The 51,107-nt window shown below is 38.2% G+C and overlaps 3 protein-coding genes across 4 annotated transcripts; 2 read left to right on the top strand and 1 right to left on the bottom strand.

Moving 5' to 3' along the window:
* The first annotated feature begins 9,595 nt into the window (after window positions 1-9,595).
* Window positions 9,596-12,061, top strand: LOC117418369 (pancreatic triacylglycerol lipase-like). The gene is made up of 4 exons (XM_059035305.1): window positions 9,596-9,707; window positions 10,161-10,279; window positions 10,685-10,814; window positions 11,815-12,061. Exons 1-4 carry the CDS (start codon window positions 9,596-9,598, stop codon window positions 11,943-11,945), a joined length of 492 nt encoding a protein of 163 aa, XP_058891288.1. The 3' UTR covers window positions 11,946-12,061.
* Window positions 12,062-18,051: 5,990 nt separating this feature from the next.
* LOC117417614 (pancreatic triacylglycerol lipase-like) lies at window positions 18,052-38,605 on the top strand. Its single transcript, XM_034029758.2, has 12 exons — window positions 18,052-18,309; window positions 20,576-20,730; window positions 22,094-22,219; window positions 22,433-22,567; window positions 22,759-22,867; window positions 24,023-24,142; window positions 24,614-24,733; window positions 34,185-34,303; window positions 35,719-35,848; window positions 36,448-36,559; window positions 37,954-38,121; window positions 38,484-38,605. Exons 1-12 carry the CDS (start codon window positions 18,261-18,263, stop codon window positions 38,545-38,547), a joined length of 1,407 nt encoding a protein of 468 aa, XP_033885649.1. The 5' UTR covers window positions 18,052-18,260; the 3' UTR covers window positions 38,548-38,605.
* Window positions 38,606-40,024: 1,419 nt separating this feature from the next.
* Window positions 40,025-46,866, bottom strand: LOC131740158 (uncharacterized protein C10orf82 homolog). Of its 2 annotated transcripts, none has more exons than XM_059035280.1 (6): window positions 46,652-46,866; window positions 44,723-44,831; window positions 44,144-44,365; window positions 43,113-43,290; window positions 42,141-42,232; window positions 40,025-41,151 (listed from the first exon to the last, which is right to left on the bottom strand). In XM_059035280.1, exons 2-6 carry the CDS (start codon window positions 44,802-44,804, stop codon window positions 41,018-41,020), a joined length of 708 nt encoding a protein of 235 aa, XP_058891263.1. In that variant the 5' UTR covers window positions 44,805-44,831; window positions 46,652-46,866; the 3' UTR covers window positions 40,025-41,017. The 2 variants fall into 2 exon arrangements, with proteins under 2 accessions (XP_058891263.1, XP_058891264.1); XM_059035281.1 differs by having other exon boundaries at window positions 46,689-46,866.
* Between the last annotated feature and the right edge of the window lie 4,241 nt (window positions 46,867-51,107).

The raw sequence follows: 51,107 nt of genomic DNA, 5'->3' as shown, positions 1-51,107 counted from the left end.
AAATTTGAGAACGTCTGTATATCTGTCCTAAAATATTTAAGTATTATTATGTTTTAAGTTTTATGTTTAACAGAGCTCTAAAGTTGATATAAATCATAAAAGACAACAAAACCTGTTACATTAATAGTTCAATAATTTCAAAGCCGTAACGTAACCACTTACCGAACGCTCAAAAGGTACATGATTGGGTAGTGCTATGTGTCAGGAATACAATCCGCTTTGAATTACTAATATATCGGGTGTGGTTTCGGAGTGAGGCACTGTCAGTTTGACTGGTGTCTCAGCAGCGGACTTGCTGCTCTGCAACTCATCTGTGTTACTGTGCTTTTGTGACCCCCCAAATAAATATTAGTAAAAATAATATATCATGTATAATGTTGCACTTATTAAGGGATACATTAATTTACTTTAACATAATCATTTAAGGGTCACATTTTGATATATTGTAAACAAAATATTGCCCTTTTAAAATAACTCAAATAATGCAGTTGCTCAGTGGGGCCTCCCACATTTGACAGGCGGTTTACAGTGAGAGATGCTGTTTTTAGAGGCACTTACTCTACAACCAAGTCAGCGATCTACTATTTAAAAAAAAAAAAAAAAGAAAAGCAGCACACATACTTTTTTATTTTTTTTTATTGTGATGTTATTTTAATATAATCACTTATTTTTTTAACTATTGAAACTCATCGTTAGTTCAGCATGCACAGTAAATCCAAGATGGACTTCCAGTTAAATAACAAGCAGACTTTTCCAAAATTAAAAGGATTTTTTTAAAGTTTTTTTTTTAAGTTTTTGTTTCAGGTTAGGTTAAGTTAGGTTAAAACGGGTTAATAAAATTCATTTAGATTTGTTTCTGTTTAAATCTAAAAATACGTTTGCCCACCCTACTGAAATTGATGTCAGTTTCTGGTATTGTATTCAGTTTCTGTATCACTAGAAGCTAAATCAAAAATGGTTGGGTCATTCCACTTCAAGTGAGACAACAAGATTGCTGACATTTCAGAATCATTGCTGCAAAATCCACAGTGAAGTTCTAGCTGTCTGGCACAGATCATGCAGGCTAGATCAGCCACAGTGGCTTTGTATTAACAAGCCCCAGCACCATCTAGTGCACAGCAGAGTATTATTAAAGGAAACGTCAGTAGTAGAGCACTAAACAATTAAATTTCAATTGCTCAGCATTTGGGTGATTTGAATTAAAACCACTCTGTGATACATCAGGTGAACTGGAAACACAGGTATTGTTTTAACATGCATAGCCTTGATACTGAAGCTCTTTAAGTAAAAGGGACAGAAGAGTCATTCAAGGGGGTGCCAAAAACACCAACAGTATTGGGGATTTGGAAAAACCTGTACTGGTGTCTTTCTTTATATTGACTGTAAATATTTTGTATTTTAGTAAACTGTAGAACATTGATACAATGAAGACATATGTAATTGTGGTGCTCATCAGGGTGGTTTTATAATTTCCACTAGGAGTATTGTGAAGATCATTTTTACAATGTGTTTTGTTATTGAATGATGCAAGTGGCTACCAATGATTTACCAATTAGTGTGCCTGTAAATAGTACCATGTAATTCAATACAATACGAACGTACATTTTATAGCGCCCTTCGTGTAGGCATCACTATGGTGACTCATTAAGGAAAGGAATGGAAAAATATGTCCAAATCACAACTTCAGTTATCTCAGGATCTCTATATTTCCAACCGTTATCTTACGATCACGAGATAAATCATCTCGACATTTTAAACACATTCAAAAGAAGTTGATTAATCATGTTGTGATTTCTACCCTTCGCTATACATCACATAGCGCTCCTCTAATTCTTGTTTAACTATATATTATGCAATGGGTTTCTGGGCCATGTTGTTGTTGGTTCACAGAAATCATTTAAGAGCGCTTTGGATGCTGTTCTGGGATCAAATACTGCAGCTACTGTATTAGGAACTAGAGGAGCATTGCTGGGTCGAATGGTAACGTTTCTTTTGTTATAAGGTGTGGGTTTATAAATACTGTAAATTGTTGAGTGGTAGCTCCCTCTACTGGAGCTCAGAAATGTAGCATCTCATGGTGAAAATATGAGTTAGTATTTCATGTAATAATGTTATCAAGTGGTCAACGTCTGGAGAAAGAAAAGTAGTGCACAGAAAGTCTAGAATATAGTCGAGTCCCTGCAGAATATTTTTAGCGTTTCATGATTGTGCACCATCCCTTCTGAAAGTTTACTGTGCTGTATCATGTTAGAAGCACGGGGAGGTGTAGTAATGCAGCATAAAAGCACAGTGAAACCTTGGTGCAGCACAGGTAAGCAAGGTGCAGCAGCAAACATGCGATAAAGCATTGTGAAACGTGCTAAAGGATTGCAAATACAGGGTAAACATGGCTGAAAGGATGGATGTACAAATCTAGAGAAGGTGCTGGTACTCCAGCGAATTGTAGACCTGAGTACAAATCAGATTCTCTCCAGCAGGCCTGCTATATACTGTAACATTGTTTTAACTGTTTAACAGTAAAGTTGTAAAGTGTAAGTAGCATTAAATGACATTTTCTTTACCATTGTTACATTTTTTATGACATTTGCTATCATATGGAGTGGTCCGTTCTAATGTGGTGCTTATTAATTGATGTATATATTTATTTATTTATTATACGACTGTATTAAAGAGCTTCAGGAGCGACTCTTCTGTTCCAGTTCTCTGCCAATGACAATGTAGGCTAAATCAGCCAAAGGTGCTCAATATCACAATCTAGTGCACATCAGGGTGTCCCTCAAAGAAACTTAAGTGGCAGATCTCTAGAAAATACAAGTAATTTCAGTTTCTCAGTATTTGCGTAATTGAAATTTGAATGACTCTAAAATGTGCAGTAAATGCAGTATAACACAACACTATACTGTATGCATGTTACAGGCATCATTACTTGTACAGTATTTGGGTCTGATCGGGGTAGGACAAGTACTCATTTGACAGAGAGGAATAGTTGAGGTAAAAGTAGTCAACTATGTTAAAAAAACAGAATACATCTTATATGTGATAATGTCTGTTGCACTATTTGTGAATGTAGATAGATATATAGACAGATAGATAGATAGATATTAATGTTCTTCATCATCAATTCTATATTCTTGTGACACGACGGTCGATTGGTGACATCAACAGACCAGGAAGTTGACACAGACAAGTACTGCGGGTTCAAGTGCTGAGTGCATATGAATTAAATTAAAGAAACACAAACACTTTAACAAAACACTGCTCACACAGCAAAATAAAAGTTTAAACAAAACCCAGTCTCGCACACAAACTACCTTCCCAAAACAAGTAGGAAGGACCAGCACGAGTAGCAATTGTTTTCTTTTAATTTCTTTACTCTCTCATCTCTCTCGCTCCTCCTCTCTGAACATCCATCCACCCACCCAAAAGCTGCAGGTTTTTATCCATGTGTCTATCTCCAAACTAGCAATCATTTAATCAATGCAGAGATGACCTCATTCTGTATGAGACTTTTCATACGCATGGTCGACACCCAATTTGTGATAAATCATTAGCTGCTGACCACCATTCTCACGAGATGTGGTCTGGCAGAGATGAGCTGCAGACATCGCCCCTGCCAAACCACATTAAAGTAAAACAATAATAACACCACACATCGTATTTTAAAACTCCAAACCATAAGTTTAGATTATAATACAACAATAATCATTCCTTTTTAAATCATGAGCATTCAACAATAAACCCTCCCCTTTCAACCCATAACAATACATTTATCAGCAGGGCTCTGTCCTGCCATATAGTTACATGTAGGGCTCTCCCTTGCCACAATCCTCTATTTGAATAGTCGACTATTTGAGGTTACCTCTACTATCTGATAAAGGTATTTGTTAAAATGTTACATTTTTCTAGAATTTCTGATTAAGGAAACATTCAATAAACAAAATATAGGTATTCATTATTGCAATATATATATATATATATATATATATTATATATTATATATATATATATATATATATATATATACACACACACGCACACATTATTGTATAAATGTATTGTCCATTTACTCACTAAATATATTTGTATTATCCCTGAACAGATACATACCCCATGCATACAAAAAATATCATAAATAATGAACAACCTGTGCAGAGGAACCCCAAATATTTACTCATAGAAACCATTTGCATATATTTGAAATGGGAGGGATAACAAGATATTTAGTAAGCTAGGGATCTTATTGGGGAAAATTTGCAATAATTGCCCATCTTGTCCTTCTGCATGTATCTTTCCCACCATCTTCTGAAAATCATGAGTAGTTTCTTTCTATATAGAGGTAATATATGTGTTATGTTCATTTGTTAAGCGCTCAGCAGCGCCCTGTTTGTGTCTTGAGTTGTGTGTGTCGTACTTGTGTTGTTAAGCTACGATGCCGTAAGTGAGTGTGGGTGTGTGTGGTATATCAATGAGATGCCATGTTTCTTGTACTGTAAAAACCACACAATACATGTCCTGTTTAGTTCACCTTACAGAAGTTGTAAAAGTTAGTTAATGCACCATAACACCGCCCATTCCCTGGGCTCGCTGGCTTTCGTCTTTTCAAACATACCTGCTTGCCCTTGGCCTGGATGATCTGAGTGATGCCAGCAAACATGCGATGCTGCAGCACTGGCTGGGACCTGAGGGACAGTGCGTCTTCCACACGCTGAGCCCAGTTACCACATACGCTGAGGCTGTCACTGCACTCCAGGCACACTTCACCACTGCTCAGAGCGTCCTTTTCCGTCGGTTCACTTTCCGACAGCGGGGGCGAGTCTATTCTACAGTATGCGGCTGCATTGCAGGAATTGCTGCTGTCGTGCTGGAATGACATCAGCGTGGCTCGGATGGCGCACAAGGGTCAAATGGGTATCGTTAGGCTGAAACAGCGGTGTCGGGACCTGGTGTGGTGGCCTGGTATCAACCACGACATTGAGGCACTGGTCAAAGACTGTACAGCCTGCTTGGTCAGCGGAAAAACCCAGCCAGCCTGCTCCGCCACCACTGCAGCCACTCACCTGGCTGGCTAAACCCTGGGAGCACCTGCAGCTGGACATCTGTGGAAAATCCATGGTGTTCCCCATCACCAGCGCTACTTTGATGTCATATATGACCTTCATTTCAAATTGCTTCTCCTTCCCAGACATCTTGCTTATTATTATGATTTGTTCTATTGTTATGGTGGGGCATGGCTATATATTTAAGGATACCAAGATATTTAGTGAAAAATGGGGTACAATTGTGGTTAAATGGACAATGAAAATGTCCCACCCCATTGTATGTCATTCCTAGAACACTGCACTAGTAAGATTGCTGTGTGGTGGGCAACTATCATATCCAGACTTACAAAGTCAGGGGTAAATCAGGTAACACATGCCTCTGCTGTTAAGCTGTCAATCATCTGCTTTATTGATCCGGCTCTAGTTAGATACAAATTAAAGTTTAAAAATATTTTATGCATAAAACTAATATATATATACACACACCGTTATATACACTTCTTATTTTGAATTTTGTGCCTTTTAACTTTTTTTGGATACACATCAAAATGTTTTAAATGACAATTCTGTGACTTTAAAAATTGAACTCCATACTGTACATTAACAGTGTTTAAAAAATGTTTTCCCCTGATCATTATGTTGTAAGTGCAGGTCTTAAATAATGTCTAAAGTACAGTGTAGCTGTATTATAAAACATATCATATTTGTTTTAAAGTATGTTTTGAACAGATAAGACAATGGTTGAAGAAGCTGTAAAGTATATGTTTACTATGTTTGCTGAACTTTAGTGACATCTGCTGCATGTAATCAGCAGATCTGTTTACAGTTGTCCTTGGAATCAGTACAGCACAGTTTGTGATAACAGTGAGTCATGCCTTAGCAGTGCTTGAGTCCTACCGAAACGCACCGGAACTGAGTTCAGGCACTTTTGTTTGGTTGTTCCGGCACTTTTTGGAACCTTTTTGACAATATAAATGTTTTCCAGCAAACTATGTTCGAATTTGACAACACACATGTGATGGTACAACAGGGATCTAAAGGACACAGTTCGTGTGGGAGAAGTTAGACAACAAGCAGTGGAAGGGTTGAAGAGCATAGACAGCAGCGCTTTACCAGGCAAACTAAAACTCAGTTGCTTTCAGTTTGATCTACTGCCGAGGTTGCTGTGGCCACTGACTGTGTATGAGGTTTCTTTGACAACAGTAGAGAAGCTGGAAGCTTTAATCAGTTCATACATCAGGAAATGGTTGGGAGTTCCATGCTGACTCAGTAGAGTGGGACTTTATGGTAAAGGAATACTGCAGCTACCAGTCTCCGCACTAACCGAGGAGTTTAAGTACGCCAAGGTCAGACTGGAAATGACATTAGTAGAGTCACGCGACAAATGCGTAAGGGAGGCAGCACCTGTGTTGAAAACTGGAAGTGGGCGGCAAAGGAAGCTGTGGAAGATGCAAAGGCTGCCCTTCAAATTAGTGATATCATGGGGCAAGTTCAGCATGGAAGAGGGGGTCTTGGTCTCAGTTCAGCTCCTCCTACATGGCACAAGGCAGCCCCAGTTCAACAGAGGAAGCTGGTTGTCAACGAGGTGCAAAAGCAGGAGGAGAGGATGAGGTGTATAAAGGCCATTTCCCAGGCCAAGCAGGGAGAATGGATGAGATGGGAGAGTGTGGAACAACGCAAGATTGGCTGGCAAGACCTATGGTCAATGGAACACAGCAGGATCAGTTTCCTCATCAGGTCAACATATGATGTTCTCCCATCACCACAGAACCTAAACCTCTGGGTAGGAGAGGATCCCTCATGTCCTTTGTGTTCATCACCTGCAACATTAAGGCACATTTTGACAGGATGTAAGGTGGCTCTTAGCCAAGGATGGTTTACTTGGCGCCATGACCAGGTGCTGCAATGTTTGGCCTTAGCATTGGAAGACAAGCGTAACATGACCAATAAGTTTCCACCTGTTCCATCAAAACTACACAAAAAAGACAACATTCCTCCGCCCAGGAGAGCAACCACCAAGAAAAGGTGTTAAAACCAATCCTTGCCCAGGACAACTGGAAGCTGCTAGAGACTGGAAAATGGCTTATTTTTCTACCTGAGATTGCCACCACTAACCTTCGACCAGATATTGTCTTGTGGTCTGGATCAGCATGCCTTGTTAACCTGGTAGAGTTAACAGTGCCATGGGAGGATGCTGTAGATGAGGCATATGAGAGGAAGAAACTGCGGTATGCTCAACTAGCCACTGAAGCGGAACAGCGAGGATGGAGAGTCCGGGTTTACCCAGTGGAGGTGGGTTGTTGAGGATTTGTGGCACACTCTACAACCCGGTTTCTCAGAGACATCAGATTCAGTGGCCAAGAGTTGCGTCGCACAGTGAAGAACTTATTTGAAGCAGCAGAGAGGAGCAGCAACTGGCTGTGGTTGAGACGGAAAGATACTGGCTGGGGATCTCAAGCACAATAGAAAGAAAGAAACGCTGATGTATGGGTAAGTAAGCTGGGCTGAGTTGAGTGGGGGACGGAGGGGGGTGATGCTGGGACACCAGAATCACCGTCGAGCCCTCTTGAGATGTCGTGGGCTAGTCGACGAAACACTGAGGATGGAAGGTGCCCACTTGAAGACCCCAGAGATGTACCCTACTTAGCTCAATCCAGATGGTTGTCATGCTGATGCGCTGGGGAGACCGCACTGTGGTTGATCCCCGGAGCCAGCATTGCAGCCGTTGTGTGTGCTGATGCGCTAGAGAGGCAATAAGCTGATCCCTGGAGCCAGCATTACACTTCAGCCAACAACACCAGACAGAAGGATATCTACATCATCATATGGAAGGAAGCGCAAATGGATGGAGACACCTATGGATCACATTAGTTTACTGTAAAGCTACGTCTTGGTGCTTATCTTGGCGAGAGCAGAGTTCAAATCAGCATGAAGTTTTAACATCTACTCTCGTGTAATGGAAATCATGAAAATATCAAAACATATCGGTGTCGCCTCGTTTCGGACATTGCGACAGCAAACTCAATGCTAATTGGAAAAGTCTGATTTTTTTCTCCTGATTTGCATCTACATATCTGTAATGTCTGATAAAACACGTAGTGGGATACCGTCCTACTTTTCTGTCATTAACAAGAAGCCTAAAAACAACTTTGACAGGTCAATTAAATTTCCATATTAGTGTACAATATTCTGTTCATTAAGAATAAATTAAAACAGCAGGGATGTAACGGTTACAGTACACTTTTGCGCTCTATGTGCAGGTTTGTTAAATTCATGCAGACCTTTTAGTCAATCCCGTTTACAACATACCTGGGATAGTACACACTGATATAAAGAACCAGTATAATGGAACCGAATAAAATCGTATTAAATCCTGTTTAAATTCTCCTTTTAGTATATTATCTGATAGTACATACTTCCTGTTACACATGCACCGCGATGGCACGCAGTGGTCTGTGCTGCGCACATGCCTACTTGTAGGCCTACTTCTTGCTGTTTGATCTTGATCTTGCTCTCTATTTACTGTCATTTATGCAGTTTTTTCATGGCCAGCCCTAAACAATCATCAATTTCACTTAAGGACAAAGTGTACATTATTGGAGTAATCTTAAAAGGACGAAAGCCATCAGAATTATGTTGTCAAATAGCTTGTTTAAAAAGCAGCAGTCGCTGAGGCAGTCGTCTAAGGCCCTATCCACATTAAAGCAAAAAAATCGACAACCGAGTTCAAAACCGATTTACCTGAACCCTATTCCAACAGTGTTACAGCGTCCAGATTGCTGTAATGAAACCGGGTTAGTTTAACCCAGCTGTTGTTGAAAAAACACTTCACTGGATGCCTGTATCCCAGAAACCACTGTAACATATCACGTTCTTCATTCTCGCCCCCCCCCCCCCCCCCCCCCGCGTAAATGTTGTTTATTTTCATGGAACACGGGAGCAGTCGGAGGAGCTACGAGAAAGTGCCTAAGTAATCAAAAGGGGAATAATTCATATGGGGGGAAAAATACCCACGCCATAGTAAATAAATTAGATGGGCATTTGAACAAAGGGAAAATCTGGGGCGGATAAGACGTTCTTTAATTTAATTAAAAGTCGAAATAAAGACCTTTAACTTGCTAATATGTGATGTGATCTAGATAATTTAAAAGGTGTTTTGAACACATTTTGTTTTGTGTACTACAGTACATTAGCATATCTGACTGTACCAATGGAATTTGGAGGCTGTGTGGTCCAGGAGGCTGTCGTCCATGATCCTTTATCTTGGTAAGTTTTTTTTTTTTTTTTGTCTTTCTCAGCACGGTGCGTCTATCCCTTAAAATCTCCTTATTTTTCCATTAATTTGCCCCTTAGTTTAAAGTAGTGACATCTTAAACATGTGATTCTACAGACTAGTATTTCCCTAAAAGCAGTTTAGAAAAAAATAGAGAAAAGCAGATATTGCCATTTTTTAAAATCTACACTCTGCGAAATAATGTGTAGCCCCCTTAAACACCCCCTGAACCTGTAGTTAAGAGTGGCATAGATGGTTAAACACCTGCATTGTAAGATTGGGAATGTCCCAAGCTGTCGGGCACTTTGACTGCTATCCAAATGGAGGAGAACACATGCCAGGATGTGATAAGAATATTGTTTCACAAATTATAGGTTTGGATGGCATATGGGAAGGTCAGTTTTTGTTTATTTATTTTTTTATCCAAGTTGTATCTTTTTGAGAATCAGAATCTTAAGCAAGTTTTCTCAAGCGATAGTGCCTGTGGATGAAGGCTGTACTGTCTGGTAGATGACTGATGGTTCCCAAGCCTTCATTGAGTGGGCACTAGCGCTGTTAGAATTTTCTTTTCCTTCAAAACGATATCAAGGTTGTTAGCAATCAGAGTAAGTGTTTTGGGTTGAAACCTCTTACCATATTCACAGTACAGACCACTTGCTTTCAGTGTCTTTAGCTGTGTTCTATGATTTCATGCTAACAAACATTTCAATTTGAAATAATAAAAAAAAAGCCTTCAATTCTAGTTTATCTTAGAGCGGGCAGTTTCAAGAGGAATGACCTATACAAGCTGACAGAATTCTTCTCCACAGCATTTTGTCTTTGTAATTTATATTGTTTTGATTTAATAGGAACCCAGGATTTTCTGGTCTGCAGTCACAGGAGATCTTATCAATATTACGCCTATAGCATCTTAATCCCAGGAGGCTTTGTTGGATACAAATGTCATTCGACTGAGGATTTTGTGGCTGTAAGTTTTATCACATTGGAACTGACTTTCAGCACAGCAAATGATAAAGGATTTGAAAGTAAAAGTTTTAAAAATCTGTGTATAGTGGGGAGCATATCCACAATTAAAAGAAAAAGCAAACCCCGAAAGATCTTCACATGGACAGCGACAATGATAAGCACAACACATTTTATTTATTATAAATCATGCATGAGAAATACCAGTACATCTCAACATACAGCTTGGTTATAAAGTTAAGCAAATAATGTGTCTTATGTAGGAAAATGACAGTAATTCATATTAGGTCAGTTATACTGGAATTCATTTGTCAAAGCAGGTTGTATAATTAGACAATTAGAGAAACAGAATTTGTTAAATTGCAAACCAGTGATATAAACTAAAGCATGCTACTTTTGTGACACGCAGGGAAAGTGTTTCCCGTGCCCCACTGGAGGCTGTCCTGTGATGGGTCACCACTCTCCTACATTCAAGGCACCCGCTGGCACTGTAAACATGAAGTTCTATCTGAACACCGGCGATGCCAGACCCTTCATGCGTACGTATGCATATCAATTATCTTAGATACAATTTGATAATAAATACAAGACCCTGATACTGACACAATACAACCAACTGAAAGTTCTTTGTATCAGATGAAAAATGACATTATATTAAAATTAGCTGTGTAATTATTCTTATTTATTATAAAAAAAACAGTATATATAGTTTCGGGTGCTGGGTCAGATACAGGCTGATTTTCAGCCACTCAGTCAGAGCCGCCAGTAAGCACTCTATATATGATATTAAGCCCTGCTATGATACAGGAACATGAAATATCTTGGCTTCTATTAGTTTTTATCATTTGGAAATGTCATCACATTTACATGATCTGCACTATTAAATGTAATTGTAATATTGATATTAACTATAGATTCTAAAAGAAAACTATAGTACACAGTTCTCTAAGAAACAAGCTGATTTCCATATATATATATATATATATATATATATATATATATATATATATATATATATATATATATATATATATACATACAGTATATCATTTATTTGGGATGAAAACATTAACTACACTATGTTCCAAATATACAGGGGTACATAATATACAGGGTGTTTCATAATTGGTGCAACATTTTTGTTTTGTATTATTTTAAATTCTATTTAAATATTGACATTATTGAACTGGTTGTCAAGAGGTGTGTCAGTGTCTCTGTCATAGACATTTTTGCTTTGCATGTCATCTTGTTCCCCAAACCACTAGAGACCTCCAACACCGGACACAGCACACCTGTTTCTCCTCAAACAATGCTTTGGAAGCAGCTCAATCAGATTGTTTGGCAAGTCAGTCTAAATGTACTGTACTGTAGCGGGGCCCAGATACACCTCCCTTTCTACAAACTAAAATCTCACAAGTCAAAATGTTTTCCTAATTGACTTGTTCTGATTGTTACCTCATGGATGTGTTTTAGAAGTTGTGGATGATGCATTCTTGTTTTTACATTGTTGACTTGCAGCTTTCCCTTTTCTCCACGCAGGCTGGCGCTACAGGGTTACAGTAACTATAACTGGGGACCAAGATGTGTCAGGCACTCTGAGAGTGTCATTGTATGGGACAAAGGGAAACACAAGACAGCATGAAATCGCCAATCGAGTGATTCCTCTATAATTAAAGATAAGAGGTTCTACATTAACAGTGAGGCAATACCAACAGTGTCTGAGAAGCCTGTGTAATGTCTTGGGAGATGGTATGATGGGGACTTAAAGGACACAGTTCGTGTGGGAGAAGCGAGACAACAAGCAGTGCAAGCGTTGAAGAGCATAGACAGCAGCGCTTTACCGGGCAAACTAAAACTCTGGTGTTTTCAGTTTGGTCTACTGCCAAGACTTCTGTGGCCACTTGCTGTGTATGAGGTTTCCTTGACAACAGTAGAGAAGCTGGAAGCGATAAACATTTCATACGTCAGGAAATGGAGCCAGCATTGCAGCCATTGTGTGTGCTGATGCGCCAGGGAGGCAAAATAGGCTGATCCCTGGAGCCAGCATTACACTTCAGCCATCAACACCAGACAGAAGGATATCTACATTACCAGACAGAAGGAAATGCAGATGGATCACATTAGTTTACAGTAAAATAAGCTATGTCGTAGTTGGTGCTTATCTTGACGAGAGTCCAATAATCAGCATGAAGTTTTAACATCTACTCTCATGTAATGGAAATACAGCAGACAATTAGAACTGAAGAGCAGCTTCTGAACTTAAGCAATAAAATAAATAAAATCAAAAAGTAAAACGTATTTTTAAGCTATGTACTCTTTAACAAGCCATTAACAAAACATGAACATTTATTAAGTCGTTAGTAAGTTAGTTATTAATAGCTAACACACAAAAAAATGGTTTATTGCAGTTGATCCTGTTCAATACCAGTGAGCTACCTGCTGCATCAGGAGCACTGTGCAATATTTATTCCAAAACCACAGTGAAGAGAGATAGGTCCTGATGTTTCTGTCTTTACTTACAGAACAAAACTCAGACCCAGAAGCACATACAGGGCCTACATCGATGCAGAGGTGGGATTTGGGCAGGTGGTATCTCTTGCCTCAACTGTTATTTTTTTATTATTATTATTATTATTATTATTGGAACATATTTATTCATTCTTTATACAATGCTCACCGTTGTTTCATCTGAACACAGATTAATTTATATTGATTTAATGTGGGCAGATTCTGTTAATTGATTAACTTTTGCAGTATTTTTAGAAAATAACTTTCTTTCTCCCTGGCACATGATTTTAGATTATGTAACAGATGAACACTAGAGGGTGCTGTTGACACATTTTTCACAGTGATTTTCTCTTTGCTTTTCAGACTGCAGTTCTGTGGGAGTGGGTTGGTCCATGAAGAGGTCCTGCAGCCCCCTAGATCCATGCTAAAATGTTTCTGAAGCATTGTTGCCCTAGTCTGTGATCTACTGTGTGTTGGATTAAGAACTGATCCTGATGACTGCAAGATAAATATGTTTTGAATGATAAACCTCCTACTGTCCATAGGAATTGCCCTGGTGGAACAGTTGATCAATATTTCCTGTGGTGAACAGCTGATCAATAAAAACAACATTTACTTTGAATATACTTCAGCATGTAACTGTACTCAAACCGTTACGATAACTTTCAATGTGAATACAAGTTTGAATACAAAAAAGGCATTTTGGAATTTATCTTGTGTTCATTCAAATTACAACAAAATGATTGGGTGAAAAGCATTGTTCCAAAATGATTGCTGAACAGAATTGCTCCAAGGAAAGCAATTCTCAGAGTTTCATTGTTTGATTTAGGTTTAAACAGACTCTTTTCCATACTTTGATCTTGTTATATAAAATAGAATACTCCATAAACATGAGGGTGACAGTAAACAGCCCATGAGCCACCTTCATTCGTGGAAAAACTTGCACTGAATGGATATGCATGATGTAGCCTCTATACTTCATACAGGCTCAAGAGGTCTCAGCAGAGACACATACCTAACTGTACTAGTAAAAGTGCTACTTGAATGCTAATTGATTTCAAAGCACACATGGGAGCCAGTAGTGTTGGGGAGCAGCAGTCTAGAGGGTTCCCTCTCCAACTTCCTCATGCATGAGGTTACAAATGAGAGAGGGGCTCTTTTAGACTGCTGCTCCCTGACACCTGCTGGTCTGCTCTCAAGTATACTGTGGAGCCATTTGCAATATTTATCAGGCTAATTAGTTCAAAGTTAAAAAATACTTTCGCACAAAAAACAAACATTACAATATATTGGAATAAATTTTCATTAAACAAATGTTGTAATTACCTTTACTACAAATGCATTGATTAAAACAAAATAATGTAAACCAATAGAAGAGAAGTTAAATAAATATTTAAATATGACTAGCAGGAAGGCAAAAGGTAAAGTGTAAGAAGCTTCAAATTACATTTTCATATATTCCTGTTCTGAGGTCACAATGTATTCTTCATATTGCATATACTGTCAGATTTGCACGTACTTCTTTTATTGCACACTCTTAAACTCGGGAGACTTAAGGAGGACAGAGATGTTTTAAAGTGGATTGTTTGTGCACTAGGCTTACAATATGTCCAATAAGCTTTTTAATAATCAAGAAAATCACACAGACTCATTTAATTTAAAGTTTTAACGAATCAGAGCAGTGCTCCTTCAGTTTATTAAATGCTTAAAAGTGCCTTTACAGGTTTAACAGCATTAATATTTCAATACAGTAATACAGGTATGGTTATGATTAGCCCTTAGGCTAGCCATGCAAAAAGCTAAAACGCCCACCGCTAAATCCTAAAACATACAATATATCACTCTCCAAAGCTAAATTATAATTCCTATACCTTATAGCAATGCATCAGTATAAATGACATATAAATTCAAAATTGCTCTTACCTTCCACTATATGGAAGTGTAGTTGTAGAATACAACATAAAAACAAGAGCTGTCTTCAAAGGCAGACTTCTGAACATGACCAAACAGCTTTTTCAGCATGTAGTTAGCAAGTCAAGTGATACTTGACTATGATTTTATCTCGGGTTTTTATAGTTTTTGCTTCACTTCTTACATCAGAAGACCCAATTAAATCCAATCATTTGGTTTGTTGAGCCTACTTGTCAGACGACAGAGTAGCTGCCATTCGCAACTGTCTGGCCCTGTTCAACAAGGGTTCCCAGTACTATTGGTGTAGTGTTAAAAACTATTGGGTGGCTGATAGCCACAGCTTCATCAGCCACCCAACTGGGGTTACTCCAAATGCGCCCGATCCAAGTGTGGCTCAGTGCCTTTTGGCTACACCCCAAGTGCGACAGACACCGTCAGTTGACCGTGTCTCGCCTATGCTGGGAAGCCCTACGTTGGTGGAGGCAAGCCTCTCACCTGAGCAAAGGCGTAAGGATGGGAGTGATACACAACCGTCAATTGATGACGACAGACGCATCCAACTCTGGTTGGGGGGCGGTCTGGGCAGGCAGAGGAGTCTGCGGATCCTGGTCGGGTTGCTGGACATCCCTGCACATAAATGTGTGGGGGCTGAGAGCAGTCCACCTCGCACTTCAACATTTCCTTCCTGTGCTCTAGAACAGACATGTCCTTGTCTGTCCCCGGGGTTACACCGCGTAGCCTTTCGGCTGTTAATCTGGGCACAGAGGCATTTACTATACCTCCGGGCTGTCCATCTCCCGGGAGTAGTGAACTCATGCGTCAGAATGGCGACTGTACCCTCAGATGGTGCAACGCATTTGGGAATGTTTCGGGGAAGACCATCGATTTTCTATTTGATGTAAAATGTGGATGCCAGCATGTTACAGTCTCCGATACTGGTGTCAGAACACTGCTCATACGCTATGATTCTGTATGACACATGCATCCATACGGTCCTGGAGGGTCATTCCACTCCAGGTTTAATAGGTAAAATAATATAATGAACTACTCCAGGGTCTGAATGGAGGTTTAGTTGATTCAATTAAACAATTTAGAACAGATCTGGAACAAAGACCAGGAGTGGAAGGGCCAACTCCTGATTAAATAAAGAGGAAGCATTGTACCTGCCCGTGCTGATGGTCCAATCACACTGCCTCCTGGTTTGAATATATTAGCCTCCTGTTGGTATCAGGCGAGCTGCTGTGCCAGCTCTGTGTTTGCTGTCTTGAGAATCCAAACAGGTGTGAGCAATCAGGTTAAAATGAAAAGGACAGAGGTCTCAGAATAATAGCATGTTTTTCATGAGCCTCATTTACTGTATAATGTATGGCCAGTATATACTCAGACCACTTGCTTACTACCTTATCCCTGGGTAGATAATTTATACTCTTGCGTTGGACATTTGTTTTATCTTGTATTGAAGAAACCCTCTATTGGAATATAATAACATGAGAAAAGTTTTGGGACAAGAAGAGGCCATTCATCAAAGCTCATCCCTTCTTAGCACACTATTTGTAGAGAACATGAATAATAACGCCTTAACTTAGATCAAAGGTGAGACTATCTTGATTTTAAAAAGCAGCAAATGGTAATTAGAGACTCGTAAAGAGTGATGCAAATCTTTGAACTATTGAGGAAACAGAATACACAGGGGCAAGTGCTGTAAAAAAACATAATCTGAAACGTTGTATAATCTGAAGGGGGATGGGAGTGAAAAGGGTATAGGTGAAATCTTGTGATAGTTTCTGTATAAATATGGGACATCCCAAGCTGCAGCTAGTCATCCTAATCTTCAGACCCTGGTACTGCTGCTCTGTGAACCAGACAACCCATTTGACTCCAAATGGCAGGGTAAATATACAGCTCCTATCTAACCATTTTTAAAAGCTAGTTTAACTGTTTTAATTTGTAGAGTTCACGGTTGCAAAGCTTATTTATCTGTATTATTTGGAACCAATTAATTCTGTCTTAAATATTGTGTCTAAAGTCTGTTTAATAAAGAGTATGTCACTCATAAGTCATTTGAATCGTGATTATACTTTATTAATAATTGTCATGTTTAGGAGAATAAATATGGCAGGAGTAAGACGTAATGCATAAACAGTCAATTAAACCATAATCCTTACACGCACTAGGGGGGGGGGGGGGGGGGGATCTAATTTAATAGGACAGAATCTGATTGTTTTTAATGTTCCTTGTTTTAGATGCTTTACCTGGCAGGCTATTCCATGCATTATAAACCCGTGTTAAAAAAATGCTTCCTACCTTCTGTTCTGAACTTCAACTCAGCTTCTATTTGTGCTCACTCTCTGCTAAATTTTAAGTGTTGACTTGCTTCTCTCCATTACCCTTTTTTTTTCTTGAAGAAGCTGTAAAGCATATGTTTACTATGTTTGCTGAACTTTAGTGCCTTCTGCTGCATGTAATCAGCAGATCTATTTACAGTTGTCCTTGGGATCAGTACAGTACAGTTTGTGATAACAGTGAGTCATGCCTTAGTGAGATCTGCACAGTGACTTGTAACTTTTTCAACAGCCAGTCTGCCATTCTAGGTACTGTCCATGTTTTATAATATGTACAACATTCTATTTGTTAACAATCTATAGACTACTTTCCATCACTGAACTTTTAAAGTTAATATTGCTGCCAATATAATACTATCATAGGGTGTATTTGCAGATAAGAGCTTGCCACATTGTTGTTTTCCATCTGTATTGAATGCAAGTCTCCTCATGCATCTATTATTTAATGTGAGCTCTTTAAACAATACAGACCATCCTTTAATATGAATCACATCTCATAATGCTAAACAACATACTGCAAACTGAACTTCACACTAATAATAGATGCACAGTAGGAAAAATGGTCAACAGAGAAATGTTTCTGCTGATATACCCTGGTAGTTCCATTTGAGGTGAAACAACTTAGAACAATCTTAAGTTCCCTAGATCCTTGTCTTTTGTGGCATATCGAGAATATACAGCATTCTTCTTGCTTTAATGAAATATTCTGTAGGTGTACAGTCCGAAAGACACTAAAATGTCTCAGAGGGTCCTGACATCATAGAATGATGGTGAAAATAACATCACAGCCTGAAAAATTGCCAGCAATATTGCTCTTCTGCAAGAAATCTCTCAGTATTTTATGATAGGCAAATTGGCATATTAGCAATTTGTAATGGCAATGCATTCTAGCAATCATTGCCTTGAGTAAACTGGCATCTGCACTGGATAATGTCCCTGACCCTGGTCTCGAACAAGGTATGTGCCAAAGCTATGTAGCTATTCAGGAGTTTCATGGTCTTTTATATTAATTTATGGAATGTACACGTTCTACTTACCACCTGGTCGCTTCTCAGCTATAAATAATCCCTTGTGTGACTGATGGAAAGACATTGTATAAAAGGGGCACCTGGGTGTTTAATTCTGCAAACCATACCCAAGGTGAGTAACGATTCTATCATTTCAGTCTGAAAGACTGTCTCCATGTTATAGCCAAGCTTTAATCTTGATTACTTTGTGTTGCAGATGTTTTCACTTTGGATAGCAGCAGTTTTCCTGTTCAGCACAGTCTACAGTAAGTTGTTTATTATAAAATGAACCTACTCTAGTAGCTGTATCACCATGAAGCCCAAGTTGTGTTGTGCCTGTTGACATGTATGTGATGTTACAAAAGTGTTTGTAAGGGAAGGACAAGTTAAACAACATAATGATAAACAACATACTGAAGTTCACATTAAAAAAAATGAATTCAAAGCAGGAAAAATGTACTTAGTTTCGGTGGTCCTACTTTGGATTCGATACACATGGGATAAGAGGATGTGGCAATAGACATATAATTTCTTCAAATATATACTCTGGGTATCACTATCAACAATTACATTAAGAAAATGGTTTCTTTAAATTTCCACCCAATTTTAGCAAAAATCAAAATCAAGCTAGAAAATTGGACTAAATTACATTTTTTTCTATGGAAGATAGACGTTATTAAGATGGCAATTTCTCCTATAATAGCATATCCTCTTTCCCCTTAAAAATGCCACTTCAATACTTTAAGCAAATTAATAGAATGCTCTCCCAATTCATTTGGGGAAATAAAAAAAAAGCAAGAAGCATTAAGTGTGCTATTGATAATGGTGGACTGAAAGTATCAAACGTTTATTGGTACTACCTGGCATTTCAATCAAGATTTATTTATTTATTTATTACAAATCCTTTAATGTCAGATTCTCCTGTAGGACAATTGGAAAAAGGATATGGTTGCTCCTGATGAAATGATATAGTAACACATGGTACACCTAGTTGTCTCCGTAAAGAATGTCTCCCATCGCATTTTCATCAAATCTTTAATAAAATTGCTACAATAACTAATAGCAGAAAACAATAATATGGCTTTTCACTAATTTAGGGAAGCCCAAAGCTACAATTTAAATAGAAATCCTTTATCAATGAACATTGGAAAGCCAGAGATAACTCACTCTAGCTTTAGAACCTTACTAGATCAGTTCCATTTACAGGATGGTGATTCCAGATTGTATACTCAAATTAGAAACTCAGTTATCAATTATGGTCCCAGATTACAATGCCCAGTAATGTCACTAGAAATATGGCTAATGGATTTTAAAAATATACAGAAATATGTTTAGAAGTATTCCTTTATTAGATATAGGGTCACTTACAAGCAAACTAACTATAGATAAATATAATTTTAAAAAATATATACATCAGAAGATTCTTGGTTAACTATTTTTAGAAATATTAAAGTAGCTACCCTGAATGATAGATACAGAACAATCCAGTTTAAGAATTCATGGGTCATATTACACCCCAGCAAAGCTATCTAAATGCCTTTCTGAATCTGGGTCATTTGAACACATGATGTGGAATTGTAAAAAAATAGAACAGTTTTGGACAAATGTGTTCATCCATCTCTCTAATATAGTTGGTTTTTCTAACCCCAAAACTTTGGGTATGGAAAACTATTCTGGGAAACACAAATATTACTGATTGGACAAAACTACAAAAACTACTGCCTTTAACATTGTTGCTTATGGCAATACAAGCTATAATGTGATTATGGACATGTACAGATCCACCACATTCTGCTTTATGGAAAAAACTTTGTGGTTGAGGTAATAGCTTTATAAAGAATATATCTTTCCATGGAGTTTAAAAAAAGACAATTACATACAACTTTGGCAAAAAACCTACTGTCTTAATAATCTAGAAATACAATAGAACCAAGGGATTGTTTAAAAGTAATATCCAGGATTATTCATGAAATATAAATAATTTAATGATCAGAAGCAGTTTCATATTTTCTAATGTTAAATGAATATTAAATATATTATTATATTACTTGTGTAATATGTATTGTTAACATGTTTTGATTACTTACTATTTGTCGATTGTGGATTCTCCAAGCGTCCGTTTACAATACTGTTAATAATATTTTGTATTTTGAAGCAACTCTTTCATTTTTGGCTGTCGCTTGTAAGCAACTCTTTCATTTTTGGCTGTCGCTTGTAAGCAAAATTCCCAACTTATTGACCCTTGTCATTTTGTGGTGTGCTGAGAAAATCTTCTTGCTTTTGAAAAAAATGAATTCTGTACAGTAATTGTACAGTCCCAAAGACTGCCATCTTAGAATGATGGAGGAAAAGGATCTCACACATTGTGAAAATGACAGTGGCATTGCACTGGTGTCAAAACTTCTGACTCTCATTGCCAGACGCAATATCATAATAAGGAAATGTAAATAATAAAAATGTAAAATCTATTAAAATGTTTGAACCTACTTACTCCTTGAACATCTGAATTCAGCTCTTCTTGTGCTCTTCCAGCTGCTCAGGTCTGTTATGACAGGCTGGGGTGCTTCGTAGATACTGTGCCATGGGCTGGGACTCTACAGAGGCCTCTTGGCAAACTGCCTTGGCCTCCAGAAAGAATCAAGACCACTTTTATTCTCTTCACCAAGCAAAACCCCAGCACCTTCCAGGTAAAGCAAAGGAGTACGGGCCCTTAAGCCCTTTACATTGGCGTCAGCTTTAAATATCTTATGGTAACAGAAATTACGAAGTAGTAAAAGTGCAGAATTTTGTGAAAAACATAAAAGAAAATGTATTAAATAAAAGTATGCAACATAGAAGTGTACACTGTAGGTACTAGGTCACTTTACTTCATATATTTAATATTATATCACAATATTTTCCATATGTAATTACATTTTGTACGCATTGTCTTTTACACAAATACATTGTTTAGTGAAGGTGATGAAGCATTTCTCGTGCTGGAGGGTTTCTCCTGGTGCCTTTTTAGATTGGTTAGAAACATCCCTAATGTCTTAACGTATAAACATGTTCAATACCTGTAAACGTTTAGGAAATTAAATGTAAACTTAGTGCACATCCCTATTAACTAAGATCAGCCTTAAAGAGCAGCTTGATAAGGATCTGAAATATCAGTAGTCTTAATGAATGTATTCTTCTGTTTTAGTCATCACATCCTGGGGACTTTTTAAAAAGTTAAAACCACCCCTGTGGCCTCTATAGAGTTCATAAACATTTTAGCAGGTACACCAGAGTGTAACCATTAACCTGCCCCACTGCAACACTCTGCCCCCTGTGGATGTAAGAAATTACCATTCTAGTATCTAACCAAAAAGGTCCTGCATCATTGTGATCTAGCATTATTTTTATTTGTTTTATTTTATTTTTTACATTTTTCTAAATGCGTCATCATTTCTAGTATCTTGATGCAGTGTAAACCACTGGACTGTAAACCCAGGTAAAAAATGAAATTATACTGAAGAAAAATATAAAGATGACTATAAATAACAAATCAGGATTACTTTTTCAATGAAAATGTATTTGATAGTTTGATAAGCGGTAAACAAACTAGGTTTAAACATGGGCTAGCATTACTAAAATTGCTGCAGTGCAAAACAGTAGCAAAGGTTGCATCTCTCCATGAATTAGAATATTAATGTGCCTTCCTTCACTTCAAAGATGGCACACCTTAATCCTTTTCTCAACTTTGCGGCCGATATTTCTAGCTTAGAAAAAAAAGGAAAAAGTAACTCAATAAAACAACCATAAAAATGCTTATTTAGATTGATAACTGTGTGTTAATCAGAATCCCTATCTGTGCATACGTGAATTTCTACCACTGTCACTTTAAAATGAGGTTAGGATTATGCCAGACCACTTTCCCTGGTTTCTCTCCCCTTGATCTACTACAAACTTAACTGATAAACTTAGATTTTTAATAAAATAACTTAATTGCTCAATTAAAGTCTTATTAATCATGTATCTAACAGGCATGTTAAGACAAAAATTTGTTTTCCTTTACAATTTATTCAGGAAATCTCAGCACTAAATCCATCATCCATTTTGGCATCAAACTACAGAGGAAACAAAACTACCCGCTTCATTATCCATGGTTTTATTGACCAAGGAGATGAAAACTGGCTCAAGGACATGTGCACGGTAGGACACACACACTGATCATTGCTTTTGAAAGATGGGATAGTCATATTCATCAAGAGTGAGTAAAGGTCAGGTAAGATCAGGTCTATCTGAATTTGGTGCATATGCACTGTTTTCTATATCAGACCATTTATTTTCTGTTTTCTACTGTTTTTAAAATGATTATTTGGCATTTAAATCCTAACTGTTTAACTGTCTTCCTTTAATCCACAGCTGATGATGCAAACAGAAGATGTGAACTGTATCTGTGTCGACTGGCAAGGAGGGTCGAGAACCGGCTACCTTCAGAGTTCCCATAACATCCGAGTCGTCGCGGCGGAAATTGTCTACTTGATCAAATACTTTCAGGTGAATACAGAGGGTGGCTAGCTGTCGTTAGCAAAATAGTCACAAAATCAACAGCACAACAATGCACTTGCAACCCATGAATTACTTAATCTTGTTCACAAATATATGAAAAGTAATTCAGTAAAACGGATTATTCGCTGCTGTTACTAATGTTTGTTAAAAAAAAAATTACTTGTTTATTTATCAAACAGAGCAACTACAACCAGGCACCTGCTGATTTCCATGTTATTGGCCATAGTTTAGGGGCCCACTGTGCGGGGGAGGTCGGCAGGAAAATCAAAGGTCTGGGAAGAATAACAGGTACAGTATGTCTATAAGAAGCCATGTTTTACAGCGCTCTGGGATATGTACAACCAGTGGTTACTGTTCACAAAGATAAATGGAGCAGTAAAATTGTTTAAAAAGAGATCAATGTATAGTACAACTAGAGCAATCGTTTTGTCAGAGAGCAATCTGAAAGTTATACCAATGTACTTGCGCTAACCAAAAAGGGGTAGGTATAAATAAAGAACACAATTATCAGAAACACACTTAGAAAAGTTTACCACAGTACATTTGCAGATATTTAACAGCTTTCTTACCATGTTTTCCAGTTTTCCCATGTTTTCCCATGGTTTGCAATGTTTTTTTATTATTATTATTATTATTATTATTATTATTATTATTATTAATAATATTTGTACAGTATATGCTTTACTTACTATTCTTCTCTAGGCTTTACAATGCTTACCTATGCTTTACCTTGCTTTCACTGTGCATTATTACACACTGGTATGCTTTAAAACCATGTGCTTGAACCCTGGTATTGTGTAAGATGACCTTCCCAATTTTATTTCATAAATGTTTAGTAGCAGTGTTCAGTATTTACCCACTTGTTGGGTGACACATGGGAAACAATGCTGTTAAATCCTAATCGTGCACAAATATAACACATTGGAAGAAAGATGATTTCTAATGTGTGTTTTATACAGTTATAAGAGTTCAACTTGCTGTTAGGTGTTTTCTCATGTAGATCCTCAGATGAGCAATTGCAGTTATCAGTACTTTAAACTGGCTCCCATTTAACCTGCTTAGCTAAGACATCTCTTGTGTTTTTGTAAATTGTAAATTATTATTAATAATCACCGTTTAGGTAGATAGGGGGCTGGATGGTTGTTAATGTAAAGGGCCAACATTTTGACATCTGAATGTATTAGTGGGGTCCTTGTTAGTGATGATTTAACCCCTGATTCACCATAGCTTGGTTACAGATAGTTGGTTATAGAGAACTTCAATAAGCTACCATTAAGTGGTTTACCTGTCGTAAAGCTGTGTCTTCTTACTGAAGTAACATTTCGCCTTCGAACCCTGGGTCCATCAATGAGGACATCCAATTAAGTTTTTTCAGCCTATACTGGGACTGTAGGGGTTATAATTATATGCTAACTAAATTTTTATTTATTTTTAAACCCACAGGCCTAGACCCTGCAGAGGCTTATTTTCAGAATGCAGCGAATTTAGTACGATTGGATGCTAGTGATGCAGTTTTTGTTGATGTCATCCATACAGATTCTGCACCCATGGTTCCTTATCTTGGTAAGGGGTTTAGTTTTTTTTGTCTTTTTCTCAGCACGGTGTGTATAAACTAGGGACACCTTAAAAATGTGTTTCTACAGACCCCTTAATTTCAGTTTCGAATAAAATAGAGAAAAGCAGTTATCACCATGTTTTTATCTACACTCTGCAAAATGTGTAGTTTCTGCTAATACAGTAGGTTTCAACGGGGACTTGACTTATAAATATAGGTAACCCCCCTGTTTTGAGGAGGATGCATTAGTTACACCTCCTGAGTTAAACTGTTTAAACCACAAGTAAGGTATGGAAGTAAGAGATTCAAACCACTTAATAACCCCCTAAACACCCCCTGAACCTGTAGTTAAGGGGGGCATAGAGGGTTAAACACCCCTTAAAAAAGGGGAAAAAACAATAAGGAGAAAATGAAAGGATTTGGTTTGATAGTGACACCTAGTGAAACATTAGCTGCTAACACGTCTTACTGCATTCTAGGATTGGGAATGTCCCAAGCTGTCGGCCACCTTGACTTCTATCCAAATGGAGGAGAACACATGCCAGGATGTGATAAGAATATTGTTTCACAAATTGTAGATTTGGATGGCATATGGGAAGGTCAGTTTGTGTTTATTTATTTATTTATCCACGCTGTATCTTTAAGAATCAGAATCTTAAGCAAATGTCCTCAAGCTATCGTGCCCGTGGATGAAGGCTGTACCGTCTGGTAGATCAGTGGTTCTCAAACATTTTGGGCCGCGCCCCCCTTCACACACATACACACACACGTACATATATTGGTACAAATAAAATCCAACATTCCTGAAGGTTCTCTGTATGTCACTGCTTTTTTTTTGCTTTTTTTTCTTTTGCACAAACCAGCCACCGATCCATCGTAATAAGAGCAAACTTAGCACTGCAAATTACAGTTTACCAATTGTGACCAAGGCTTACTACATAGTAAGCTGATAAACAACATACATTATCAGATGTTAGCGGACTTCATCCGAAAATATGCAAGCTTAAAAGGCACCAGTCAGATGCACAGTGCCATCTACAAACTTTGGCATGCCTGGAGGTGTCAGCGTAAAGATTTGTTTTAAGTTAATATAAATTAAAGAGAAAAATACCCCTAGAGTCTGCGAGAGCGGGGGCGGAAGATGACTCAACGTTGGACAACACGGTTAACGACTTAGGAATGGAAACGGATATGAGTATGGAGAGTACTTCACAAAAGACTAGTTCAAGATCTGCAGTTAAAGACATGGAACTCCAGGTTTGTGTCTGCGGCTGGAGCAAGGCGACAACGGTCAGGGGTTTGAAGATTCATCAAGGGAGAATGAAATGCTTGAGGGAGAAGGGACAAGGGCCTCGCATTGATCAATACTTCTTACGAAGTCAGTCAAGTCAGTCGAATGAAATCCAGCGACAGGAAGCAAACCACAGTTCGCAGGATATCAGCACCCCTGTCATAGATGTGAGGAGGACTTGCATGGACACAGTTAGTGATGAACCTAATGATCCTTGTGAACCCGGTCAGACAAACCAGCATAAGAGAGAAAAGAACCTCAACGGGCACAAGCCTGGAGTTAAATGGCCAAGAGCTTGTGAGAAAACTGCATGGGACACAGTAAACACAGATCTCTGCGTTGCATTGGAAAGATTAAGTGGAACAGTTGAAAAGAAGCTGGATAAATTTGGGGACATCATCTACGCATATGGAAGTGAGAGGTTTGGAGTTGAAAAAAGGAAGGAAAAAGTACAAACTATTCCTGGAAAGTCTAGACGGCAGCAGGAGATTGAACGCTTAGTTAGAGAAAGGAGACAGCTGAGGAACCAATGGAGAAGAGCAGAACAAAGTCAGAAGGAGGGAATCAATCTCTTACAAAGGGTCATAAAAGATAAGCTTGCAACATTGCGCAGAGCTGAGCGCCTACGGAAACACTACAAAAAGAAGGAGCGTGCAAGAGCTAACTTTTATAAAGACCCATTCAAATTTGTAAAGAAGTTATTCACCAGTGAGAAGAATGGCACACTAAAAGCATCTAAGGTTGAGCTGGAGAGATATTTGGAGGAAACACATACAGATTCAAAAAGGCAGGAGCCTATGTCAATTCCGTCAGACATCCCACCTATCAATCCACCAGAATACCAAATGGAGGACTGTGCACCTAAGTGGAAAGAAATAGAGCAAGCTGTGAAAAAAGCAAGGGCTTCATCATCTCCAGGGCCTAATGGAGTACCGTACAGAGTGTACAAGAGTGCTTCAGGAGTTCTACGAATTCTGTGGAAATTGATGAAAGTGGCATGGGAAAAACAGGTTGTACCAAGAGCATGGCGCCGAGCAGGTGGAGTCTTTATACCTAAAGAAAAAGATTCTACAAGCATCAGTCAGTTTCGTCCCATTTCCCTATTAAACGTAGAAGGCAAGATTTTCTTCAGCATTATTGCTCAGAGATTGTCAGCTTACCTATTAAAGAACTGCTTCATTGACACTTCAATACAAAAAGCGGGCATTCCAGGTTTCCCAGGTTGCTTAGAACACATCAATGTGATCTGGCAACAAATTCAATCAGCTAAAAAGGAGAGGAAGGAGCTCCATGTGACATTCCTGGATTTGGCTAATGCATATGGTTCAGTGCCACATGAACTACTTTGGGCAGCATTTGATTTTTTCAGTGTACCGATGACAATAACAAATTTAGTGAAAGCCTATTTTGGAGATTTGCAATTCAGTTTTTCAACTTCAGAATTCAGCACTACATGGCAATGCCTAGAGGTTGGAATAATGGCAGGATGCACCATTTCTCCACTGGCTTTTACCATGGCAATGGAAGTAATCATTAGGGCATCAAAATGGGTAGTAGGAGGAGAGCGCTTGGCTTCTGGAATGCGACTACCACCAATTCGAGCATACATGGATGACATGACAACCATGACTACAACAGTAGCCTGCACTAATCGATTATTGGGCAAATTAACCAATAACATTGAATGGGCACGAATGCAATTCAAGCCCACTAAATCAAGGAGCATCTCTATAATTAAAGGCAAAGTGGTGGATAAAACATTCTTCATTAATGGTGAGGCAATACCAACAGTGTCTGAGAAGCCAGTGAAGAGTCTTGGGAGATGGTACGACGGGGATCTAAAGGACACAGTTCGTGTGGGAGAAGTTAGACAACAAGCAGTGGAAGGGTTGAAGAGCATAGACAGCTGCGCTCTACCAGGTAAACTAAAACTCTGGTGCTTTCAGTTTGGTCTACTGCCGAGGTTGCTGTGGCCACTGACTGTGTACGAGGTTTCTTTGACAACAGTAGAGAAGCTGGAAGCTTTAATCAGTTCATACATCAGGAAATGGTTGTGAGTTCCATTCTGCCTCAGCAGAGTGGGACTTTATGGTAAAGGAATACTGCAGCTACCAGTCTCTGCTCTAACCGAGGAGTTTAAGTGCGCCAAGGTCAGACTGGAAATGACATTAGTAGAGTCACGCGATAAATGCGTAAGGGAGGCAGCACCTGTGTTGAAAACTGGAAGAAAGTGGGCGGCAAAGAAAGCTGTGGAAGATGCAAAGGCTGCCCTTCGAATTGGTGATATCATGGGGCAAGTTCAGCATGGAAGAGGGGGTCTTGGTTTCAGTTCAACTCCTCCTACATGGCACAAGGCGGCCCCAGCTCAAAGGAGGAAGCTGGTAGTCAACGAGGTGCAAAAGCAGGAGGAGAGGATGAGGTGTATAAAGGCCATTTCCCAGGCCAAACAGGGAGAATGGATGAGATGGGAGAGTGTGGAACATCGCAAGATTGGCTGGCAAGACCTATGGTCAATGGAACAGAGCAGGATCAGTTTCCTCATCAGGTCAACATATGATGTTCTCCCATCACCACAGAACCTAAACCTCTGGGTAGGAGAGGATCCCTCATGTCCTTTGTGTTCAACACCTGCAACATTAAGGCACATTTTGACAGGATGTAAGGTGGCTCTTAGCCAAGGACGGTTTACTTGGCGCCATGACCAGGTGCTGCAATGTTTGGCCTTAGCATTGGAAGACAAGCGTAACATGACCAATAAGTTGCCACCTGTTCCATCAAAACATTACACACAAAAGACAACATTCCTCCGCCCAGGAGAGCAACCACCAAGAAAAGGTGTTAAAACCAATCCTCGCCCAGGACAACTGGAAGCTGCTAGAGACTGGAATATGCTGGCAGATGTTGGTCAACGGCTTATTTTTCCACCTGAGATTGCCACCACTAACCTTCGACCAGATATTGTCTTGTGGTCTGGATCAGCACGCCTTGTTCACCTGGTAGAGTTAACAGTGCCATGGGAGGATGCTGTAGATGAGGCGTATGAGAGGAAGAAACTGCGGTATGCTCAACTAGCCACTGAAGCGGAACAGCGAGGATGGAGAGTTCGGGTTTACCCAGTGGAAGTGGGTTGTCGAGGATTTGTGGCACACTCTACAACCCGGTTTCTCAGAGACGTCGGATTCAGTGGCCAAGAGTTGCGTCGCACAGTGAAGAACTTATCTGAAGCAGCAGAGAGGAGCAGCAACTGGCTGTGGTTGAGACGGAAAGATTCTGGCTGGGGACAGGTAAGTAAGCTGGGCTGAGTTGAGTGGGGGACGGAGGGGGGTGATGCTGGGACGCCAGAATCACCGTCGAGCCCTCTTGAGGTGTCGTGGGCTAGTCGACGAAACACTGAGGATGGAAGGTGCCCACTTGAAAACCCCATAGATGTACCCTACTTAGCTCAATCCAGACGGTTGTCATGCTGATGCGCTGGGGAGGCCGCACTTTGGTTGATCCCCGGAGCCAGCATCGCAGCCGTTGTGTGTGCTGATGCGCCAGGGAGGCAAAATAAGCTGATCCCTGGAGCCAGCATTACACTTCAGCCATTAACACCAGACAGAAGGATATCTACATCATCATATGGAAGGAAACTTAAATGGATGGAGACACATATGGATCACATTAGTTTACTGTAAAGCTACGTCTTAGTTGGTGCTTATCTTGGCGAGAGCCGAGTTCAAATCAGCATGAAGTTTTAACATCTACTCTCGTGTAATGGAAATCATATAACGGGAAATTTTGGCTGGTATTAAATTCCATGGATTTGCTACCTTGGGGGATTTTTTCACTTAGCATGTTCACAAAAAGAATTGTCACAGTTTTGCATTTATACTTTTAATTCCAAAAACATTTAAATAATTGTTTGCTTAATTAAATAGTAACAGTAACTCGTTATAGCATCTACAATGTCACTGCAGAAACTTGGAGAACAAAGGTGGCCTCCTAATCAGTTACAGTATTTATCATTCTTATATACCGGCAAACTTTTACGATAAGCATTTGCTATCTCTCAGTTTTCAAATGTAAGCTATGGTTCACAACATAACACAGAGGAAGTACTATCATGTAGTAATTGCAGGGCAGTATTGCCACGGGTGAAATCTTTAACAATAAAGCCAAAATGAAAATGCTTTTATTTGCTTCAAAATCATTTCAAACTGGTTAATAAGACTAGTAAGCAGTGGCAAAATCAGCTCAGTATTATAGGGTGCAAACCTAACTCATTTTCCTGTTTTGTTTTGTTTATGGACTTTGAGATACCTGTACTAGTCGTATCTACAACGTATTGACAATAACAATCAACCGTTTTGTTACAGACTTTCAACAAGTCTAAACACAAACAATTCTGGCTGTTAATTAAACCCTTGTAAAAAAAAAAAAAAAAAACACAAAAATGCTTAACACAAAAAAGAACAGCTACTATAAGCAGGCAGTTTACAATGCCTCTGGGTTTCTGATCTAGATTTTTTAAATCCATTGATGGAAATGTCCGGTCTACAAGCAAATTGGCTTAATCACTGCTATTCTCATATCCACTTTGATATCTGACACATTTCCCTTGTCCAGGGCTTATTTAACATGTTCTGTATACCACCAGTCTGGCAGAGGGCAGAATCGCTACGACTACTGTATGCAATCCTCTGATTGGTGGAAGTATTATTAGCGATCCAATCAAAACAGACAATAAAGCCCAAATAAATTATCCGCCCATTATAAGGTATAGCCTAGGTCAGGGATTTTCAACCGGGGGTATGCGTATAAGAATAAGGGTCATAGAAATGCAGAAATAAAAAAAATGATCTTTAATTTTAACGGTATTATACATTCTCTAAACCATGATTATTTAATCTTTGTTTAGCAGCTCAAAGTTAACCGCTAATGAAAAAAAAAATTGCATGGACTTCCACTCTGATAAAGGTGAAGCAGGCGTCTGGCGATTGTGTCTGGACAGCGGTCTGTGCTGCTCATGATCTTTGCTGTTTTCAACTTGTCGTATCAGTGAAGCGCAGTGTTTCTGCATTTTTTAGTATAAGTATTAAGTATAAATGCGTATTAAGTATAAATGCTCAGGTAAACATAAATAGTCATCACAATACTCATATTTTGACGGTTTTTGTTTATTACCGCGGCTGCATTTTATTAACAGCAATAGCGGCTGGTTGAATATGTGCTCAGTGTTTGATACATTTCTTACCTGCAATAGAAAAAATGTCAGAAAGTGCAAAGCGACAAAGTTATACAGAGTACCTTTAGATCATTTTTAGTTAGTAATGGATTATAGTTTTATCTTGAGGTTAATGTTTTCGATACTGTAAACATTTTAAACGGCACACATAATTATGCTGTGGTGGGGAGTAAATAGTAACGTGCTTCATTTTTAAAACTTTGCATCCAAGTTTTAAAAATGAAGCCTGTTTGATTTTCTGTCCCAGACTGTTGTGTAAAATTATATATTAAATAAACAGGGTAAAAAAAGAAATGTGTTAACCAGATTATTCTGCCTTTTATTGCTGTGGCACCATTAAGTGAGCGAAAACTGCAGGGTACTTTAGCTGAAACCTCCTGACAGAAGGGGTGCAGTTTCAAAAAAAGGTTGAAAACCCCCTGGCCTAGGTTAAGATGTGCACATAATTAAAAAACAAAAATTATCCTGAAACTTCTAACGCCCCCCAGTTTGAGAACCACTGTAGTAGATGACTGTGATGGGAGTCCCAAGCCTTCATTGAATGGGCACTATTGCTGTTAGAGTTTTCTTTTCCTTAGAAACAATATTTGAAACCTGTACAGTACAGCCCCTTTATAACGTGGCCCTTTAGGCTAACTTTTTTAAAAATTTTGCACACGAAACCGGGTTTAAAATGTACTGACAGGTTAGATCTGGTTATCAAATTGTCGGTTTCCTCGTGATACGTACCTGAGTAACTCTCAAATGAATTTTAAAAACAAGCCATTTGAACAACCGCTCAATTCTTTGTGTACCTTAAGGGGTTATTTTCATTGTGGTATTTTATTTATTTTTTTGGTAGTGAACAGCTGTTTGATTAAAAAAAAACAAAAGAAAACTCACACGCCATCCTGCTGTAGTCCAGGTATCAAAACAAGCATGTCCGACTCCAGGACAAATCGGTACTGTACAGTTTTTTGTTTGTGGCAGGTGTGCCACCTGTGCAGATTTGCTTAGTTATGTATACTCTGAATAATGAAATAATCACACCTGTTACACATTAAAGGCATTTACATTTCAAAGACTTCTGTAAGTGACACTTGCAATTCCCAGCCTAAAGTCAAGGACACAAGGGACATTTAAAAAAACAAAACCACCAATGATCTTACTGAATAACGATCTTACTGAAGAGCAAGTGTTTTGTGTTAAGACCTCTTACCATATTCATAGTACAGACCACTTGCTTTCAGTGTTTTTAGCTGTGTTCTATGACTCTCTCAATAAAGTTCCATTACACGGTGGTGTTCAGTGGAAGTGAACCTCCTGGCTGCTATACTGTTTATAACCTCTAGACATAGGTAGGACATGTTTTTGTCCTGTTTGAATGATTAGTCTACTTTTGCCATTGATTTTATAATGTTTTTTCTTGCCGTCTTCTCCTTGAATTATATGTGTATCTCAAGGGTTCTATCCTGGCTAAATAAATGTAATTGTTTTCACATTTCCATTTTACATCATGCTAACAAACAGTTCGATTTGAAAAGGCATACCCTTTACAGCAGTGGTTCTCAAACTGTGGGTCGCGACCCCATTTGAAAGTGCCTTTCAATGGAGTCACGAATACTTCTGCAATTTAAAAAAAAAAAAAAAAAAATCAAAAATGTCACCTGCAGGCAAAGCACGGTTCTTTTCAAGGGAAACCTATCGATTTATTTCAGTGAAAGTTGACAGAGCTAAGTGGACAAACGAAAGTACTCAAGTTGGCAGCTACAACTAACGAGAAGGCTCTCTGTGCATCTTTTACTGTGTCACACTAGATAGACAAAACTGGTAAACCCCACAATATTGCAGGTGGTTTTGATTATGAGGGGACAAAGTGCTGCAAGCCAGCTTGATTCGCTTCCCCTGTCTAATGACACTGGTGCCTGGCGTATTCACATTATGGCTATTGACCTGTACAAGCAAGTGATCGTCAAGGTAAAGCGAAGTTTGCTATTCAATTGGATGAAATGACTCATGTGTCAGGTGCTGCTCAGATGTTGACCTACATTAGATTTGAAGATTAAACTCTTTGCTCTTTTTGGATGGTTTTGTCTCCGATGCTGGCTTGGAATGGCAGCACTGTGTAGGCATTTGCAGTGACAAGTGCTCGTGCCATGTCAGGAAAAAACAGCGGGTTAGTCACCAGAGTGCAGGCTCTTGCACCACAAGCCATTTGGACTCACTGCATGATACAAAGACAAGCCCGTGTTGCAAAAAAAATGCCATCCGTTCTGAAACAAGTTCTTGATGAAGCTGTACGCATTGTCAACTTTATCAAGGCTCATCTAACAAGTGCCTGCCTGTTTGGAGTTTTGTGTGATGAGATGGGAGCAGAGAATAGGCAGCTACTTTACCACATGGAAGTTTGCTGTCTGTCGCGGGGCAAGGTGCTCAATCGTTTGTTTGAGCTCAGAGAAGAAGTGAGAATATTTCTTTCTGACAACAATTCTCTGCTGGCCGAAAAGCTTGTAGATGCTAAATGGCTTGCTTTGCTAGCTTACCTTGCAGATATTTTCGATCTCTTGAATATATAACATGTCACTCCAAGGACGAGATACATCTGTCCTTACTCTCATTGACAAAATCGAAAGCTGGATCAAGAAGCTGGCCTTGTGATACGTTCGTGTCTGGAAGCATTTTATTTATTAGTTAACTTTTTTGATGAGAGCACCTTTTCAAAGAGTGACTTACAATCCATTATCACCAGCCACCTGGAAAGCCCTCAGCTACAGTTTTGAGACTACTTCCCTGAAAAGTATCAGAAAGCAGAAGGGTGGATTAGAAACCCCTTTATTACTGAAGTGCTAATTTGCCGCTTACACAGAAGAAACATTGATGGACCTTTCTTGTGACAAGACACTGAAGCTCAGATTTTTTCAGCAAACTCTGCTAACTTTTGGATTTCTGTGCGACAAGAATACCCAGAGCTATCATCTGCAGCTCTGAAAGCATGCATGCCTTTCCTGTCTACCTATCTTTGTGAATTGGGTTTTTTCTGCACTCACTTTACTAAAAAAACAAGTACAGGACCCGCCTCGCTGTTGAATAGGACCTTCGTCTTTACCTCAGCCACACGGAGCCCCGTTTCAAGCATTTGTGTTTATCCATGCAAGCTCACCCCTCTTATTAGGTAAGTAATGTAATTTTAAAAAAAAAGTATTATTTTTTATACTGTTGGCTGTAAAAATAAGCAATGGCTATGTTTTAGTTTTGTTGATATTGCCTTGTAATGGATGCTTTACTTATCAATACTAACTATTCTGCAGTAGTAGTACAGGGCAGTGGGGTCGCAAAATATTTTTTATTGGTAGGAAGGGGGTCGCAGTGCCTCGAAGTTTGAGAACTGCTGCCTTAGAGTATGCTTTGTTTTTGTTAAAAAACAGAAAAAAAGAAAAACGAAATTGTAGTTTATCTTTGAGTGGCATCTTTAAGTGGAATGACCTATACAGGTTGACAGAATTCTTCTGCACAGCATGTTTTCTTTGTAATTTATACTGTTTTGATTTAATAGGAACCCGGGATTTTGTGGCCTGCAATCACCTGAGATCTTATAAATATTACGCCGACAGCATCTTAAACCCAGAAGGCTTTGTTGGATACAAATGTAATTCAACAGAGGATTTTGTGGCTGTAAGTTTTATCACCATGGCACTGACTTTCAGCACAGCAAATGTAGGCTATTAAATGAACAGTTGACCATCCAACAGTAACATAAAGTATAGGTAACCTTCTTTAGTGAAAGGATTAAGTGCGTGCCTCTTTTATATTTAAGAAGTCAATATTACTGTACACACAATTCCACTCGATAATAAAATAAAAAAGCAAAGAGAACAGGATATTACTTCATCAACTAACTAACGCCCTTAGAAAGGTTATAATTGTGTTACTTCATCAACTAACTAACACCCTTAGAAAGATTATAATTTTCAGTTTTACGTTATTATGCATAGTTTTGATAAGAATGTCAATTACGCCCAATTATTGTTTATTAATTATAATAAAAGTTTCAAGCGCTGCGCTGAACTGAACGGCTGAATGAATCTGACAAATAAGTTAAACTGAGGGCGATGTGCTTCACACACTTCTAAATAAAACGGAAAGAAAACTGGTTTGAAACGTTTACAAACGTAATAAATACACAAGCAAATTTACACACATAAATATAGGCCGAAAATATTATTCAGGGTAGCAGTAAAACTAAACAAATCAGAGTAGTTATGATAATCATACGGAGTAACCTCCTACAAATTACATACAGACTTGAATCTGTTAATAATACCACGATAAGAGCAGACAGGATTTGTGCCTGTTCTTCATTTAACTTGGTTTCGCCTTTGCCGTGTTCATAAATTAAAAGACAACAATCAATAAACAATTTAAATAAAGTCAGTAATTCATAAACTATTTACATATTGAAACAAACTAATACAAAAACATGACCATGGTGTATAAAATATATACATGAACCATTGGCCAAATGCAGTTTGCCTCTTGAAATCCCAGAACCAGCGCACATTTATATACAAGCGTATGCATTGTGTCTTTTCTAACAAGCATTAGATTTAGAAGGGGGAAAAAAACTGTATAGTTATTTAAATAAAGACCAGTATTTAATAATTTTACAAACCTGCCGTTCATCTTCTGCAGACAGTTCCAGGTGTACACTGCATGCGCCAAACGTCTAGAACGTGCGCGAGACCAAACTGCTGTGCGGCCGCGCACGCGCGCAGCTTAGAGGACACCTTATTAAAAGAAACGGCTCTTCTTCACAGTGACAGGAACACATTGTATTGATTATAAACCATGCACAAGACATATCAGTACATCTTACCATACAATTTAGTTATAAAATTAAGACAATAAGGTGTATTTTTATGTAGGAAGATGCGAGCCCTATGAAATGACAGTAATTCATATTATTAGGTCAGTTATACTGGAATTCATTTGTCAAAGCAGGTTGTATAATTAGACAATTAGAGAAACAGAATTTGTTAAATTGCAAACCAGTGATATAAACTAAAGCATGCTACTTTTGTGACACGCAGGGGAAGTGTTTCCCGTGCCCCACTGGAGGCTGTCCTGTGATGGGTCACCACTCTCCTACATTCAAGGCACCCGCTGGCACTGTAAACATGAAGTTCTATCTGAACACCGGCGATGCCAGACCCTTCATGCGTACGTATGCATATCAATTATCTTAGATACAATTCGATAATAAATACAAGACCCTGATACTGACACAATACAACCAACTGAAAGTTCTTTGTATCAGATGAAAAATGACATCATATTAAATTAACTACAGTATGTTCCAAATATACAGGGCACAAACCATACAGGGTGATTCATAATTGATGCAACAATTTTGTTTGGCATTATTTTAAATTCTATTTAAATATTGACATTATTGAACAACCCTCTGGTTGTCAAGAGGTGTGTCACAGTGTCTCTGTCATAGACATTTTTGCTTTGCATGTCATCTTGTTCCCCAAACCACTAGAGACCTCCAACACCGGACACAGCACACCTGTTTCTCCTCAAACAATGCTTTGGAAGCAGCTCAATCAGATTGTTTGGCCAGTCAGTCTAAATGTACTGTACTGTAGCGGGGCCCAGATACACCTCCCTTTCTACAAACTAAAATCTCACGAGTCAAAATGTTTTCCTAATTGACTTGTTCTGATTGTTACCTCATGGATGTGTTTTAGAAGTTGTGGATGATGCATTCTTGTTTTTACATTGTTAACTTGCAGCTTTCCCTTTTCTCCACGCAGGCTGGCGCTACAGGGTTACAGTAACTATAACGGGGGACCGAGATGTGTCAGGCACTCTGAGAGTGTCCTTGTATGGGACAAACGGAAACACGAGACAGCATGAAATCGCCAAGTGAGTTATTCCTCTACAGATTTACACCAGGGGCTATCAAAAACAAGTGTATTGTATTTGAAATGGGATTGCATTTGTTTAAAGGATTAGAGATTGTACTTCAGTAACAAATTCAATCCCCACATCCTGGTGACATTTACCCGTGTGGTCTCAAAAAGGCTCTTGAATGTCCTCTCACTACAGATGTATAAGGTTAATGAAGGGTAAACAAATATTGTGAGCACACTTGAGAACACGGTGCTTAAGTACAGCTGTAAGGTAAGCAGTTGTGGGAAGATGTTCTCCAACTCCGCCAACTCAGGATATAGAGGAATACATTTGACCTTGGGGTACATTTGACCTTGAGTAGAAGAGATGTATGTTCTGTGTCTGGAATAATATTGTAACACACGCCATGAAATTGATAGTGTTTAGATACTGTTAGGAAAGTGTAAGCAGAGTTCACAAAGATCAGCTTCACACACACGCAGCTAAGCAAGATATATAAAGCTTAACTGAAAATCCTCTCCTGATGACAGACTATCACCATACCCGACCGCTTCTCCCAGAACATTAGTAATGGACTAGGTGCTAATTTGTTGTGTCTAATGATAATGTTTACGCTATATGTGTGTAACCTTTGAGTACTGGAATCGATAAATAGAAACTTACTGACACAGCAATAGGTATTGTGCACACTCATTTACAGACATCCCATTCGTTTTGTTACAATGGTACACCGGTGTGTAACTGTTAACCTGCCCCCCTGAACTCTGGTTTAGTTATCCCTCTCTTCCCCAGGCCCATGTTAGCAGTACATACCATTATATAACTTTGGAAGAATGGATTCATTGGGTGGGGCAGTTGCGCTTAGAAAGTTTGGGAACCACATGCAGTAGATCACCAGCATGGGTCACACTTCATTTTAGGGGCATTACAATGAAACTGCTTACAAATAGTTTGCTAACATATTAATGCACGTTTAATTTTTTTGTTAATGTTTAATTCAGGGCATTCCAACAGATGATGAGATCCACAATATGTGTCCTTTGTTTTTGTTTTTATAAATTAGCCAGTAAGTTTGAACAGCTCTGGTTTGGTTAGTAAATAATAACAAATACATCTGATGTGATAAAAACAATGGTTATGGTGGCTGATCTAGCCTGTGTTACATCATGTGTCTTCAGCAGGCAACGAGAACTGAAGAGCAGCTTCTCATCTTTAATTAGCTATTATCAAAACATGAACACGACGTTAGTAAGTTAGTTATTTAGTTATTAACAGCTAATACACACAAAAATGGTTTATTGATCAATACCAGTAGGCTACCTGCTGCATCAGCAGCACAGTGCAATATTTATTCCAAAACCACAGTGAAGAGAGATAGGTCCTGATGTTTCTGTCTTTACTTACAGAACAAAACTCAGACCCGGAAGCACATACAGTGCCTACGTCGATGCAGAGGTGGATGTTGGGGAAGTGAAAAAAGTGAAGTTTCTCTGGGATAATAGTCAAATCAACCCTCTCCTGCCTAAGCTTGGAGCACAAGTATTGGTCTTGCAGCGCGGAAAGGACAGACAGGTGTATGTAGACCTGTTATAGTTTACATGAGCCACACTCACCTTCTTGTTTTAAACTTGTACAAACTAGGATTTGGGCAGGTGGTATATCTTGCCTCAATTGTTATTTTTTTAGTTTTATTATTATTATTATTATTATTGGAACGTATGTATTCATTCATTATACAATGCTCACCATTGTTTAATCTGAACACAGATTAATTTATATTGATTTAATGTGGGTAGATTCTGTTAATTGATTAACTTTTGCAGTATTTTTAGAATATAACTTTTTTTCTCCCTGGCACATGATTTTAGATTATAACAGATGAACACTAGAGGGTGCTGTTGACACATTTTTCACAGGGATTTTCTCTGATTTTCAGACTGCAGTTCTGTGGGAGTGGGTCAGTCCGTGAAGAGGTCCTGCAGCCCCTAGATCCATGCTAAAATGTTTAGAGTTAATGTTGACAGCCTTGGTGTTTTAAATAAAGACAACTGAAGCATTGTTGCCCTAGTCTGTGATCTGATGGTGTACCAATCTTAGCAGTCAATACCGACATGTTGTTTTAGTGTCAAATTATCACCCATCCAAAACCTCTAGTTCTCAATGTTCTTTTAAAGACAATCAACAGATTGTACAGGGTATCACTGGCTAACATGATGTTATTTTAAGATTTTAATGACAATTTGGCTTGGTTGATTACCATGGTTTACGTAGCTAAAATAATTTCAAGATATCTGTAAATTAATTTTAGATATCTTCAAAAAGATCCCAATTAGTCAGGTGATTCATTTCAAGATAAATAATGTATTGAGATCATGAAATATTTAAAGATAGCCTGATATTTTTAATGATATCTTGAAATGTAACTTGAGATATCTCTAAATGATTGTTTGGCTTGCCCTAATACACTGCTGTGCACTAGAAGTTGCAGGTGCTTACTACTATAAAGACACTTTGGTTGATCTAGCCTACATTTCATACATCTATGGCAGGCAATCCGAGCTAAAGAGGAGCTATTGAACTCCTAGTCATGTATGCATGGTAGATAAGGGCAAAGTGCCTTAACTCAGACTTATACAAAAAACAAAAAGTAATCATCAAAAGGTAAGGGAACAAAAATAATAATAATAATTTTTATATATATATATATATATATATATATATATATATATATATATATATATATATATATATATATATATATATAAATAATTTTAGTCACATGCAGTATAGCCTTAGGTCAGGTAACACAAGATCTTAATGAATTAAACCAGTATGCTTGCCCCCAAGATAAATATTTTTTGAATGATAAACACCCTCCTCGTTTTGCACCCAGTACAGACTTCTTAGATGTCACTGTACCATTACATTCACTGGCGTTGGATTGAATAATTTTTAAATATTGAGTGTCACAGCTTGAAAACACAATCAAAAATATAATTTAGTGCAAATTCCTTTTAGACTTAGTGAATTACGGCAAAAATCATTCAATGTGGCACTTACGTATCTAATTTAAAAAGCCCACACTGGTATTCAGGAGTTGGTCCAAGACATTTTCAGTTGCTCATAATGGCTTGATTGCAGCATATTGTTTGGGAATCATTTCTGTGATTTCCGCACCCTATAATCACTGTTGTAAAACAGGCTGATAAAAAGAATGTCATTTCCATCATAATGCTATAGAGAATTTATATTCATATTCACTTGCCATATAAAACTAGCCAGACATGTATGCATCACAAAGCCAATCATAAAAATCATCTTGTTTCTCTGCTTTTGAACTTCTGAAGCCATACAACATTATCGCATTAGATTTAAATGCAGAAAAATGTTGTTATTATGTGTGGAAGGGTGGGGGTATTCACTGACACAGGAGACAGAAGGTTTTATTTGTAACCACCACACAGGTGCCCAGATTTATTTATTTTCCTTATTTATTATTTTATTTAGTTTAGCCCGCAGAGGGCGCTGTTGTCCATGGTCTGGATACTGCCGACAGTAATCCAGAACCACGGGGTTACCAACACAGGTATCCCAGTCCGTGCACCTTCAAGTGCTCAAAAATAATAATGAAAACAGAAGGCGAAAGAAAAAGGGAAAATAAAACACAGTAATAAAACTACAAACAAAAGTGCTGCTTATGCAGTGCCCCCACTGCCGCTAAGCCGGTCAGCACGGGTCTCCGTCCTACACTCGGCTATGCCTATACGCCGGGGTTGGCCAGGGTTCCCCGTACTTCTACACACGTCCCCTCGGGTACGTGTCTATTTATATTGCTCTGTGCAAATTAGTTTTGGGTTTTTATGAACGGCTGCCCCTCAGCCAGGCTCGCTGTGAAACTAGTCAATGCAGTTCTATACAATGCAAGATTGAGTTGTTATTTTAAAAATGCAATGGGTTTCAATGTGTGGCAAACACAAACATGCTTGTTCTCTGGAATAAACACAAGCATTACAAGGCTGCAATAGCTCTAATTTTCTATTTTCATACACGACATGTTGCTAGCAAAGTGACCATTTCTCCGCATTTTATATTTGTATCTTTAGTTGAATTTTAGCTTCAGAAGATTTAATGCTGAAAAAAAAAGTTACGGCTGTTCAAAAGATCAAATAAACACATACAAAAAATTCCTTTTTAATTGCATAGCCTGCAAAAATACAAAAAAAAAATATCCTCCACCTGATATAATAACCAATAGTATTCTTTTTACTATTTTTGTGACTAAGGATCTTGGTTAATGGATTTTCCAATCCTAAAACATAGCATTAACATACCACTCAAGTTTTGCACTATAACATTCATTATCCAGGTATATCTACAAGCATATGCAATAGGTACATCCACAGTAATATTCGGAAGCAGTTTTCTCTTCTATTGAGGTTGAGAGTACTCTTGCCTGGGTCGCGTTGCATGCTATGCAGAAGTGGGCTTTGAATGTAAAGCCTGTTTTTTTCTTGTGTATTGTCCATAGGAATTGTCCTGGTGGAAACACACTGAAGCACTGCGGCACATATTTCCATAGGTCTTTCCTATGGTGAAAGGTTGATCTGCAATAAAAAAAACAAACATTTACTTTGAATATACTTCGGCATCTAACAGTTACAGTTACAATATGAACACTTCTAATTATACAACAAGTGTTGGGCGTTGTAGTGTTGAATACAAAAAAGTAATTATTTATAGGAATTCATTTTCATTAAACAAATGTTGCAATTACCTTTACTAGGAATACATTGATTAAAACAAAATAATTTCAGTCCATAAGTAAGATAAATAAGGTCAGAACGTATTCTTCCTATTGCATAGGCTACACCAACAGGTTCCTTTTGTACTCCTAGCAATACAGAGTACTGGAGGTGTTCACTTGGTGCCACCAAAGAGCGTTCGAAGAAACTTTCATTAAACCGGCAAAAGATTGAGAGGGGAAACCAAAACCCTTGCCAAAAACACTGCGTGTCTGCATAAACAGGGAGACTGTGTGGCATTATGGCTTCACATAGAACTACTGAGGGTGTGTATGTGTGCAAATCCACTACAATTTTTTATTTACATTTTAGAATTTTGAAACTGTTTATGTGAACTCTATCGGGTACAAGAAGTTGCCCTGGCAAGACTTACAGAAAAAAATACATAATTTAATTAAAAACTGTAGAATAGATAGGAAACTAAACATGGTACATTAACACACACAGTGGCTGAAGGAGATAATACATATTATTCTGAATATCACTCTTATAAACAAGTAATACAAAATTGGTCCTGCGGTTCCTTTAAGTGTATTTGTTTGGTCAGCAAGGTCCTAACCTTTCTCGAGTCTACAAATTCAAAATGAATTCAAATGTATTTATTTAACCAGGATAGAACCCTTGAGATATACATCTCATTTCAAGGGGGTCCTGGCAAAACTACTGTTTGACTGTCTACTCAGTGAAACAGTAGTAAAGACTATACTAACAGTATACTGTGTACAAAACATCCAAACAGACTGTGTTCGCTTTAAAGTTGCAAGTCAATACGAGAAAACTACTGAACTTACGTGGTATGTATCCAGTGTAATGAGGCAACATCCCTTCAGGTCTGTAAAGTCTTTTTTCTGGGCCCTCTGATACATGGACTATGAAATCATTCCTTTGAAACACACAACATATATACATGTTTAGGGGTGATGACACTGACTATAGTCAGGCATGGTGCCAGTGGGCCCTGAGTGGGCTTCCCCTCACAGCTCTGCAAGCAACAGTGAGTCAGTCCTGACCTCAACACCCTGAGAATTTAGCACCAGGCTTTTTTTAAACACAGATTTGTGCTACAATGTGTGATAATAATAATAATAATAATAATAATAATAATAATAATAATAATAATAACAACTTTATTTTTATATAGCACCTTTCATAGTGGACCACCATCACAAAGCGCTTTACAGAGGTAGGCTGTGAACTGTGCATTATACGCAGAGTCACTTACAATAGGACACTGATTTAACATCACATCTGCAGGATGGAGCACAAGGAGGTTAAGTGATTTGCTCAGGGTCATACAATGAGTCAGTGGCAGAGGCGGGATTTGAACCGGTGACCTTCTGGTTACAAGCCCTAGACTTTAACCACTGGACCACACTGATGGCCTGGGATCTTTTTTCCTTCTGGTTTTAAATGTTATAGATACTTTTTGTTTTTACATTTTTAATTTGGTAACACTTTAAAATAATGTCCACAAATTCATTATGAATTACGACTGAATACCACAGGAATAATATCTGAATATCTTAGTGCTCATGTCAGTGTACTGGAGAGAGCTCTATGCACAGTGCTCATGTCAGTGTACTGGAGAGAGCTCCATGCACAGTGCTCATCTCTGTATATTACAGAGAGCTCCATGCACAATGCTCATGTCAGTGTACTGGAGAGAGCTCCATGCACAGTGCTCATCTCCATGTAGTACAGAGAGCTCCATGCACAGTGCTCATGTCAGTGTACTGGAGACAGTTCCATGCTCCATGACTTACTTGTTCAGAGGCCTGGAAGAGGCCTGCGGGTCCCCAGAGATGGAAGTCTTGAAAGCCTCGAAGCATTTTCCAGTCATGATGTGGTAGCAATCACCCAAACCCAACTCTGTGACTTTCGATTTCGGGATGTAACCTGTCCAGCCGATCTTCGGGGGCTCTAGCATCTCTTTCTCAGACACTGAAAACAGATAGGAAAATGTGCTCTTAACTTTCACCTCCTTTTAGCCATTCATTTATGTATTTATTATTAAATGGATACTATATAAATCAGAGCAGTGCAACCGTTTTGGCTAACAGAGCCATACCAATTACTACATATCACTGAAGTAAAATAAATAGAAGCTACTACACTATGACAGCAGTTTTCTGGTCATTACAGATGTTGCTAGATTTAGACGGTACTTGTTATTACAGAAGACTAAAGATTGTCCTTGCAGTCTTTTCAAAACCATTTCAAAACCCTGAATGGGATACTTCAAAAGAGCCATACTGTGAAGCTCGGCATTCTCATATTTAAAGAGTAAGTAGCTTCAAATAGTCTTTTTTTTATGCATTCAGATGCTCTTTGGTTCTAGTTAACTGCCACAGATATACTGTATGGAACCTTGAAATGAGTTTCTTTTTACTAGCAAAACCCTGCTGTGCACCAGATGGTGCTGGCGCATACACATATCAAGACACTTTGGCTAATCTAGTTTACATTACATATTTTTAATGCAGGACAGTAGAACAGAGGAGCATTGAAATTGTTAAAGCACCTTAAAAAAAACACATGATATTTGAGCAACTGCAATAAAGCCACTCAGAATGATGACAGCCATCCATGGTTAAGAAACAGTAAAAAAAAAAAGAAAAATTAAGAAATTTTATTAAAATACATTCTTCACGTTCCAGTGGTAAAACTGGAGTTAAATCTGGAGGAGTGTTATTATCTGCTGTAATTCATGAATAATTAAATTTGAGAATAGGAAAGTAAATGTTCCAAATTGGTGTAGAAAATGAGCAGAAATATTTCTCATACCGGTATTTACCTTTCAAAGAAAATTCACGCCGTTCACAGTAATTGTGTATAGCCCGTGTCACCTCTTGGTCAGAAACAATTGGCTTCAGCTTGGGTGAGGATGTGATTTGAAGGCGCAGTTCTGCATTCTTCAGAATCACCTTTTTATTGGTTTCACAAAAAGCATGCATACATTCTGCAGCATCATTTCCATAAGTGGACCCACACCTATACGCCCGCTGAGGAATAAAGCCTACGAGAAAATCGAGAGAAGATTAAAAACCATTCATGCATTAAGCCAAAACTCGCTAAATTCGAAGACAAAAAAAGTGAGGTAGACAGACTTTTCAGCTAGTGCCTCCTTTAATATCCTTGAATAAAACTGCATGTCATGGTATTGTTTTACTGCAGGGGATACAAACTCTGAGGAGGGAAGAGATCTCAAGAAACCAAAAGAGCAGGCATTATCAATAAGTATTAATAGGAAATAGGGTGGAGATTTTAAGAAGAAAAACAGATGAACAGAGAAAGAAATGATTTGACACCAGAACTGTGGCCAAGCCTAAAATAAATAATAATAATACTACTAATAATACTACTAATACTGTACCTGTGTATCCAGGTTTTAGAGTATTGGCTCTATACTGCCCCACATATCTTGGGTTCTGTTTCAAGAGCTGTAGGACTTCCATTTGTAATAACGGCAGACAAGACTGTGACTGAGGAGAACAACACAGTCAAAAAAATGGTTACATTATTTGACTGCTCCAAACTTAGCATAGCATAGGATCAGATGGTATATAAAAAATAACCAAATTTCATAAACTCGCACTGTGTAAAATAAAAAAAAGTCTTCTACCCCAGGGTTTCCCAATCCTGGTCCTGGGGGACTCCTGTGTCTTCTGGTTTTCATTCCAACTGAGTTCTCAATTACTTAATTGAACCCTTAATTGAACTATTAATTAGCTTAATTGGACCTTTAAATTGTTTTCAGTTTTTAAACAGTTGGTGATTTCAAGTTAACGATAAAAGTTTATAAGTAACTTGAAATCTGAAACTTTGTAGGAGCTGAGAACAATTAAACAGGTGTAATTAAGCACATTATTAGCTCAATTAAGGGTCTGATTAAGTAATTGAGAACTCAGTTGGAATGAAAACCAGCAGACACAGGAGTCCCTGAGGACCAGGATTGGGAAACCCTGCTCTACGCTGTCACCCGAGTCTGTCTCTACTCATTTTCCAACTGTCCTCTAGTCCTGCTTTCTGTGCTGTGCTTCTGGTAGTGACTAGGGTTAACTTTGTCAACTCCTTGTAGGATTTTAAAACTCTGATCAAGTCTCCCAAACACATTTTAGTTTTAGGCTAAATAGTTTTGGTTGTCTCAAAAAAAAAAAAAAAAACATTTTGATGAGGTAAGCAATTCTCCAGATGTATGCAAAAATCTTAAATGTACAGTCAGCATATTATTGAGAATCTGTTGTTCTCAATAATATGCTCATGCTAAACAATATTAATTCCAAGTTTCATGGCAATTGGATAAGTGGATCTTCAGATATATTCAAAAACATGCCCTTCACTGGGGAAAATGATGATTCAACAGAATAAAAACAGCGCAAATATTAAACAAACTTAAAGCTTGCACCTTAGTGCTGAATGAATACATTGTGTGCTATAGATGAAACCTGTGCAGTGGATGGAAACTGTACAGTTGATCAATCAAGTGACTGTGGAATCAACTCAGTACTAAATCTTTCAACACCTGCCGTATAAACAGACCTACTGAATTGCTGCTGTTGTGAATTGTAAATACTGGTAAGAAAACAGGCTGGGGTCCATTTTCTTAGACAGAAGGGTGTGGTGTGGCTTAATCTCTAACCTGAAGAGACCTTTGTGGTTTTAAAAAGTAGTTAATTTTTAACCGCCTTTGTCTACCTCTCTGCACCCATTGTGTGAAATATTAATGACTGCATGATGAGGGACACCTTCCAGCACCTTGTGGAGTCTATGACTCATCAGTTAAAGACTGAGCAAACCAAAATGATGGCCCAACCAGTATTAAAGACAGGTCATATTAAAGTTGATAGCGTATATTCAGTTAATCCTGTTAAAAGAGATCATAGGTAGGCAACTGTTTTTTGGGGTGAGTTTTCAAACCAATATTTATATGATATTATGTTAGCATTTCAAAGCTTCAATAAATGCTTTTGTAATAATATAGATATCCTCATTTAATTTAAATATGTCCTCATATAAATATGCATTTTATAACATCAGAAACTTCTCTTACTACCCATTTCCAACCAGTTTTGCAATACCTATAGTATGTTAAACAACACCAACCAGTTACCATGCCAATGTATTGCTCCTATAATCCTACTTAGTATTTCAAGTGCTTGACATCAAGAAGAGGTTAAAAACTAAAATAGCATTTGAAATGATGCTTAGAAATATGCCACTCAGTCTTAATTCCATTTAAAACTGCTAAGTAAAGACACATACAGCACCGAGATCATTGAATTAGGAAATTATATTGTATTACCGTTTTCAGTCAATACTAAACATAACGGCAGGCCTACCACAGATAAAGACAAACGCTGTCAACTATTCCGGTGATGTTAGAGTGCACGTCATCTCTTCAGAATACACATGGATCTAATTTGGAACCAACGTCACAAATAATCCATTGTTAATAAATACCGTAGGCATTAAATTGTCTTTTTGTTTGTTTGTTGCTACATTATGTCCCAGTCTTGGTTTTGCTCTACTTAGGAAACCTATTGCTTTCTAGATAACCCTTATTAAGATTTAACACGTGTTTTACATTACACCTTAATTGCACTGTTCTTTGTTATCTGTTTCAGTGACTCACACATGCACTAATAATACACTTACCTGGCGCAGTTTCTCAGTTGCAGGTATCTCCGTAGTGATATTTGTAACGAAGGCAATATCCCGTGTACATTAAAGATGATACATGCGTATATATTTTTGTATCAATCTCAAAACCAGTGATAAATAACTACATTGTATATCTACGTATCTAATACATGTCATGGATACTACAAATGATATATCTTGTTTTTGTTTTGCAATTGCAACTTTTCATCAACTATTTATTACATGAAGTAAAACAAGCTCCAAATATTTTGTTTAAATAAATACATAAATAAATAAACAAACGTTTCTTACATTAGGAAATCCAGTTTAGTGTGTGTTTTATTTGAATGTATTTGGTTAATTTATTTATCCCCCACACTACAAGTTATTTGAGGTTTTATGGCAATTACATTCCGCACCTGTGTACATATGTTTATTCTGAACAACATTGACTTACCCCGGGACCTGCGCTGCAGCGTTCAAATTCAGTGTCGTATTCTCTCTACTGCTTCTATATTATTATTAAGGGGTTGCATCTTTGTAATAGCAGATTCTAGCCTCTCTAATTGCCTTACAACACGCAGTTGAAACGTTCCAGGTTAACCTGCAATGTAACGTACGTGTGTGTGTGAAAGCTTTGCTTTGTATACTTACCAAACAATGTTTATTTGTTTGTTACACAAGATATATTATACACACACCTTTTTCATAATTGGTACTTGATCAATAACCTCTGACATTTGTATAGGGAACAACAAATTATGAAGGGAACCCTTCTGAATCAATTGGTCAGTCTTTAACCAGATAAAAATGTAAGTTTAAAAATACTTCTGTCTATATTTGTCTTTATGCAGGAAAGAGTCCATTTATGTAACCAATTGCTTCAATTCATAATAAAATGTTGCCACAGTTGTCCTGACTGAATAGCGTGTATACCAAGTTCCATGACCATTTAAAGAGGGGATTTCTGAAGGGGAAAAATATGTATAACCTATATGGAGATGTCAACACATTACTATACATTTAACACTGGACACAGCTTCTTACTGGCATCTGTGGAAAAGTTTGGGATTGATATTACACAGCTGAGCAAGCAGAAGCTCTCATGTTGCCTGTTGTCATCCTGTCTGACTGTCACCTTGTAGAAACTAAACAACCAGAGCACCAAAAAAAAATAAATCAAGGTACAGTATAACAGAGTGGCTGAGCAAGGCAGAATGTTTCATTGGAATTGCATTTATTATTTTGTACATTTGGAAGACTCCAGGCAGGGACAGTGGAACAACAGCTGGCTATGTCTGTAAAGTAGCTACAGTTTCAGCTATTTACAGCTTCAGATATGTAGTCCATCATCAAATTGGACTGTTCTACAAACAGCGGTTACTGCTCTTGAACATATATGCATTGCTCTACCCTTGTGATGTTATGGAACTCTTTATTAGAATGATTTGTATATGTTGTATTCTTTAAGCAGGTTCCTTTTAAATTATGCCAACCAGCAAAACAACTGAAATCAGCCCTGTTGTCATTCAGTCCTCTGTAACTGACCTGCAAAGTTCAGCGCATTACTGAATGTTATCATTTTAAAGTTCAAGGGGTTGTTGGCTGATTTTTCAGGCGGTTTCTTCATTAGGAAATTTATAGAAACACTCTTAAAGTTGACATTCCTTTATCTGAACAATGTGATTATATTAACGCCCCTCTGGTCCCAATTATGTTGGACAATAGAGGTTTAACTGTAGTTTGAAAATGTCTTTCCTAATTGAGAAACACTTTCTAAACAACAATTGCTCAAAACAAAATGGGAATCATGCTTGACATGACTAAATTCAAGAGACAAAACTATTTTGCTTTCAACTAAATTATCAGTTTGAAGACTGAAGTCCTCAATCAAAAAAAAAAAAAATCCTGGCTCTTAATAGCAACAAGTTATAAACACTACAGTTAAATTGATTAAATAACAAGACATACTCTTCTGTGTTCCTAATACACCCCTAATATGTGCTTATAAATAGCTTTGATTAACATTGTAAGTTTAATTATCACAGCATATCCTTTAACACCAGCTTACATTGGTCGTCTTTTCTACAAGTCTGATGTGAGTTGCAATTTGAAGCTACTTACTCTTTAAATACATTTTCTTCACTTATTTTTACTATCCCCTTATATTTTTATGATGTTTGCCATTATACTGAGTGGTGCTAATAACACATGCTCCTATACTGTGCTGTTGATTTTTTGATACGTCTGTGTAAGGTGCTGTGACTGAGATCAGGTGCAGCTCTACTGTTACCTCTGCCTGCCACAAACATATGTAATCTAGACTGCATTAGCAAAATGGTCTGTACAGAAGAGCCAGTGCCATCTAGTGAACTGCCCCTTTGCAAACAACTTGCCTTTAGTTTTGCTGTCAATGCCCTGCTGTGCACTCAATGGTGCTGGAGTAGTATACTAATGGCTTAAAAGTACACCCATGCCAATTGACACAAAGGATGGCTGTCAATCTACACATTAATGAAGCTTTTTATTTATGTCCTGGTTTAATTTCTGATCAATAAGCTTTGAAACTCAGTAAGCACTGCAAGGGAGTGCAACCCGAAGACCATCAAATAAAAACATCAAGTCAAAGACAAAGCCATCTTTATATTACTGTTACAGGGCAGCAGTGTGGAGTAGTAGGGCAGCAGTGTGGAGTAGTGGTTAGGGCTCTGGACTCTTGACCGGAGGGTCGTGGGTTCAATCCCAGCTGAGGGACACTGCTGCTGTACCCTTGAGCAAGGTACTTTACCTAGATTGCTCCAGTAAAAACCCAACTGTATAAATGGGTACTTGTATGTAAAAAATAATGTGATAACTTGTAACAATTGTAAGTCGCCCTGGATAAGGGCGTCTGCTAAAAAATAAATAATAATAATAATAATAATAATACTGTATCAAGACTGGTGGCATTGATGAAGCATGGAGGACAAACCGACACAGACAATAAGAAATGTGACGGTTAATATATTCAGGCTTATTCAGAAACAACGTACCATAGAAAAAAAAACATTATGACTGAACGTCGCTTTTTGTTAAGTTTTGGGTTTATGGCAAACAGGTATACATACAATACAAAGCAAGCTGACTCTTGTAATGCGCTCTCCATGCCAAGGTATCCCAGGACACAATTCAAATAAACTGGTAGCAGTAACCCATTCCAACTATGAAAACACACACTCAGACAAATCAGTCTAAGATTCGATAGTGGGCTTCGTGTTCACGTTGGCAAAGTGCTTGTAGGGCAACAGAGCCTTCCACTTCTACAAGTCCAGACAAGCCAGTCATATGTCCCGAACACAACAAAGACAACCTTTTTTCACTTAAACATCTCAAAAATCTCTCGCCAATGCTGAAAAACCAGTTCATGCATTTTGTAACTTCTAGACTGGACAGCTAGTACACAGTGCTACAGCCAGAGGACTAAAACACATCTACACCAGCACATGCCCATCTCCCTAGCATTGTCATTCATTTACTGGCATCCAGTGAAATCTAGAATTTCCTATAAAGTATAACGATATGATTTTCACCACAAGGCCTATCTACCAGTACCTGATGTTCTCAATCTCTTTGCTCCTTGAATCTGGTTCTGCTGAGTGAGTCTAGGACCAGGACGTGTATGCAATGTGATAAGGCTTTTAGTTGCAATGCTCCTTCCTAAGGTTTCATAAAACCCCAAATAGCACTAATCCTGGACTACCTAATGTTACCTAATGCAAGATCATTGATCAGGGTCTGTGAAACCAGCCCTTTTAACTCTTTATTTATGCTTTAAATGGAATGGATACAATGGATATTTGTAATGTGCTCCGCAACGGCCTCGGTCATTTAAGGCTCTATAAAAGTGAAATGTTGTTGTGTAGTTGCGATGGTGAACCTGCTCCGTAATCTTTTTTTTTTTTTTTTTTTTTTTTAAGTCAGGAAACAAAAATGATGATCTAGAAGCTAGAAGATTTCTCCCTGGGTTTTTCTGTTACAATACATTGATGTAATTGCTGCAATTGGTTGGCCCATTGATTGGTGTCCGCTCTACTGGGCCTTCAGCACAGTCACCTATAGCCAGGTTTAAATAATTCAAT

This window comes from Acipenser ruthenus, chromosome 13 (genome assembly GCF_902713425.1).
Source record: "Acipenser ruthenus chromosome 13, fAciRut3.2 maternal haplotype, whole genome shotgun sequence".
Lineage (NCBI taxonomy): Eukaryota > Metazoa > Chordata > Actinopteri > Acipenseriformes > Acipenseridae > Acipenser > Acipenser ruthenus.
Note: the sequence above shows the minus strand (reverse complement) of the source record. Positions and strands in the feature narration are given on the sequence as shown.

What these genes read in the sequence shown, in the direction of transcription:
- LOC117418369 (XM_059035305.1), top strand. Translation starts at nt 9,596, where the DNA reads ATGTCCCAAGCTGTCGGGCACTTTGACTGCTATCCAAATGGAGGAGAA. An exon ending in CGACTGAGGATTTTGTGGCT is followed by an intron (nt 10,280 to 10,684) that starts GTAAGTTTTATC and finishes TGTGACACGCAG; the next exon opens with GGAAAGTGTTTCCCGTGCCC. An exon ending in CGATGCCAGACCCTTCATGC is followed by an intron (nt 10,815 to 11,814) that starts GTACGTATGCAT and finishes TTCTCCACGCAG; the next exon opens with GCTGGCGCTACAGGGTTACA.
- LOC117417614 (XM_034029758.2), top strand. Translation starts at nt 18,261, where the DNA reads ATGTTTTCACTTTGGATAGCAGCAGTTTTCCTGTTCAGCACAGTCTAC. An exon ending in CCTGTTCAGCACAGTCTACA is followed by an intron (nt 18,310 to 20,575) that starts GTAAGTTGTTTA and finishes GTGCTCTTCCAG; the next exon opens with CTGCTCAGGTCTGTTATGAC. An exon ending in AGGTCTGGGAAGAATAACAG is followed by an intron (nt 22,868 to 24,022) that starts GTACAGTATGTC and finishes TTAAACCCACAG; the next exon opens with GCCTAGACCCTGCAGAGGCT.
- LOC131740158 (XM_059035280.1), bottom strand. Translation starts at nt 44,804, where the DNA reads ATGGAAGTCCTACAGCTCTTGAAACAGAACCCAAGATATGTGGGGCAG. An exon ending in TCTAAAACCTGGATACACAG is followed by an intron (nt 44,366 to 44,722) that starts GTACAGTATTAG and finishes ATTTTCTCGTAG; the next exon opens with GCTTTATTCCTCAGCGGGCG. An exon ending in TTACACTGGATACATACCAC is followed by an intron (nt 41,152 to 42,140) that starts GTAAGTTCAGTA and finishes TTTTTATTGCAG; the next exon opens with ATCAACCTTTCACCATAGGA.